Below are 72,089 nucleotides of genomic sequence, written 5' to 3'. Positions count from 1 at the left end.
ACGAAGTTGTCAACGTTTGATATTTTTTACAGTAAATATCTTTAACCGCAACATCAGCGGATTCGGAATAATCGAGCATATATTCCTTTTTTATTCTCCACGAACCCCACGATGCATAAGTGCCTATGTTTAATTTTTCTAACAGCATTGAATGTTTTTTACTTATATAGAACGAATCAGTAGCAACTCTGACGGCATGCGTAGAAACCTTATTTATCATCGATAATAGATTTATTGAAACGTACGCGAGCATCGGTGATCTTAAATGAGTATACTGAGGTGACTCACCGTCCATGTAGTTCACAATGGTACCTAGTTTATTTCCATTTGACAAGAAAGCTGTTTCTCGACTTACAAACGTGTTCTTGTTCGTTGTATCAGCGATTATAAAATCTAACTCAGCGTCGTCCATGATCAATCTTGTACAATGTTGTCTGTGATCATATGCTGCTCCTTGGGTAAATTTGCCAATTATTTTTCTACCAAGATCCTTCGAATCGGTTTCATCCGAATGTGGTAACCAAACTTCGGTTTGTTTTCGATATGATATAATTGCTTCGCTGATTGTCAGCGATATTAACATCGTGCAATCAAGCATATACCGTAATAGTACTATTGGTGTCCACATTTTTTCTGAAAAATGTTTTCCAAACTAAACATAACAAATTGCATGGAGTCCTTTAGACATTTCGAATGACTCGATACGAGCAAATCCAGTCAGGTCAAAATCCGGTAATGGTCCATTTATCGATACTCGCGTCATTTCGTGCGTGGGATGACCGAATCGCTCAAAATACACAGAACAATCTCCGTATCCAAGAAAACTTCCCGGATAACACGCAACCATATCAACTGAAATAACATCTCTATGATCGTATTTAGTATTCCATAGTCCGCCGTGTCCATATTCGACACAACTGGATACTATGTCATTGAGAAAATCAAACCGAGTTGGTTTCCACGAATTTTTCTTTCTAGCAAAATGAGCCGCAACTGACGGAACAGTAAAGCAGTTGCTCAATAATTCGTCAGTGTCATCAGTGTATTGCAGTGCAAGATTTTTCATTTTCTCGTGAAGATGATTTGTTCGATAAATGACACCATTTGGCCTCACAAACTGATCAAATTGATTATTTTCTTCCACGCAAGAATGAAATAACCATACTGACACAGGATCGTTTTTACTTACTTCGTTAATAAAATCAAACATGCCTCCGGGATAACATTTAACAGTTCGATCTCGTGGAAATATTGTTACTGCGTTAGTCCACGCGTGTGAGTTATGATCAATAATTTCGATCGAAGCTCCTTTTGATCTATATTTTGATTCATACAAAATTTCTCCAGTTATCGTCGCTACGGTTATTGGAAATTTTAATTTTTTTCCTAACTCAGCGATATCTTTAATAGACGCACCAGTATCTTTAACCATTTCTTCCCACGTGTTTATTATTTTACGTCTCTTATCCGTTAGACCGTTTCCACGAGTTGAAACGGTAAAATGCTCTGTTACTCGTTCAGCTACACAATTTATTTTTGAAAATTTCATCGGCGCTAGTTTATCAACGCTAGGTTTTTCATTCATCACATAGATTCCATAAATAACCGCGGTCACAGGATATGCTCGTTCATAATACGGTTTGTCAATGCCAGTCAATAGACCTGGTTTGGAATCTTTACTTAGTACGACAGTTTTTTTATTACCGTGGACAGGATCATATTTGTCACGGATAATCCAATCATTTGTTTCTGTCAACACGATGAATTTTATTCTGAAAAGATACTTGCGATTACCTTGATGAATATCAAAGAGGTAGTTAATGATAATTGCTGCTCGTTTGTCGTTCATCATAGCGTTAATGGTGCCGTTGCGTATAACCTTGAACGTTGACCAGACATGAGATGCACCATCTGTGCGAAATTCTTTCTTGGCGACGTGAATTTTATTAATCAAACTTTTATTTTTCGGATCAACCAGATATCGTACTGGTAAGTCTGGAGATATTCTGTCGAGGTTGAATTTATCAACGCTCCAGGGCTCTGTCGAGGTTGAATTTATCAACGCTCCAGGGCTTTATTCGGGATAATCTATCGAATTCGTTCATAGTATATTTCAGACAAGTATTTAAATTAAAATATTATGTATACAATGTCTCAATGCAGATGGCTCATGGTGGGTTCATTGACTCATTGTAATAAATCCTGTAAAAAGGAGTTCTGCGGACAACACATGCAGTGCGTTAACCGTGGAAGCTTAGGACCAATACCATGTCTGCGATGTGGTACTGGAGTGCGAGGAAAAACAAAATTATGTGGAAAGTGCGGGGGAAAACGGTTCAGAGAACTCAAAAGATAATATGACAAAAAAAATAATAATAGTGAAAATGCTATAAAATCCGTGGAGGATTATCTAACTAAGTTTTCAGACAAACAATGATTTAAACAAATAATATTATCATATATGGAGCAAAATATATTTATCCCACACCCTGTCGTGACAAACTACGAATCAAATATTTATGGTATGATCAGAAATTGTATGCTTAAAAGACCGGTTGGTTTTGTCATTAATACTGGTTATCTAATGTTTACTGCTGGAAAGAAACATTATCTGTGTCATAGATTTACGTATGAGTGTCATAACGGATTGATCGAAGATGGTTTTGTTATCGATCATATTGACGGGAATCCTCAGAACAACTCCTTATCCAACCTTCGTGTTGTCACGCAAAGCGTGAACTCTGCGCGTGGTAATACTGGAAGATGTAAGACAGTTTCTAGAAGGGTGATCAAGGCCACAAACACAGAAACTGGCAAAGAAATTATATTTCAGTCTATGAACGCGGCTGCGAAATATTTTGATATTAACTCGCGTGCGGTGAAATACGTCGCAGAAAATATAACCAAATCTACTTCCTCAAAGAAATATAAGCAGAAAATCACCTTTCAGTATCATCACCACATTGCATTATATTAGTCGCTGTATGTCCCCCTTATACTACTGAATTTTTAATTATGTAAAAGGGAGATTACTTTGTAATATATAGTTTTCTTCGTAAATTTCCGATTTTTATGGTCAGATTAACCATTTACGTCGTAATTAATTACTCGTAGAAGTATATTTATGGTTTCTAACTTACAAAATAGAAATTTCCCACCATACAACATAGCGAGAAACTGAGGTAACTTGACCGTTGTTATTGATCCGCAAGTAGCTGTATATGCTGCATTTACAAACCGTTGTTATGCACAAATCGATATGCAGGTGATTCATACCGCACGCAGGTTTATATTTGCAGTCTGTTACGAAAAATGCTGTTATATTCAGAAACCGTTGTTATAATACAGATATATTCAGAAACCGTCATTTTAATGTAGAAACAGTTATTTAAATGTAGAAACTATTCCACTGTTTTAATTCAGAAATGCTCTAGCTATATATTAACTTCCGAAACATATAGTGTTAGATGAATTCGATAGCTCAATCCGTATCGAATTGGACTGTGACGCTCGCGGTCCAGGATCGAATCCCATGACTGACAATTGGTCGGGTGGTTACGCATATTAGCGATTTTTATAACTAATTGGGGCACCGCCAGCCTCTCTCCGCTCTCAAAACCATCCAAACCACATATCACCGGTGGTTAATACATGTTTTGTATTACCTACGGGTTGATTATTGGGGTAGGTGGTTCTGTTGAGCGGAGGAAATGGCCTCATTCATTCATTTCATTCATTCATTACATTCATTCATTCATTACATCTCATTATATATATTTCATTCATTACATCTCATTATCTATATTTCATTTCATTACATACTTAAACCTGCGAAAAGACTCGAATAGAGGTTCCATTTCATAATATATGTTTGTGTCGTCCATGCATAATCTGAGCTCGCTAAAGACTCGATAGGGGCTCTTCATTCTGTGTGCCTGGTGAACTTGGTAGAATGCGATGGCAATCTACGAGTTCTTGGCTGTACTGTCCTTGAAACATCCCGACGAACTCGCTAAAGACTCGATAGGGGTTCTAGGGATAATTTTTATTTTTTTATTTTAAAGATTTATATATTATATAATGAACCATGAAAATATCGAAGACATTATTTCTGCTATAAAAAAACTAGAAGAAAACAGAATTAATATATGTGATAAACTAAATCCTGAAAAAATAATATCTGATTTTGAAACGTTAGAAGAGCTTAAGAATGAAAATAAGTACGTTCTATCATCTCAATATAAGTTCATAAAGCGGATTCATGCAGCTATGTTTCAGTCGCTAGCTACCGTAGAAGATAATCAGGTGAAGGAATTCGTTCCTCTCTCTGCCGCAGTGGAAAAAATTAGATCGCTGTTATCCCACGAGTACGAGGAAAAGAAAACAATTAGTACTCGCATAAGACTATTAAGAAAAATTATGTTAGCTAGTAACCCCGTCCAAAGTAGTAATTCCGATGAAGATGACTGAGATCTTTGATGGGTTAGTTGGTATTTAGATTTATGCAATTTTGATGGGTGAGTTGGTACTCAGATTTATTATTTATTTCTGAATTATTATTTTATTTATTCTGAATTGTTATGTTTATTCTGAAATTGATGGGTTGGTTGGTACTCAGAATCATGCAAACCAATCAACTTTGTAATTTTGATGGGTTAGTTGGTACTCTGAATCATGCAAACCAATCAATTTTGTAATTTTGATGGGTTAGTTGGTACTCTGAATCATGCAAACCAATCAATTTTGTAATTTTGATGGGTTAGTTGGTAGTCAGATTTATTATTTATTTCTGAATCATTATTTATTTATTTCTGAATTATTATTTATTTTTTCTGAATTATTATTTATTTTTTCAGAATTATTATTTATTTCTGAAATTGATGGGTTAGTTGGTACTCAGATTTATGTAAAATGATCAAATTTTCAGAAAAAAAATAAAATATTTCAACATTTGTCAGTGAAAATTGATGAATTTTCCATTATCATTCGGGTCAAACCTCAAGCGGTTCTCTAATTGATTTATCGATAAATCGTCAAAAATCAGTAAAATTAGCTCAAAAAATGAGATTTTTCATGCGATTTTTGTTAATTGTTCTGGTAGTTTTCGAAAAAAATGAGGGTTTTTGACGATTTATCGATAAATCAATTAGAGAACCGCTTGAGGTTTGACCTGACGAAAAACTGTAATTTGACAAATTTTCCCTGACGTGGATCAACCGCGTATGATACCCAATGAGTACCAGGTCCAGAACGTTCGTCGAGATTAATAATACCTGTTTCGAGTTTGTTTGGTTGTTTTGGTAATTGATCTCGCATGAAAACACCTCTAAAGGCTTTTATTTTTAATCGTTTAGCGGCATCAAGTAAATCAAAATTTGATGCTGGAACGTCTAACGTGGAAGTCTTAGACCTCTTCCCCAACGAGATCCTGGCAATCTTAAGCCGCGTCCCTTTTTTTTGTATCCTTGCCCTGTTGCTTTCTTTAGAGCCATTCCAGCAGCTGTTCCAACAGCACCTAACGCGGCTGCCTTTGCTACGGCTGGCGCGGCAGCAGCTATTAACGCTGGAATAGCCGCGAGAAGTGGAAAAATACCGCCTGTTTTAATTGAGTCTTTAACCGCACCCGCAGAGAGATTGAGTTTGACGCCTGTTTTTGATTGTTTTGATTGTTTTTGAATGTTTAAGCTGGCGTTCTGATAATGATAGCTTATTTTGACCACCCGTGATCTGATCTCGCTTTAGTGATATTTTCATTCCGCAGTTTTTTGCTGAATTTGATTGAAGGTTTTTAATCTGACCGTGAGTCAGACTGACACTAACGTGTTGATATGGCATTTTATGATAATACTCGTGTTTTTAAATAACACGATTAAAGATTTTCCACTGGTGCATCAACGACTCCCATTCGACCACTACCACCTTCAAGTAACATGGCTTTATCGCTGAGAATAACCGCGATTGCTCTATAATCAACATTACCTGTATCTAATGTTGCTTTAAGATGTATATCAACGACAGATTGTTTTGATAGATCAAGATGCTCCAGTGAGAAATAATAAATCGGATACAAGGTTCTGAAATCATATTGTGATATTTGCAATCCAGTATCTACATTTTGATCATGTCCCATAAATGACGTCAACCGATGATATGCACGTCCTACATGATTTTGTGCATAATTTAGTTGTATATTTTCTGTTGGTTCTTGTTGTCCGTTTATCCGTAAGGAAATATTTGTGAGACCTAGTTGGTTAAATATCATATGAGAGTGAGTTTAGTTTCCTGAAACGCAATAAAAATATGCCGTGGTGCAGAAACACCTTGTTGTGATGCTATATGCCATGTAAACTGACCGTTAACGTTAGTTTGCATACTATCTGTGCTTGTTATCAACCATGACAACAAGGATTTACCACCTGTGTCCATGAAAGAAATCAATTTTTGTTCTTCTGCGATCGCTGGAGTCATTACCGGCATCCACAGTGAAAGTTTCGATAATATTACTTTACCAGCATCACCAACAGGTCTCCACAGAGCGTCGTCATCATTAATCTTTCTTACAAGAACAACCGTGTGTCTAGCTCCAAAAATAACCCTTTTAACATTCCTACAAAATCCAAAAATGTGCGATAGTGGAATTGTACATGAAAAACTTCTGTTGTCTCCTGACAACATATTTCTACGCGCTGCAAATCCTAAGTTGAAATTTTCATTAGAACCATGAACCACTGGTGCCACATCACCGGTATTGGCATTATTTCTTGGTCGTCTTATATTATACGGATCGCTTTCAGGGTTATTGGAGTCATCTTTCACAAACATCATTGTGGGACCTGCTGATCTTGTATAATCATCAGAATATTTTGCTAGACCAATTATTGTTGTAGCAACGTCTACATCTTTCTGAATCGATTCGATATTTTTTCCATCGACAATATAAGAGGCGCTATCAAACAATGCCATGATTCCGTTGTTGACAAAACCAACTTTTACTGCACCTGCGTAATTAGTATCATCCGTTTTTATAATTGTACCTTCTACCTCAATAAAGGCCTCAGCGGGTAAAAAGTATCTACTTGTGTCATGAACTTGTAGTTCAATTCTTCCACGTTGATCTGGTACTCGTGCTTCATAAGAATAAAACTGATAATCACGTACTGATTCATCTTTAAGGACAGGTGCTTCCATGTCAAATGCTGTGTCGGATACGCGCTTGAACATTTTATTATAATTATTTCGTCTAACACGTTGATTACCGCGTTCGGAAAATTCCACTTCGGGAAGTTCCACTTCCGGATATCAAACTTGAGATATTATTTCCCGATTCACCGAGTCCCTGATCTGCTAACGCTGCTAGTTTTTGATTTGCAGCTTGATTTTGTAACAAGATAACCGGGTGGGATATTTCGGATTAACAACAGAACACGTTTTGACGACACAGATATATGGTTTAATGTGGCGATTTATATGAGTAGTGGATGATGAAGATGTGTGCGTATTTATAATCCAAATATTGGATCTATTTAACATAAAAAACGCACAGTTTCAAAGATGGAAAAAATATACAAATAAATTAGTTCAGTAGCACTAAAACACAGGATAAATGATTCACAAATGATTCAATAATGGAAAGATGAATATAGTTCACTCATATAGTAAACGATGTAAGTCTTTACACATAGTAAAAAATGTATTCGCTCAGGTAGCGAAATTATGTCACTAAACACAAGGACGGATATACAATCTATCCCTCCAGTCCTGAATAATACACTGGGTCTTACTAACCCAAAATTAGCATACAGCTAATAAAATACATGTGTGGAGATGCACTCCGTCACCCGTGCACCATGTCCGCTCCACAGCTCCTCCGAATCAATTTCACAACTGCTATAGACTCCGGACCCTCGGAATACTATGATGACTTGAACATTAGACCCTCCGGACCCCCTGGTCCTTTGACGGCTCTACAGCTGGGTCACCTTAGTCACTCTTGACATTCCGGACGCTAGACATTAGACGCTCCGGCACCTTAAACGCTCCGGACACACGGACGTTTCTACCCTCTGACAACACCGGACACCCCGGATATTCCTACCATCAAAACACTCAGCTGAAAATATACCCGATACAGTGTACTAAACTTGATACAGACATAACGTAAGGACGTTATACATGGTAAGTTAAAAAGATTATATTATAATGGCAATTACAAAACAGAGGTTCAATAGTAAACCTAACCCTGTTTGATAAGACAATAGTAAACAATTCTTTTAAAAAATGTAGCTTTACATTACCAATATAAGTCCTGCACTACGTCGCAACAAGAATAAAAAATGCACGCATTATGGTATGTAAAGAGAACTATAACAAACATGCAAAGGCAAATATGGTAATACACTAGTTATCACTTAAAACCCAAAAATTACCTACCCCTACAGCTGGAGTTGTGCGAATCCTTTTAGCAGGCCGCTTGCTGACAAAACCATTAGTATTGTAAAGGTCCTTTACATGTAGTAACGTATTTATACCTTTAGAATTTTCGTTATTCTTTATCAAAGGCACCTAGCACGTGTGGCACAGGACGAATCGTACTCACGATTTCGAAATACATAGACCATATTATAATCACCCTCGGGTATCGTTGTACAGAGAAAAAGAAACGAAACCCGAGTACATGTATTTAATTAACAACATTTACACCATTCCGTGACAATACCTCCCCCCTAAAAAAAAGTGGTATCACTTTTAGAACAATCACGGAATGTGAACAATGAAACATTATTAAAACTTCTAATTTTCAGACCGAACGAAATGATTTGCTAATTACACCCTACTTAAAAAATCAGCTCCCACATTTTCTGACCCTCGAATTGCCTCGATTCGAAAACTGTATGGTTGCAAAGACAACGCCCAACGCATCAATCTTGCATTGGTGACCTTTGCTTTATTCAAATATAAAAGCGGCTGATGGTCCGTTTGCAAGGTAAACTCCCTCCCAAAAAGATATGTATGGAATTTTCCTATTCCCCATACTAAACCTAGGCACTCCTTTTCAATCACGGAGTACTTTTCCTCTCTAGGGAGCAATTTCCTACTTGCATAAGCAATGGGCAATTTCATCCCCCCTTGCTCCTGTAGCAAAACAGCCCCAAGACCGGTATCGGACGCATCAGTCCTCAGTACAAAAGGTTTATCTATTTCCGGCAACTTTAAAATTGGTGCACTTACCAGTTTGTGTTTTAGAGTGTTAAACGCTTTTTCCTGGCATACACCCCATGAAACTTTATTCGGTTGCCCCTTCCTAGTCAAATCCGTTAATGGGCTGGCAATAGCCGAAAAGTTTGGGACGAATTTCCTGTAGAACCCGATTAGACCTAGGAAAGACCTTACTTGTTTTTTTTGTCTCTGGTCTAGGGGCATCCCTGATTGCTCCTATTTTATCTGGATGAGGTTGCAACTGGCCTAGTCCACTTACCAGATGTCCCAAACATTCCAGACTGGAATACCCTATGCTACACTTAGTAAGCCTAACTGAAAGATTTGCAATGTGAAGTCTATCGAACAGATCCCGTAATACCTTAACATGTTCATCCCATGTATGCGTGTAAACAAAGATGTCGTCTACGAAGCTGTCGACGTTTTCCGTTCCGTTTAATAATTTGCGCATGAGACGAACGCACGACGCACCGGCGTTGACTAAACCGAAAGGCATAACTTTAAATTGAAACAGTCCTTTGGGAGTCGCGAATGCCGTCAACTCGCGGACATTATCGGCGATGGGTATCTGCCAATATCCCTTGCTTAGATCTAATTTGGAAATGTATTTATGACCTGCCAATTTTGAAAATACACTTTCCATATCTGGCATTGGTTCTGCATCAAATACGGTGATCTTGTTTAATTGCCGAAAGTCGATGCAAAACCTGTTGGTCCCGTCTTTCTTTCTGACTAACACCACGGGGGACGAGTATGGGGAGTTTGAAGGTTCGATCACTCCCTGGTCTAACATTTTCATCACTTCTTCGCTGATTGTCTCCCGTGCATTAAAGGGTATCGGATATCCTTTAATCCTGATAGGCTCAGTGGTATTCAATTTGATCTCGTGTCGAATTAGACCCGTACAGCCTGGTCTGTCCGTGAACACATCTGGATATTTGGACAAAACCTCCATAATCTGTGTACGTTGACCCTCCGATAACTCAGGGCATACATTTATCTGGTCAATACTTTCTTTACCAACGTCCATGGGGTATTCAAGGGGTATTTCTGTGCTGGAGACGAATTCCGCTTTGTCACCAGACCTATCCTCTATCACCGCAACGCATACTACATTCAAAATCCCTTTATCAATCGTTTGTCCAGGTCTCGCTACGTAGAGTTTAAGCATATTGGCATGAAATGTCTTGGACTTCCCCTCCATATCAATGATATAATCCATTTCGCCTTTCACCTGTCTGACTTCATATGGCCCTTTCCATTGGACTAGCAGCTTGTTGTTATTCGTTGGGAGAAGCACCAACACTTGATCGCCTACGTCAAATTTTTTCCTCCGAGTTCCTCGGTTGTAGTACTTGGCGTACCTACGACTAGATTTCGCGAGTTCGTCTTGCGCCATTTGACAAGTACTTTCTAATCTTTCGCGCAAATCAACTACGTAATGGTATGTGGTCTTAACTTCTTCGTCCGCGACCTCGTCTGTCCACAGTTCACGAAGTATGCGCATAGGACCACGAACTGTCCTACCGTACAATAGTTCAAACGGGGAGAAACCCAAGCTTTCCTGAGGAACCTCACGATATGCGAACAGAAGGGCGTTCATATATCTATCCACATCCTTCGGTCTTTCCGCACACATTCTCCGCAACATTTGCTTCAATGTGCCGTTGAATTTCTCGACCAATCCATTGCACATAGGATGGTAAGGTGTTGTGCGTAACTGTTTAAGGGACAAAAACCTACTAATTTCTGCCATAAGATCTGAGGTGAATTGCGCTCCACAATCCGTAAGAACCTCTTCGGGCACTCCGACCCTGCTGAACATGTCTACGAGCGCTTCGGCTACACGTTCGGTTTCAATTGATGGCAAAGCTATGGCTTCTGGATATCTGGTAGCGTAATCTACCAGTGTCAAGATGTATCGGTTTTTCCGATCTGTATGCGGAAATATTGGTCCTACAATGTCGATGGCTACTCGTTTGAACGGAGTATCTATCAAGGGCATCTGACCTAACGGTACTCTAGTTACCCTGCCCTTAGAGATCGTCTTCTGGCAAACGTCGCACGAGCGACAGAACCGCGCTATGTCGCTATTGACGCCGGGCCAATAAAATTCTCTTAATACCCTATCCGCTGTTTTCTTTACGCCTAAATGACCTGCCATACTCGACTCGTGCGCGACCTTTAATACATGTGCCCTAAATTTCTGGGGAACCACTAATTGCAAGAACTTCCTATCCGATGTAGAGTATTCCCTGTACATTAAACCCTTTCGAACAAGGAATTTAGAGGAACCCCCGTTCTTACACTTTCTCACGGTACCCGTTAATGCCTTCTCAGAGGTTGCACGTAAAGACGCGTCACGTTTTTGCTCATTTTGGAATTCTTCGCGGGATATATCAGTAATGGCTTCCGGTACTTTTAACTTACGCAAAGGTTTATTTTCCTCCTTTACCTGAGCCCTAGTTTGCACTGCCTGGATGATAGGGAATCGGAAATCTGCTATGGTTGGGAGTCTAGAACCCGGTACGTTGCCAATCGTCAGTTCATAGATCGGGTTGGCTACGCATAAAGCTTCCACAGTCCCGGTCAAAAAAGGTGTATCTATCATTATCCTTGCAACTGGAACGTGGTCGATTGTCTGGTCAAGCAACATGCAAGGTGATTTAAACCCAAGCAATTGATCATCGCGGACTAAGCTCCGTTTCACGACTACAGTAGTGCATCCCGTGTCTCGTAGAACGGTGACTTCTTGTCCGTTAACAGTGCCGTTTGCGGTCGGCACCCGTGCCTCTGGAAAAATGCACGTGCCGATTGATTTGATCACATCGCGACTGATCTCTGAACGCACCACCGGTTCACGCACCGCTTTCCGCTTAACTTGCTGGGAAACATTAAGTTTTCCATTTACCGATCTTCTGCCTCTAATGGCTACCGCTACTTTCGGGACTGATCCCTTCCGCTTAGGACAATAGTGGGAGATATGACCCACTTCCTTGCAAATGAAACATTGCATGTCACTCCGCTTCCCCTGGTTACTCCTACCAGATTTTTCAGGTTCCCTGGGTTTTCTGTCGTTGACCTGATTCCCACCTTTGACATCTCGCGTGATGACATTCTGCGAACCTCCCCGAGCTTCGGCGAACAAATCCGCCTGTGTGGCCATTTCATGTACATTTGTGAAGGATCTTTCCTTCAAGAATAAATATAACTCCTTGCCACAAGTTGTTAACAATTGGTCACGAAGCAAGAAATCGACAAGGCCCTCAAATGTCTTGACGACTTTACCATATTCCACCCATCGCTGCAAATAATTGCAAGTCCTACTGACGAACTGAGTGAATGTTTCGCCTCTCTCTGGTTTACTATACTTAAACTTCTTGCGAAACCCTTGCTCGGTTAGTTCATATTTCTTGAGAAGTGCTTCTTTCAACACGGGGTAATTGAGCGAATCGGCCGTGGATAAACGCGAATACACGTCTAACGCTTTACCTTTCAATAACGCGCTAAGATGGAGCGGCCAATCGTCTTTCTTCCATTTTTGTACCGTATCATACCTCTCAAACCTATTTAGATAACTATCCATATTATCTTTATCGTCTTCAAACGGGGGCAATTTTGGACCTCTCAGTTTAACATCATGTTCCCCCTCTTTTTTAGCTTGCAATAGCGCAGAATTTCTTAGATATTCCTTCTCCCGATTTCTATCTTCCCCTTCTAACTTCTCCTTCTCTGCTTCCCTTTCCCATTCTATCCTTTCCCTCTCAGCCTGTTTCTCTAGTTCAATCTTACCCTTCTCTAATTTTATCATTTCCTTCTGGGTTTCCCTTTTTTCCCTTTCTAATTCCCTCTCTAATTGTTGTTCCCTTTCAAATTTTTCTCTCTCTAATTCCCTCTCCTTTAATTTTTGATCCCTCTCCCGGGCTTGTTCTTCACGAACGAAATTTCTAAGGGACTCCCCCTCATAACCAAACTGTTTCCCCAGTTCTACCTGTTCTTTTTTTGAAGACATTTCAAAAGTTTGGTGGTGACCAACCTTAAAGTGCAGTTGTATACAAAACACGTAATTACCACAAACCGTATTTTCTTTCACGAAATGCAACAAAAATATTAAATACAAAAAATAACGTAAAATTAGGTATCTACCTAACCTTGGTGCTTTGTCAAACGCATCTGAAACACACAAAAAGCATACAAATATAATAAAACAATTTCAGTGCTCTGTTATATCCGAAATGATCCCACTTCTGACACCATTTGTAACAAGATAACCGGGTGGGATATTTCGGATTAACAACAGAACACGTTTTGACGACACAGATATATGGTTTAATGTGGCGATTTATATGAGTAGTGGATGATGAAGATGTGTGCGTATTTATAATCCAAATATTGGATCTATTTAACATAAAAAACGCACAGTTTCAAAGATGGAAAAAAATATACAAATAAATTAGTTCAGTAGCACTAAAACACAGGATAAATGATTCACAAATGATTCAATAATGGAAAGATGAATATAGTTCACTCATATAGTAAACGATGTAAGTCTTTACACATAGTAAAAAATGTATTCGCTCAGGTAGCGAAATTATGTCACTAAACACAAGGACGGATATACAATCTATCCCTCCAGTCCTGAATAATACACTGGGTCTTACTAACCCAAAATTAGCATACAGCTAATAAAATACATGTGTGGAGATGCACTCCGTCACCCGTGCACCATGTCCGCTCCACAGCTCCTCCGAATCAATTTCACAACTGCTATAGACTCCGGACCCTCGGAATACTATGATGACTTGAACATTAGACCCTCCGGACACTTGAAACATTAGACCCTCCGGACCCCCTGGTCCTTTGACGGCTCTACAGCTGGGTCACCTTAGTCACTCTTGACATTCCGGACGCTAGACATTAGACGCTCCGGCACCTTAAACGCTCCGGACACACGGACGTTTCTACCCTCTGACAACACCGGACACCCCGGATATTCCTACCATCAAAACACTCAGCTGAAAATATACCCGATACAGTGTACTTAACTTGATACAGACATAACGTAAGGACGTTATACATGGTAAGTTAAAAAGATTATATTATAATGGCAATTACAAAACAGAGGTTCAATAGTAAACCTAACCCTGCTTGATAAGACAATAGTAAACAATTCTTTTAAAAAATGTAGCTTTACATTACCAATATAAGTCCTGCACTACGTCGCAACAAGAATAAAAAATGCACGCATTATGGTATGTAAAGAGAACTATAACAAACATGCAAAGGCAAATATGGTAATACACTAGTTATCACTTAAAACCCAAAAATTACCTACCCCTACAGCTGGAGTTGTGCGAATCCTTTTAGCAGGCCGCTTGCTGACAAAACCATTAGTATTGTAAAGGTCCTTTACATGTAGTAACGTATTTATACCTTTAGAATTTTCGTTATTCTTTATCAAAGGCACCTAGCACGTGTGGCACAGGACGAATCGTACTCACGATTTCGAAATACATAGACCATATCATAATCACCCTCGGGTATCGTTGTACAGAGAAAAAGAAACGAAACCCGAGTACATGTATTTAATTAACAACATTTACACCATTCCGTGAGAGATTTATTATTTTACTTACGTCTGCGGGCATAATATCAGTACTTGCCAGTTTCACTGGTGGTTGTCGTTTTCGTCGCAATAATCGTGCTAGTCTGTCTTTGATCGCCGAGAATGCCTTACCAGCAACATTGACAATTGCTCCAGGAGCTTTTTCACGAACAATATCGATAGCTTTCATCGATAATTGTTTTGCAATAGGTGCTGCTTTTGGAGCTATCCTTGTGAATAATCCCCGAATGACATCACCAAGTCCATCTCCGTAAATAACCCTATAGATTGGTAATCGTGAGTTTACCGCTCTGACCGATACGGGTTTACGATGATTATAGTGTACGATCATCTTATTTTATTTACCATTTATCTAATCGCGGTGACTAATCCTCAACGAGCTCATCAATAAGTTCTCGGTAAACGCCGATATCCATGATACCACCTTGAAATAGTCGCCGGCAAATATCAGCTGCTTCATTGGTTATTTCTGTTGAGTTATTTCCTGCACGTTTCCCCCCTATAAGAACTTCTAACCGTGAGACGTCATTGAGTATATTATCAGGACAAACAAAATTATTTTCTCCTGAAAAAGAAACCACTTCCTACAGTGCCCGGAGGATCATCGTCATCCTTTTCTGCCAACATCTGTTTTCTTTCTTTTTTAAACTCCTCAATTGGTTCACTCAATATAGTACTTCGTCGGGCGTATAACCGCTGCATGGGTGAAGGTTTTTGCTGCGGTGAAGAAGATTGTTGTTGTTCTGTTTGTTGCAGAGGTGGAGGAAGTTGATACTGAGAGAGTTGTTCTTGTTTTAGTTGTTTCATTCTCTCTTTATAAAGTCTTTTTACTTCTTCATGAAGACTTTCGTATTCTGGACCTCTAGCTTGTTTTTTGTTGTAATATACGCGATATATCCATTTAATAAAATTATCATCATTTACTTTTTCATGACTAGTTTTTAAAATATCAGATTTATTAAATATACCAAATAATATCATTTCAGGTAATTTTTCTTTTTCAGTATTTTTAATATCTTCAACAATTCCCTCGTTAAATCTTGCAATCAATTCTAAGTTTTCTCCTACTGGTTTGGATTCAGATGCATGTTTTTTTCTCACGTCGGCGACTTCAGTACGAAGTTTTCCAATACCTTCAAGTATTTCTTCGCCGACAGGTGGAGGTTGAGCTGCAGCTATATCAGTTGAAAGATCTCGTAAAATCCTTTTTGTCTGTTTAGTTCTTCTTGCTATTTTTTCAGTCTGCGCCGCAGTTTGTTTTGATACCGGAAGAAGATCTTCTTTGATGACTGTTGCAACTTGTTCAGTAGCTGCAGTGACGGGCTTAAACAGTTTTTTAGTGTCCTCTTCGTATTCAACTCGTGCTTCTTGCTGCGCTTGTAGATTTTTTCTAAATGAATCTCTAACAGGAAGACATTTTTTAATTGCTTCTAATCGTTCTCGAGCTATCTTTGCAGTATGAGATTCCGGATGTACCATTTTATTATAACATAATGATTTAATTATTATAACAGCAGAAGGGGTGATGATAAAATTAAACTGATATCATTAATATAATGAACAATTGTGCGTGGCTGCGTCAAGGAACCACTAACAAATGTGATAAAAAATGTCGTGGAGAATATTGCAAAAAACATAATTATCTTATAAAGAAAAACCCTCATGCTGGTTCACGAAGATGTGTTGGATTTAACAACGGCGTTAGAGGATTATATCAGATTTGCAAAAATTGCGGTGGAGATCGATACAGAAGTTTGATAATATATTACAGAAAAAGAAAAAACATAAATCCAAAAATAGAAAAACCACCATCAGAACTTGAATATTACTTGAAACATAAAACAAATTCCCAGGATTCAGATGAAGATTCCCCAGATTATTCAGAATAACATAGCAGCAGAGGGGCCTTGTCTACAATTTTGTTTGGGACAAACAATAATCGTAGACGTGATATTGACCTCTATGAAGGGTCACTATTTTTTTTTGTATAACAAGGGTGACCCTTCTCTAAAGTGGTCTGTTCCCCCCCCCCCCCCGCTGCTAAACATATATATCCCATATATCGATAAAAAATACGAGCTCGAATAATTTACCGGCTGAAAAATGTTCCTTTTAAAGTATGTAAATAAAGGGCCTTTTAGTAAAATAAGAGCACAAATTAATGTATGTCTGATCGTGACTTTCAAATAATTACAACTTTTGTTGTGGAGGAATTGCATTCGATCATCTCCTTTGCCGACGTAATAAGCAAATGAGTATCGAATCGATCGTTTAACTAACCTAATTTGACAGACGCATGCCTTTAAGAATGTTAAAATAAATTATAGCTATCCTGAGGTGTGAATACAAGTATATAAGTAACTGGATAACTATCTTTTTCATGTATTTGTGTAACTGCGATGTTTGAAACTGGAAATTTCTCGGTATTTAAACATATAAAAACACAACTGAATTGAGGATGCAACGGAATCAAAAGAGGAAACATCCTAATGACAAATTAAAACTTAAAAATAATCGACATTTGTTAACTGTTCATATTTCATTACAATGCTGAGTGCAAATATATATTTGAAGAAAAAAAAATGATCAATCTATTGACAAGGCAAACATTTATAATTCTTAATTATTTATTTTATAAAGTTTGTATCAACTGTAAATATGTTCCACTATGGTCAGTTTAATATGTCTGTGTGCAGTCTTAGCCCCGTTTATATTTGCGTCTGTACGGTGTTTAGTATAACCGGTTGATGCTGCTGGGGGTTCAAGAGGGAACAAGCAAGTTTTTTTTTTTTTTTTCGATAGACAATGTCATGTGCGTTTTTTTTCTTTCTTCCAAGGATGTGTTTCATTCAGGTCTGTATATGCATTGTATTTTGACAATTGTTCCTTCACTCAGGAAAGACAATGATGGGTGTTTTGAAACATTATAACATTTATAATTATACGTCCCATGATTTTGTCACCCATGATGTACCCCATCAAACCGCGAAGATTCGATATCAAGCATCCTGTGTATTTGAACTCATTGGCGCCATTATTGGTTCAACACAGCGTACTGTAATTTGGTTTTGCATAAATAATTACCATGTTTGCGTGCATTTTCTTTGAACAAGATACAAGTTTAAGTGTGGTTGGAGAGGCAGACAAAAAGGTAGAGATGAACTGGGGTAAACCAGGCAAGGTGAGAAAGGAATTGTGCCACTGAAGCATAATCATAGTCAGCGGTAGGTTTATGATACTAATTAGCTTTCTTCATTCAGCAATAAGTCTGCATTTCACTCTTCGTTTGAATTGTTATATATATTTTTATGCTTCTTCAGACCGAATTCAATAGTATTGTTTGCGTCATTAAGTACATTCTTTTTCTATGCGATCAATGATATAAACGACGTGACAAGATTACGCTATAGCTTAAAATCGTTCTCGTACGTTCTTGTAATAATCTTAAATGCAGAAGTGTCTTGCAAAAATGAACATAGTGTGGATAAATGAGATTTAGGTACTTAAAACTGGACCCTAATGATACAAATATCTCTACTGAAAAGTAAAGTAGACATTATGAATAGAGATGACTGTTTTATTACTTTTTTATTATGTATAACATTATTTATAATTTCCTTTGGATTTATACAATACTGAAGATTGTTCACTATATTTTATGTTCCATCTTTTTTAATTTTAAATTTATCTCTCAATATCAAATTAGTAGGTTTCAAATATGTTACATTCTTTAAACTACGTGAATGTAAAGAGTGAAATTTGAATTATGTCACTTTGTATAAAAGCATCTAACAATAATTCAATATTGTTTAAATATATAGAATAACTTGAACAAACGAAAAAGTGATAAAAGCAACATCATATGAATATTTTTAGCAGCATAGTTAATAAATAAATGATATGCAGTTTACTTAAATTTTAACATAATTACATGTTTTAAAGAAAACTTCTTTATTTATATTACTGTCAGTATTATGGAACTAAAAATTAATATTATATAGTTTGGGTTACAGTGTAATCAACATGTTAAATTCTCATTATAAACAAACAAGCAAACAGAAGACTTTGCTAAACACATTTTGAATGTAGTTATTAATGAATGTCAAACATTTTTTTTTTCAATTTTGACCTGGATATATTCCATTAAGACTGAAATTCCAATGTTTCTTTTAACAGACGTTACATCCCTGAATTAACTATACAGAATCAATAGGCTGAAATACTAAATCATGTAAAGCATTGAAACCATTATTAAAGTGTGCGGTGACATGAAATGAAAAGGATATATATATATATATATATATATATATATATATATATATATATATATATATATATATATATATATATATATATATATATATATATATATCAAATATGTTGGTTTGTGTTTAGCTACTTGTTGACTGTCCCATATATTGCATGCCACATTATTATAGGTACAACATTGTACAATGTCATGTTATTTTTAGATCATTTGTAATAATTATCAATTCAATATAAATTATGAATAATACATGACACATAATTAAAAATGATGCAACTGTTTATCTTTGCTCACAATGTTAAATATTTACCATATCAAGCGATTTCGTGTTGTCATAGATTTCATACTTTATTGATAAAATGTCTGAGACGCATATGATACGATACTGCAAATAAGACCAACAAGTTAATTTCTACCTTTTACGTTTGACTGACATGACCCACCAGTCATATCAGAAGAAGAAGGTGAATGCTTTTTTGGTATCAACAGTACAGTACATTGTTAACAATGGAAGGGACCTACTGGTTACAATCAGGGTTGAAATTATAAATTGATGAATAAATCGATAATTTTCGTTGGGAAGTTTTCTTATGACAGCTAATATGCAGAGCATCTATTAATGAGGATTTATTAAACTTTGGTTAGACAAAAATGCTATTAAATTTTAAAATAATTTATAATAAGTTTATGTCGAGTAAATGCACATATATGATCTATATGACATGTACAATAATCTTGCTTACTGTATGTTATAAGAAGCATAAATAAAAACTGAGTGCATTTACTGTTACACTCACCACAGTTTTAAATAATTTATATTTTAAATGATGAGTTTTTCACCAAATGGGTCACTGAGTCCAACCAAAATATTCTTGCAAAAGCTGAAAGCAAACCAGACCATGTGCCAAAAGAACTCTTCTCCTTCACACTGGATAAAAATCTTTACCCATAAAACACCACAGAATTCTGACAGCAAAAAATTAAGAAAAGCAGAGACAAGATGAGGAGTTAAGTCAAAAAAAGAAGAAACAAAAAGTTCCATTTGGAAAGAGCTCTGAAACAATGCTACCCAACCAAAAGGAGTTCAAAATTAAGCAAAGTGCAATTGAAAAAGGCACAGTCTCTGTGCAAAAGCTGAAATTCGACACCCCTTCCTCAATGAGTAAGCAAAGAATAAAACGTGAAGAAGCCACATCTTGTGAAATTGGTAAATAAATATTCAGTTCATGTTTGGCAGATCAGTTTAGTGATCCAGCAGTGCAACACATGGATGTTTCAAGCCAGTTCACCCCCTTGACAAAAACATGGACACTACACTAATTTGGCAGATGAGGAAGTGTATCAAGAGATACAGCAAGTTGTGCCAAATTTTGAGGAAAACAGGGAAAGGAATACGAGCAAGCACTCATCATTTTATGCTTAACAATAGAAACAACTTTTATCTTTTTCAGCTTCCAGTGTGGCAAAATTAATTTTGGAATTAAGTTTTAGCATATCATTTATGTTGCATGCACATGTATATTAAAGCCTAGGGTGGGGTGTGTTGTGTGGGGCTGGGTTTGGTTTGGTTTGAGAGATGTTATGTTTTTGGCCAGCTGTTAAAGCAATGCAATTTAAAGTTTTACTAACTCCATTCTCAGGATTAATCAGTATACTCTGTTTTTGTATTTAAATATAGAAGAATAAAAAACAAAAAAATAAGAAAGAGAATGTGCTTTCCAGGCCCAGAGGGTGGAGTGGGGTTAAGGATTTAAGCCCTTTACACAAAAATTTATTTGAAAGGGGTTCCTAGCTGGTTTTGAACAATGTCTAGTTCTTGGAGGGAATTATGTGAAGAAATATTGTTTCGGATAATACTTGTCATCTTGTTTCTAGTTTCATGCACATATTGTTTTTCTTGTACACATTATTTATTGTACAGCATCAGTATTTTAATTGGTCTTGTCTGTACATGTGTATGCATATGTAGATCAACTCAGTAGATTTTTCAGACCATTCTAACAGCCTGTATACATTTTTTACGAATAGGTGGATGTGTTGCTACTTGTACTGATCACATGTCTAAAAATAGCCACATGCGGGTTGTATCTTAAGCCTACGGACAAACTTTGTAACATGGCCACTATGTTTCATTGTGTAGATTAAACTGAAGACGATGTTCCCAGTGCAAACTTTTCTTACAGCCTAATAGATGGTCACTGTTATAAAACTGAAAGTGTGGAAATCATCACAAATTCAGTCTTTATTTTATTAATTTAGGCTACCATCCTATAAAAAAATGTATTATAAAGGAGTACATTGCAATTCTTATAGTATAACTTGTCTAGTACAGGATTTTGTCTAACTAATAAATGGTACATAAACTGTGGACTCTAAAGTCAAGCTTTAGAATTTTATTGAAATGGACTGGCATACCAACATTGATATTAACAGTGACCTTCTCGCATAGCATAGTACATTGTTTTAAATTGTTTTAAATAATACATAATATTCGCCACGAACTAATAGTTATTTCTAGAACAGAAATTACAATAAAACACCGAGTCAATTTTACCTTCAAATCTACCTGCCTCAATATTAAGTTTATGGCTAGAACATCTAAATATAGAAAAGTCCAGAGCAATGTAGAGTTAATTATCTGTATAGATATGTCTCAACATTCCGTAGTGACTTATATTCTTTGCAATAAATATATTTTGTTGACTGATGTGACTTTCATGCCAACTTTGATACATACAATTCTTTAATGTCTGAAAAGAAAAAGTGAATGCATGAAAATTAATCAATCACGCTTGATTTTTATTTTAGATACAAATTCAAATAATGTTCCAGAATTCCTAAACCATGGTATTATTTATTTAATTATGTGTCTTATCATTTTTCTGACAATTTATTTATTATCTCCAAATTAGAGGACTTGAAGTCAATAAAACAAGGTCTTATTTGCTTTAACTACTAAATCTGGTTTATATTTTATCTTTGAGTGTTATATTTGAACACATTGACATGAGCAAATCGACATAGTTCACAGAGTATAAGGTACGGTTTAGCGTAAGTATCACATTGTGTACACTCCAGTTTTGTTTTGTTTGTCCGGTTGGGCAATATTGGAGCATGCCATGTCTTGTGAGTAAATTCTAATTGTAGGAACAAGGTGAATTTCTAACCTGCCCTATTAATTTCCAGATTGTTGCATTGTGGTTTCTTTATTGAAATTGTATTAACAAGATTAATCCCAAACTACTGAACATTATTGACAAATGAAAATTGGTTGACCTATTTGTAAACAAACACACACACACACATACGTGTTTTAATGTCAAAGTGAGGTCTTTGACAGATATCTCTGAAACTGGGGTCCCATGTTTCTTATTGTCGTATCTGCTAAATACCGTCAAAAATAACAAAAACCTGGCCTTCTGAAATTAGACACACACTTAAATTTAAAGATATTATTTGTATATTTAAAATAATAGCTCTTGACAATTTTGACAGTAGTCCTGGAAATTGGGGACCCGGAAGTCACTAATCACGTGATATACTCTCGCACCCGAAATGGGGTCCGAAAACACTCACTTGAAACAGGGTTCATGAAGCAAATCATCTTAGAAAACAACAATATAATGCAATAAATAATCAATTTATAGTGTAGAATGAAATGAAAGATGATTGAATTGGTTCGTTCTTATATATGTATTAGCTTAATAAGGGCCACGCTAAAATGTACGCCGATAAATCAGCCCCTCACCTTTGATGATAATGATTGGTGGTTTAGAGGCTGATATAGGCTATTCATTAAAACCTGCAACCTACACTTATCAACATTTCTCACGGCTGTGGAGCTACCGTCGGCTGAAGAGTTCTTTTGGTGACATGTACATGATATTTCCCGAGCAAATCTTGTGTTTGGTGACTTGTAAATTCATGTGCAATAGCACAACCCTCTGTCCATTTTGAATTTCGCACTAGATATGGAATATGGTTGTTACCAATTATTGGTATGTGTCTATAGTGTATGCATGTTTGCACATTTTAATGACCAGGTGAAATCAGACCAAAATATTGTCCATCAGTATCAGCAGATGGGGGGTGGGTGGGTTGATTTATCGGACTAGCTAAAATGTTAACCACTTTGCTGATGGTTGTAAATGTGAGTTTTATTTTCTCTCATCCGTTTGTATATTTTCATGTGAAAAAGAGGGTCTGGACCTTTTTCTTGCCGTTTTTGAATGAAGGTCGTAACATATTGATAAAATAACTAAGTTTCAAGCCTTGTTTCGGAAAAATTCATACCGGAACACACCGATCTGTCCACGATAGCGAGTGCCATTTCAACCGACTGTTTAACGGTATTTTAAAGCGTCATAAGTTCCAAGAATGTAATTTTTTTATTTTAACTATTATACCTACATTACGTAATAGAATAATACAAATAATGTATTTTTCACATATCCAATATAACACTAAATACGAAAAAAAATGTACATGAAGTTCCAATTGTATGACACATTAGAGTATAGAACTATCATGGAACCTTGCTCTCTGTCTCTCTCTCTCTCAGGTGGAAATTTTGTCTCCAAATTTAAGCCGAAAACGTTGACAGACATCTAGAAACTGTATAAAAATCTCATGTTTTATTCGTTACCTAATATGATTGTTTGGCATACAGCTACAGTCACAATCTCTTATCCAAGCGAAACTTGCGGTTTTATGTATTTTGTATCCAAGTTTTGAAATGATAAAGATTTTTAAAGTTCACACCAGAAATGTATTACCTCTAGGCTACATGTCACAAACCAAACCCATACTTCTAGATTAATAGTCATAGCTACGAATGAAGGTCAAGTGCCATAGTAAGAAGTTTTCGTGTCTATCACAATTACATACGTTACTGTAGAGCCCCTAAAGATGCCCATGCTCACTCACACATAATACAAATATTTATCGGCAGATCAGCTGGCAGAACGTCATACTCGTAATCCAAAGGTCGGCTGTTTCCGATATCAAAAGTCGGCTGCACTTGGCTGCCATAATGTGTTAATAGTGCTACTAAACCAACCAACCAATAAAAATAAAGTTTAAAAACGCGAGCAGAGACTCACTCGACAACTGGCAGTACAAAAGTCAGCTTCCTAGTTACGAGTTCTGCTCAGGACCCTGATCTATTAACAAGGCCTAAAATACTACATCTTATAGTAAATAATGCGGAACATGCAACAAGAACCAGATGCGGGGCAGAGCCTATGTGCCTTTCATCCCGAAGAACAGGTTTTCATTACAATTAGATGGTTCAGATTATATCCAAAAAACGCTCAGAATGTGAGGGTTCTGTCCCAGTGAGTTTGCCTACTTGTTTTTATAACCCCACCCACCCCCAATTTATTTCTGGGTAAGCCTGTGAACTAAATTTAGAGCATCATCTCGTATACGCCATGTTGAAACAGGAAGATGCGCGTGCAATACAATTAGAAAATTGAACATCGCGTTTTTGTAATACGATAATGAATTTCACTTTCTACTCAAATATCAGTGCTACATGGGATTACAAGAGACAGCCAAATATGGCAACATTTATAGGTTTTTCAAGTATTAATCAGAAGATCGTATAAAATGTATGCTTTTATTTTAAGATCTTTTCAATATCTCAACAAATTATGTTGAAGTCTGCACCAACATTATTCAATGAATTTACTTAAGTTTTATTTTTAAATACCCTTTCTTACCCAGTTTCAATACATTTCCATAAAAATTATAATTCAATATTTTTAATTTTTTGCTTGAGCTGTTTGTTGCTAATAATGTACTCACTTTTTGTTTTCTTTTGATGTGATTGTATTTTAGCTTCTTTTCTCCAGTTTGTTAGTACTTTTGTGTCAATTAACACATATTTAAATAATATAATGATACATAATCGAATTCATGTGACTAAAGTTATTTTGTTATTTGAAGATATTTACTATTTTAACCAACTGCAAAATACATAAATTATTCCTTTATTTATATTTAACTTCACAACTGTAAAATCAATAATTTCAAACCATTTGTCTGGAAAACAAGCATATTAAAGCCAATGTTCGTATCACAGGTGTTAGACTGTCTTGAGTGTCCGTCATAACTGCACTTTAATCGGGGCCCTAGGTGGACGATTTGTCTAAAGAGCTCACTTTTACAGTTTCCTCATCTCATCTCCATTCTTGTGGGTTTGTTTCTGTCGTGCTCTGTGAGAAAGCTTGCCAGTAGCTTCCCGTAGGTTGTTGGTTTTTACCAGGCTTTCCTCCACTACTTATACTAAGTTATAATGACCGCCATGTGCTGCCTATCGTGTGCTGAAAAATGGCGTTAAACCGTCAACAACAAAGCACTTTAATCCTAGTTTAGTCCTTCCGTCATGAAACCTGGTTAAAGATTACACTGCCACGCCCAAGTGATCCCATCTACACTCATGCAAACTATTTCAGGCATCAGAGTCTCTATTTTAAACTGCTGGCATATCCTACCTAGCCAAACATCATCGATTGTCTTTTACCAACTAAATCGATTGACGACGCATATCTAGCTTTATATTATATAGTTATAACAATAAATGCCATAGCGGCTTCGATTAAAATAGAAAGTATTTATGGATAGAACAATAAGAATGTAAAATTCAGTCAAGTAACCAAAACACGCGAGTTTTTTCATTTATTATTCAGTAGTAAAACAAACGAACAAAAAAAGTCCAATAAAATAAATTTGATAGTTGTAAATTGTGACTGATTAACTAGTTAGCAATTAATAACATCCAAAACAGCATTAACCATCATGGATATGGGAAAGAAATGTGATCGGGATGAAAATTTGAACCTGAAGATGTCAAAATATTTCAACTGTATATGATCAAATCTGTTCTCATCGCTCACATATAGTCAGAAAACATTGAATGTGATCTTTTGCACGCTATTTCACAAGCATGAGTCAAAGAACACTTCTGTAATCAAAGGTGTACACTTTGTGTTAAAGTCAGGACTTGTGGACCATACAAGATGTAATGAATATATACCTTCCCCAAAAGCTGCAACAGTTGCAAAATGCAACACTTTTGTTCCTGTGTTCGACAAAGAGTCAGACAAGGCAAGATATGAAGATACTTCACAATGCCTATCAATAATGTACCTTTTCTCTTGTCAAGCACTAGTTCTAAACCGCCCCTAAGATCGCGTGACTTGCATCATTATGCGGCTTTTGAACCTTTGTTACTGATATAGGACAAAGTCTTCTGTATCCCATGACTTTGCCCTCGAATCACACTCGTTTGCTTGATTTACACGAGTGTGTGCGAGCCTGCGAAGCAACGTTACCAAGAGGTCCCCATGCTAAGTCGTGTGGGATGGAAGACATTAACCTAATTCAGGAACCAAATAAACAATTAAAAAACCATACAATTGATGATTATTTTTCCAAATCCCGCAACTATACGAGTGTAGCCTTGTAAGTGAAATTCTTATAAGGAGCTTCAGTACAGCCATGTAAAAGCATTGTACTTGTTTTTGGTCGCTAATGCCCCGGTTCCGTGTCTATGCTCGAAGCTGATGGTTTTCCATTTTGACTAGCACAATTTCAAACTCAGCCATTCTAATAGTTTTATCGTCGATTGTCACCTAGTACAGTTTACTTATTCTATTGAGACTGCTTTGTGCCGCCGTGACAAATTCCAAATAATATACGAGTGGAATTTTTTAAAAATGATAATAAAAATGATAAAAACAACTTTTTATTGCTTTACTTTTATTTTATTTTCTAATGTGCATGAAAAGCATAACCCATATGATGTAATGGTTGGCATGTATGGATATCGTAAGAAGTCTTTTGATGAAAACCCTATGTGGATATCAATTCTTCTGTAGCAGTGATAACAGTATTTCCAAAGTTGACACATTGGTTTTCATATTGATATCATACCGACATAATTGACATTCAGGCCTAACTAAATTTTATAAGATTTCTTCTGATGAGAAACCCCATAAGAGATTCCGTTTAGAAGGAGTAAGGATAAGATTTTCAAGATGGCTATCATGATGACCATATTTGAAGCCAGATCAGTACATTTTCAATAAGGACAAATAGATATCATAATTAATCTTGTCAACCCCCGCAAGTCAAAATGACTTTCTATTTATGGAGGAGTCGCGATAACAAGATAGTGGATAACAGATCTGCACCATTTTCATTTAGCACCATACACAAAATGACCTGGTAATAACCAAATGTTTGCATGGCTTTGCATCAAGGAGTAATAGGGACACAAATATTTTCAAACTGCTACTGTGGTGGGCATAGTGTATGTCAGATCTTCAAAATTTTCTTAACAATGCAACTAGATACCGAAACAATTCCTTTTGTGAAAATACCATGTTGATACGACTAAAGATGGCTCATGTTGTGGCAAAATTGGATGTCAGTTCGACGCAATTTAGATTTAGGACCAAGTCAACATCATACAATGTCCCATAGTAGAAACCCCATGGTGATGTTCAGAAGTAGCAATAAAAAGAAACAGAACTGTCTTCGTTTAGTTAGGACCACCTAGACATCATACAAGTTCTTAATGTAAAACGTTTATGTCAATTTTCGTATGTTGAGTAGCAACAAGATTTTCAAGAAGACTGCCACATGGGACAGCAGACATGCATGATTTTCATTCAGGACGTGAATTATTTAGTGAAAACCCCGTATTGATATTACCATCCATTCAGGATAAGTTGCAACAAGATTTTCAAGATGGTCATGCCTCAGCAGTACCATTTTCATTTAGGATCAACCAGACTTTGGGATGACTGCATGTAATGTTTCATGGCTATTACACGTTTAGGAATCTTGTTGACAAACTTATGCTTAACAGACAGACAGAACATCACAAACCATCTAGTTAGCTCTCTTGGTCTATGACAAGTAGAGCTAAAATCTAAATACCTGTATATGTATTATAAATATATACAAACTACTTTTATAAATACAAATATTTCATCTTGTTGTTTATGGATTAATTTTCTAAATTTTTAATTTCCAACACAGATTTTAATAATTTCAAATATACACAGCTGCACAGTTGCAGAAACATTAATATGGTTGTGCTGGACATCCCATCTCCCACAGACAAAATTAAAATGAACAGCATACACAAAATATCCCCAAAATCTGATTATATGTGTGTATATGTGTTTTCATCCACAGTGTTGTCATGTTTGCCATACATATGTAGTCTTCATCATCATGGGAACCACCTTAGATTATGTCAAAACTGAAACTTTTGCTTCAGCTGCTGGGCACATCATTGCACTGATGGTGGTGCAATTACTTTTCAAAAGATGGATACACTTGGACAAAACAAGTTTTAGATCCACTTCAAGCGATTTTATTTTGTTTGCGAACTGGTATTAAAATGTCAGTAACAAAACTCATTCAAAACTGCTACCAAATTCTCAAAAAGTTCACATATCATTAGAACCTAAAATGATGTCTCTAATTATATACAAAATTTCCACATTTTTTAAAGAGTTTTCAAAACTAACAGCCAAGTTAACAGGCAGCAACAAATAGGTTTTTAAATAAATGTGAATGTTACTTACTCTCCCCTGCATTAGTTTTTAATAATGTGAGGAACACTTTTCCCAATTCAGTAACATGAAGGTATCATGTATGCAACTCAAATTATGCCATTCAACTATAATGCACAGGTTAACCAAGAAAAATAGGTATTTGTGATCATATTCTGGTGAGGTTTTGTCTGATGCAAGTTACACCTTGACCTAGTTCCCTGGAGGTATCATATCCACAACTGCAGCTACTAATCCAGGCCAAAAAATCTCAGCAAAAACCTTGAAGCAACAAAGTAATAACTGCAAAAATGTTGATCACTGTAATCTATTCTAACCTTGGAAGGTTCAGAATCTTTCAATTATAAGACTGACCAGAGTTCATGAAGACTCAAAAGCATAGATCTTGATTGGATGCGAGGAAAACAAAATTCTTACAATTTGGTTAACCTGCCTGTAAATGTTGCTTCCGATACCAGGGTTACTATACCACTAAGCTATTCTGTATGTTACATAGGTGATATAAAATCACGGACTGTGCAAAGAGACCACAAGGACCCAGACTTGGAGCAAGACAAGTAGCAAATAAAGATTTATGGACAAGGCACTTTCATATAAGCTATCTAGATGTTGCTGTTTTCTATTATGCATGGATAGATGATTATGAGAAAAAAATGTATACTCCTTTATTCCCATATTATATTACTTTGCTTTTAAGTAGCTTTAAAGGAATAATGTTAAACAAAATCATCATTTCAATTCATACACTTGAAAAAGATATATTGAAACTGCACCAGACAACTTATAAAAGGGAAGAAAGCAGAAAAAAAACAGCAAAAAATTAATGCATTACATAGTCTAAATAATCAGTCGCTTATGCTGCAAAAGCTGGTGAAAATAATCCTAACATGAAAAGTCAGTTACTACCTTTATTTCTGATATTAAGATGGCATATACCAATAAAGATATAACAAAAGGCTCAAGTGGGCCTGTTGTCAATCATCTGGATTATGTAACCATTTTGCCAATCAAGTTTATGTAGTAATATGAGAATAAATTCAACGTAAACTGTCTCCCAAACTTTCTATCATGTTGATTTTACCTAATGTATGATATCCTCAGAGGTTATTTCAAAACATAAAGGCACAGTTTATATGCACTGGGAGTCTCTTTCTCATAATCAAAGTCATTTAGACCTTGATGATAATAAACCAAACAGGTCATAACTATGGTTTCACAAGTGCAATCTGATAAAAGAATCCATCAATGCTTGGATCTTATTTTAAAAACTTTGCAGATCTTTACAATATAAACCCATTATTCTAGTTACGACGAAAGTTATGGTCTCCAGAATGGTAACAATCTCAGTCACACACAAGACTGCCTCATAAATACGCATAGATCTCGCTTATTACTGTACAGTCCAAGCTTTTGATCTTCATCCAAGATCTGCATGATATAAGCTGAAATTTCGAGTTTGTTCAAAATAGGACCAGAAATATGGTTGCTAGAGTAGCAACAAGCCTGACTAATCAGATGCAAGATGCTTCCTCAATAATATGCATCGATCTTACTGAACTTGTTCGAGGTCTTATTGACATCATTTTATCTTCAAAATTGGATCAAAAATAGAGCAGAAATATGGCGTCCATCGTGGCAACAAAGTTAGCCAAGCAAATGCAGATCACTTCATTAAGTTGCATACATCGCGCTGATTATCAACATCAAACATCTTTATGATATAAATAATGTTTCAAGTTTGATCAAGGTCAGATAAGAAATAGTTTAGTAAATCAGATGCAAGATCAATTAATTAGTATGTGTGGATTTTGCTCATTATCAAGGTCATCTGAGTAGACATGATTGTTATAATTTTTGTTGCAAATACAAATTCCTAAATACAAGTGTAAGTGTCTGATAAATTCTGAAAATTTCTATATTTTAAAAAATCTTAATTTTAAAATTGTGATAAACGTATCAGCCATTGTTTTACACTACTATTTCCATTTTTATTTTGTATTCATCATTGATCTTAATATTGTTTTTACTGCAATCTTCAAATTTTAATTACTACTTTGATTTTTTTCCCGCATGCATATGCATATTGTTCTTCATCTTTTATATAGTAATAATAATGATGATGATGATACTAATATCTAAATTGCTTGCTCTTTTAAATATAGTCAAGGTATGGATATTTTAAATGGCAATTATGAATTTTAAACAACTATTACAAAGCATTATTTTGTTCAAACTGCATTAATTTGGAATGTTTGGCATGTAAAAAAAAGTGCTAAATTCTATATTCTACCTGCACTACAGTTTCATGATTTAGATAATTCCTTTACTGTATTCTCATACCCTTTATCTTAATTTTAGCAGCTGGTATCGTGTATGTGCCAACTTTGTTACTATGCTAGCATCCATATCAAAATCATGCATATGAGACAACTCCATCTACTAAAAAAGGCATTTCTTTAACATTGCACTTGCTGTTGATGACTTTTTTGTTTCTAAATTAAAACTGTTTGTGTCGACAGAACAAGGTTTAGTTTGAAATTTGTATGGCATAAATGAATTAAATAATACTGAGCTAAATTGTAACTGTGCTTTGGCAAATGCTTTTGAAGACAGGATGTATGGTACAATTCATAATGGACCTGAGGCAAACTCAAGTAAAGCTAAAAAGAAACAAGTTCTTATGTGTGTGCATGTGTGAAAACTAAGCACAATGCCATTTTTAACTTATAAGACAAATAATTACTTGTTGTGCAAATGACATTACAACTTCATATTTATTTTGGCCCTTTGTATCTGATAGTAAACAAAGTCCTTAATATTTCGCTATCATCTTGATCCAAGGCATGTTTTTTTTTTTTGCAAGAACATTTAGTACATCTTCTTGCCTAGCCATTTTGAGCAGCCTGATGAAACAACGCAAGTGTTGGAGCACAGCATTCCTTTCTTGACTTGTCCAAGGTCTTTGCAGAGTTTTAGATTTGGTGCTTTTATGTCTCTTTGTTGATACTGCAACTGGTATATTGCTGGTACATACCTTTCTAGATTCAAGAACTGAAAAATATAAGATGATTTTTGAGATAACAAAATAAGTATGTTGATAAGACTAAGGAAACACTTTAAACAAAATTCCACTAAGGGACTGATGCTCTGCTAACCAGAGGAAACAGCAACTAAGACTCATATCCTTTACAATTGGTGCCACACATGCCACAACAAATATGTGCAGAAGATAATTGGGGCGGCGGGGCACAAGTTTAACTACATGGACAAACTAATTTATTTTAACTTTAACCATCACAAGTGTTGGGAATCGGCTCAAAAAGGTAATATTAAAGTAATACTGGATAGGAGTTTTAAAATGCCAGTAAGTAATACAACAACTAACATGGATCCATTTTGATACATCTACACCATTCTCATGGAAGCACATTTGGTTGCCTGCTGTAAACGGCAGCCATTTTGGGCTGGTTTTCATAGTGCCACCTTCATGGGAAACCCCCCATTAGATACAACATTCATTGATGTAAATGACCATTATGTCAGATCACATAGTCGATGTTTAAGCTCTAGTCCTAATCTGATATTTAAAGTAACTCTCCAAAACCGAAGCTGCGGATTTTGTGCAGTACTTTCTGGAGTTTGCACAATCAGAATCACGACTATTGAAGCTTAAATAACACAGGTAAGGGCACTGATGTTTATGTACGCATCAATGAGTATTTATAATTTATCAGCTTCGGGTCATTTAGTGATGGAGACATAGACAAAGAACTGATAAATTTAGAGTATGAGAAATGGCAGCTACTGTTTGTTACATAGCTTCAAATGCTTGACAGTAAATAAGTTCTGTAAAAGCACATAAAAAGTTATTCTGTCAAAAATAATTATACAACTATAACGATCAGATTTTACTCTTAAATCTTTCTATACATAATAGATGTATACCAAAACTGGAAAATGGTTAAAACTGATGTTGAACGTATGGAGTCAAATAGGTAACATATGTTCTATTTATAGCACACTGCACTGTATAACTCAGGTACATGTATATCAACTGCCTACAAAGCCATACATTCTATGAGGTAAAAGGTTAAAGTGTTATATATTTATGTAGCACAAGATCACTCATTGCTAAATTGCTTGAGAAAAGAAATAAACATTGTGCATTACTTTTAAATTGCCTTATTTTATCTAGGCTTGGTATTATTCATTTCTACACTTAATTTCAATTACTGCAGTATAGGTGGGAATGGTCATTATTCAACTTGTTTTTGCCCATCCAGCATGTACAATGGACTTGGGAGATCCAGATGGCTCAGTGACCTAAATGCTCCTCTTTACAGCTCACCCATATCTGTCCGCATGGGTTCAACTTTTGGCTTGACCAATATGAGTGTGTAACAAAGCTTGGCAGTAGCTTTCCATGGGTTGGTGTTTATTCTTCCACCAAATATACTGACTGCCATGTATAGCCTATGATATGCTAGAAATGGTGTTAAAACCAACAACACCATTGGTTGTTGTTGGTTGTTGTACATTTGTCTTGTATTCGACATCATTTCCAGTAACACATTCTCTGTAATGAAATACTTCAAACTTTCAAAATCATTGTCATCATCACCAACTTCAGCCACTATTTGCAGAAAGTAAATCATCACCTAATGATGAACCATGTTCATAGTCTGCCATGTGGGGTTGTCTAGGCGGCCCATATTTTAAACAAGAATCTGTATAACTGCCTTGATGAATACAAAGTTAAAACTATAGCAAAATGCTTGTTCCAAAGCCCAATGTACCTATTAAATTAAGCTTAACACCCTTAATGTCAAGCTGAAGTACCCAGATGTGTAATAGTTACCTACCTGAAAAACAACACTGTAGTACGCATACAAGATCTTGACCAGCAGCACAACTTATGTTTTGTGGAATGCTTCAAGGGTTAAAAGATGAATAAAATTCTATACCATGCTGGGTATACACATGACCCTTGAGCTAATTTGCGGGAGTTCTTGCGTTTCACTGATTTCTAAGGGCTCAAATTCACACAAATTTTTGCACACTCATGCACCCTGGCAGCTTCTCTATTTTAAGTAACAAAATGCAGAATGAAAGTGGGGCTTGGGGTCTAAAGCACTCAACTTTACCAATCACTGCCATCTCACCTGAGTGGGTTTGAGTCTAAAGTCCTGCCAATGTCAATTGCTTCCAGTGAGTTGGTGGTTCTTACCAGGGGTTTTGGGGGCTCTTCCTCAAGCAGTTATAATGACTGCCATGTATAGTGTATCATGCAGTGAAAATTGGCATTAGATCCAAAACAACATCTGTACAATAGAATGGAAGCAGAATAATCCTCATTACCAAAACAATACATGCATTAGAGGCATGTGACATTTCACAAACGTCTTCTCAGTACAGAGACTTTGGTAATGGCTGTACATTACAAAAATCTTAATAATTTTATAAGTTCATATTTATTTAAAAATATATTGTGAAATTAGGGCTGATAAAGTGAAACTAGCTGTTTTGTTGGATATGTCATCCGTCCCGCTTTTTGTAACTTTGAATTATACATAAACATAAATTGATAAATGGAAAAAGTATTTAACTACATATATACCCTGGAGAAATTTCATTAAATAATAGTGTACAAAAATAGAAACACATTACACACATTATTAAAGTCATCAGCTTTTAATGTTATTTGAAGTTTATCCAGTCAATAATATCTAACAAATCTATTGTTTGATTCTAGTGACAGAAGCTACATATTTTTATTAACATTTTTAATGCAAAAAATTAACATCAATTTCACTTCTGTGCTGTGTACACATTGAAAACTAATGGCAAATCTGAACAGTATATCCCAAGGAACAATATTACCACAATCATTTATAACAGATTATGAAAACTGCAATCCATGATTTGCTCATCTGATTTTACCGATCAATCTTCAAGTATGTCTATCGCCAAACCCTTAACCATGACATCACAAAGTTCTATCCTATTCAATGAGTTAAAAAATTATCAATTCAATATTTTTATATTATCATCACATTTTACCTGGAATTTCTGCATTCTCTTTAAGTTCGTCTGAGATCTCCCCTTGCTCTGTTGGCTCATTTCATGTTTTAATTTCTTCTTTTGCAATATCTCCATTTTCTTCTTCTGGCACAATAATATCTGACAAAACAATTTTCATGAGATAAGATACAAATGACAGACTTGCATTATTTAATTCTTCTTGTTACTATTAAATTATGATTGGTATGAATTAAAATAGCCCACGGTGACCTTAAAAATAAGGATCATTCTTGAGGGGGGGGGTGAGTGCCATTTTCAGCACATGATAGACTATACATGGCGGCCAGTATAAATGGTAGAGGAGGAACCTGGGAAAACCGCTGTAAGAGCAACATACCCCATGAGAAGCTAATGAAAAGCTTTCTCACTGACTCGCATTGGTCAAGGTCGTTCCTTGATCCCATGTGGACAGAGGTGTGGTGGCAGGGATCAGTAAAGGAGAGAACTTTAGACCACTCAGCCCCCTGGGGGATCATTGTAAATTTAAATTCTACCTGCAACACTCACCGAGAAGCTATGTTAATTTATAAACATCTAGTTTCATTTTTGTAATGATCATAAGACTAAAAAATGTTTCCTGTTTCATGCAAACACAAAAGTAAAACTTAGGTCAGTCAATCAGGAAAGGTGTGTTGTTGCTTTGGGGTTTAATGCTATTTCTCAGCATAAGATAGGCTATACTTGGCAGCCAGTATAACTTTAGAATTTCTGCCACCAAGGGCCATTCAATTTCTTTCCCTCATTTCATCCACAGGGACATGGGTCATAACTGAAGGGATCAGCATTGGAATGCCATAATTGTATCAAGAAATTATAGAGAGACATAATGAAATTTTGAAGAAGTTTCCTAATATATATCACTCAAAGATTTGCGGGATGGGGATAAAATAAATATGAATGTGCTACCTTATTCCGCAAGTACAAGTTCTTTCCATCTCCATAGTCCTATCTAATCTCCTCACCACTGTCAATATTTCTGGTTGCAAAGAGACAAAGCCTTGGGTAAGAATTGTACACCGCCAATTTCATTCGTGCATTACACGATTTTGTGTGGTCTGCAGCATCATTCACAAATTGGCACACGTGTCCTCTTGTAGATGTTGCATCTATACTAAAGTAAAAGAAAATGCAACTTACAAAAGGCTACATCTTCCAATCCTTTAAATAGATCAACAATCGTAGCAAAGATTTGTCCATGCTATCTACTAAAACAAAACTGTCAAGTCACATTAACCTAGATCCTAGAGCTGAATAGGAGATGATGGGAATACCAGCCACCCCATGACATATAACAAGTTCTTAAATTATAATTACAATGCCCACATCTCTACATCAAATTTTAAGGGACAGATTTGCAAGACACTAGTGGCCTTTTGTCTGATCTTTAATGCATTGAAATAGTTCAATTTAGTACGTTCATAATTATGTCTCGGTGCAGATGTCTTTACAATGCAAGTCTTTGAGTGTTGGTTTTCACACCTCAATGATGCTATGGACCACTGCAAGGTGATGAGTTTGTTTACTGAATTCAGAACATCTGAATGGTCCTTATAATTTAGTCTTATCTCACTTTCATCTGCATTTGCCTAAATAATCCTAATATATGCAGAATGGGCTGTAAAAATACTTCATTATCATCCTTTCCCGTGTTAATAGGCAATTTTCTACACCGCAGAATGAATACAAAATTTTCTTAGTCTATGGCATGTATCTAGAGAAAATCTGAATATTCATCAGCGATAATAAGCCCATGATCCTTCTTCCAAGCTGAATATTTGGTCAAGAAGGGGGTCTATTATTGCAAACACCCACATCCCTGATAAACTGAAATCAGTCTGTGAACTCAATCATTTTAATTAAAACGGTCCTGAAAAAAGTTTTCCTTTGAATTCCGACTAAAAATCAAATGTACCACTAGATGCTATTCTCCATTTATTTTCAAACTCAGTATGAGCAAAATGTTAAGTGCTGAAGTTCTACTAGGAGTGAAAAAGGACAGTAACTCTTGTTCAGCTAAATTTGGGGATTATGTATAAATAAATTGTAAAAAAAAATTGGCTGTAACAAAATTGCAAAAAAAGACTTTCACTGTAACTTGAAAGGTGTTCAACATATGCACACAGCCAGTTAATTTAAACATGCCCCCAAAAATATAATTTAGACTGAATTAAAGGATTGCAACTATTATATACAACAAATAGTACACAATTCCCAAACAATTTACTTGGCTGAAAGGATTTGTTTTTTGTGTCTTATATGACCTCTACTCTATACCATGTTTTGAACGGCATGCAGGGAAGAAGCCACTTTCACCTGATTGGTTGCACAGGTTAATGGAGCAACTCTGCTGGTGAAAACGTGTATTCATTGTAAGCAAACACTAATGTGTGTGTGTGTGTGATTTGGATTTTAAACGTAGCTTTAACAATTTTTCAGTCATATCGCTACAGTGTCTGCAGTGTGGCAGTTTATAGCAAACACTAATGAATCAAAGCTTAATTGCTGATTATAGGTTCCGTTTCCATTCAAATTTCCAGCTAGCAATACAGCTTTCACTAAACTAATTGCAGAAATTGGAATTTGTACATTGATTCGTTTCTCATTTGCAACATAAAACAGACAAAAAAAGCCTGTTTTATGCTAAACACTAAATAATAAATACAAAATAATATTCCCACATATAGCACACATATTATCTTGCAATTTCAAGGCTGAAGCTATGTTCTGATTCAAGGAACAATTTACATGGAGAATTTTTTGATGTTATGAGAAATTTTCTTCTATTTGAATTTCTCTCTGTACTCGCTGCATGAGGTTTTAATTGTATACTATTTAGCCCACAAAACCTTGCAGTTTCAGCCCTGATAATTGTATTAAATCTTAGATATATAATAATTATATCAGCTGAAACTTACTAATGTGTCTTCTGATGATATTTAAAGCCAAAGAGATAACATCTATTGTATTTATGATTTCGTTGTTTCCTGCTATATCTTTTCTCCCTTCTCTCAGCCTCTAATGTGTCAATCCTTTCCCCATACATACTCAGGTAGAAAATCACCTCTGTTGAATGCCACATTTGCAAAGACACCATAACCTATAATGGGCAAAAGGCAAAAGCAATAAATTAAAAATTAAAATAAGCATGCAAAGGTGTTCCTAATAATCAAAGCTTAAAACTAGAATTTTACGAGGATATATCTTGTGTAATAAAATGAAGTATTATTTTGTAAGGATGTTATACATAGTTCAAAAATCCGATAGCCTGTCACCCGGGACCTCTCTAATTTCACATAAGTGAGGAGCTCGTCAGGCTTATTGAAAAAAATCTAATTGTACCTGACAAAGCTCCGATTATGCTGATGAAATGTAGAAATTTATTTTTAAGATGTTGACCTGCCATAATATAACATGTCATGCTAAAACCAGGATTTCTATTCCCAAAACCCCTGACACTTTATGTTTAAAAAAATATGATTTTAAGTAATCTTCGAAAATAGAACAAAAATAAATACTTCAGCATATGCCCATTACATGTAGCATGTATAAATGGTAAGCAGTCATGACTAAAGTTGATGTAAAGCTCCTTCTGGCAGTTTGAATAAGGCAATTAAAAGGCAAAAAAGGTCAGGTATAAACCACTATTGCATGATTTACTTAACTGGCTCACAATAGCCAATGTGGTGCATTTGAAGACTAGTGGGTGATCCCACTGTACTAATTTGCACAGGCAAAAAAGGTCACAAAATGGAACAACCTAAAAAAGTTAAATCAAACAGATGCTAGATGCGTGTAAAAAGTGTTCCAACTGGAAAATGGGGTCCCATCATCCCAGCCACACAAGGTTGAAACTGAGGTCCCATCAACACTTAAAATTGGGGTCCCAAATGCATATATAGTGTTTGCACATACTTAAAACAGGGGTCCCCAGAATGCAAGGCCTCAAGTGCAACAAAACGTGATCACCATGAAAATGGATAAAGCACATGATTAGTGCTGAAAGAACACAAGGCCTTAAATGACTCCTGGAATTTTATATTATTTTGTTTTGTCTCGACCACTTACAAGATAAATTTAAATTACTCACCAACATAACCAGATATATATTTGTTTCGAAAACATCTTGGTTGAACCCAGTTTCACATCAATGCTGGGTCTGCTTTTTGGGTAACAGGTGCTTAAGCAAACTGTATTAAAGATTACCGACTAATTTGTGTGTGACGTTTGCACGCATTGGGGTGGGGTTCTTCCAATATATATATTAATTAAATTATGATGAAAGTTCCACCCGTGCTCGTGGGGTTAGAAAGTTAAATTAGTGACAAGGTAGATTTACAGCTCTGAGCCCCCAGTCAGCAATGCCGATGGCTAAATTATAGAGAACACGAAGATAAAATTCAATTAGTAACAATTTAATAAATTCGATAATTTAAAACGATAAACTCTCAATCACCTGTCTTTCCTTTGACCAAGTGACAGCCTAATTCATCCCGTGATTTACAGTGTGAGTTCGATTTTCCCCATGTTCTTGCATCTACTCATCTCTTTCTTTCCTGCTAATTCCTTCCTTCCTTCCGTTCCTCCAACACCTCCTTTGACTCCGTTTCCCTCTCGAATATCTCCTCCAATTTCGCTTCCAATTTCCTCTTCCTCCCTTCTCTCCCCTTTTCCTCCTAGACTTCAACTTCTCCTGACTTCTCTCCTTTCTTCTCCTTTCCTCCGTCTCTCTATCTGAGACTGCGGGACCAAACTGTAACTGGTCTGTCCCTCAAAGCTTCCTTATTTGAAGCTGTTTGTTATTAGAATTTCCTGTTCCAAGATATTCCCGCCAATAACGAATGGCTATTCGGAGTTAGGCTAACCTCCTCTGGGCAAACATTCTAGCGAACTAATTCTTGCCGGAAGACACGGAGATATCATTCTGCCCAAATCAGGGTCTCTCCCCTATCTCGATTCTGATTGGGTGGCGTTGTGACCCTGTCCAATCGTCTTAGCGGCCAGTTCAACCTGGCTGTCTGTCTGCAGGGAAAAGAAGATAAGACACTCCCACTTCTTCGGGCAACTTCTTTTGATCTTGACTAACGTTTCCACATCTAGGTGATAATTGGCTATCTGGCGGCCTCGCAGCTCCTAGGTCTGGCTCTCCACTTCTAGCCACGGCAATCTTACGTAATGGATTTGTGGTAGCCTGCGGCAATGTTTAACATCAAACAATGGCTTGTTAGAATTACCTTGATTATACATGTTTCAAACTGGGGCTACTCTGGGTCGGGGTAAACATGACATTGTGAATGGCAACAACTTTTCTTTTGAAGTCAGATTTTACCCCATATACATAAAATGAAAAGCATGATTATTACAGTTGCCTGAATAGTGCCCAAATGTCAAAGGTGATTTAGGAAGCAAAGCAAGCAAAACTAAATTTCAGAACTCTTTCTTTGACAGTTTTCTTTGTGAAGCATGCCAGCAAAAGGGGGGGGGGGAGAGAGGATTTGATTTTGGACACATATGGCAAACAATTTATTGGCTCATGATGTCATTTCTGTGTGTACCATCAAATAGGAGACCATCTTTATGTTAAGATATTCGACACATTGAATTGATCCTTCCCATTAGTTAATTGACCTATGCTTTTCAGTATAATTTTATCAATGGAATAGATTGGCTGACAGACAATAATATGCACGTGCTTGTTTTTTGAACAGTTGCTTTGTGTTGTTTAAAAGATTAACTATCCGTACTTGACAGGCATTTAATTGTAATCCGGGCTTGTGGAATTTTAGTCAGGGCCTGTGATTATTTTATAGTCACCAGCCCTGGGCATTTGTTGACATTTTTAATAGGTATCTGCTTTAACACAAGCAATAATTTAAGAAAGAAAAAACAAAAAGTATTCAAACTGGAAATTGGGGTCCCATCATCCCAGACGCACAAAGCTGAAACTGGGGTCCCATAAACGCCAGTTAAAATTGGGGTCCCAAATGCATATCGTGTATGCACAAATAGTTTATTTCCCTAGAATACAAAAAGAAAATTGAAGAAAAGTACAATATTGTGATTTAAATCCCGAACAGTGCTGAAAATTCGATCACAAATCCAAATGTATAAAAAGGTTTTAAAACTGGAAATTGGGGTTCCATCATCCCGGACACACAAAGCTGAAAATGGGGTCCCGTAACACTCTTATAATTGGGGTCCCAAATGCCTATAGTGTATGCACATGCTTAAAACTGGGGTCCCCAGAATACTGACTCAGATGCACAAAACCCCAATCGCCATGAACATGGATAAGACACATTATTAGTGTTGAAAGCACACACGGCCTTAAACGACCCATGGAGTTTTATATTATTTTGCCTTTAGTCACATACAAGGTAAATTTAAATTTACTCACCAACATAACTGGATACGTATCTTTCTTCGAACCCATCTTGATTCAGCCTCGTTTCACACCAGTACCGGACCCATTCTTTGGGTGAAAGGTTCCTCATGCCAGCCTAAAACAAAGGTCCAATAAAGAGTCAAACTGGACTTAAAATCTTCTAATGGTCAGAATCCAGAATTATCTTCATCATAGACTAGTCTACATTTCTAAAGATTTCATAACTGGTGGCTACAGCACTTATTGGGCTATAACTTATTTTAAATCACATGCCCCCAGCCCCTTTAAATGTGTATTCTGGGCAAATGTTTGTCATAATTAATTGGTAGGCCTATGAGTATGAAGTCAAGTAGGTTTCAAAATAATAGGTGTTCTATTTATAGCATACTTCGCTGTATAACTTTGGTAAATGTATATTATCTGCCTACAAAGCCATACTTATGAGGTAAAAGGTTAATTATGCATGGTATTCTGCTTTTTCTACTGTTAGGGGCCATCCATTTAGTATGTACGCATGGTGGGGGTGGGGTGCTAACCCAAATGCGTACGCCTGCGTATGGGGGGTCTACTGATAATGTACGTATGCACAGGAAACAGGGGTGGGGTGGGGGTGGTTTTGAAACCTCAATAATGATTTGTCTAATATGTAACCTGTTCGACTGGGTCCAGTTGGTGTTTGAATTTTAGCCGACACTAGACAAACGTTTTAAAGTTACACAGCTTATTTCTTTGATGCAGCCAGATATTCTGTGGACTGTTTTATTAAACACGTTAATATTATTAATCCTTGATCGCTTTTGCATGGACTAAATATAGGCCATTCTATAGAATTGGTGGGGGAGGGTTGTTTTGCGGTTGCATCAAGTGTACATAGGCAGGGGTGGGTATGTAAAAAAGTATGCATGTGTACAGGGAGGGGTCAAGCTTTGCCAGATTTTTGCGTACGTACTAAATGGATGGCCCCTTATGCCTCTATTGTCTTAAACTATGTAATAAAAAAGAGCGAAAAGTAAAAAGTGTGTGTGTGTGATTTGGTTTTTTAATGTAGCTTTAACCCTTTCATCACTGCAGACCGGTTTTCTGGTCAAGGGGAAGTAAGTCCATAAACCCTATGGACTGCTTTACTGGTCTGGGGCAGTGTGCTTCTTTACAGTCATAGTACCCGACTATATATATTTCGGGATGCCTCTAATAACTTCCTTCCTGTAATGGAGATATTATATTTGGATTATCTCGTGAGTTAAGCTTGAATACAACTAGAAATCTTGAAGCAAGAGGACACTTTTTGAGCATGTTTTCCAAATGGTGAATTTATATTCAAAATGGCGGAGTTCGAAGCAAGATGAGAATGAAGCGTCAAATTATGAATTATCAAAATATTTTGCTGTTGTGACCTAATACAGTTGATTGAAAATGAGAGAAAATATCTGGAGAGGCATTTGAATGTGCTTGTGGGTGACAGTGATGACAATGAAGAGGACTTTGAAGGTTTTGAACCAGAGGCAGTGTGAACTCCACGTTTTTGTTCTGGACAAACCAACAGGATTTATTTCGGTTTTCTGGGAGAGTTGGATCCACCAGAGTGTCAGATGGCTCCAGAAAAGCTCTGGAATACTTTCAAATCCTTGATTTAGATGAAGTTTTTAAAAATAATGTTCATGTAATGAGGCAAATAAAAAATTGCTTGTGCATTTTACCTGTTGTGTTACCTGTTTGCAACTGTATTTTAACAGTTATAATAGATATACAAATTTTGTTGAACTAGTCATACAATTTGACTTTTAACCTTTATTTTGATACTGAATCCATCCAGATATCTTTAAAATTGGCAAAGTTATTTTATTTCAAAATCCACAGGTCATTTTGCTTTAAAAGTCCAGAGTTATTTAATATGTATATAGGGCTCTATGCCTGCAAAGTTAATTAGTGATGAAAGGGTTAACAGTTTTTCAGTCCTACCCAGTCACATAATTATATCGAGCTGACCAGTCCTAACACTGATTTCTTAACGCTGAGCGCCTAGCGAGGTGAATAGCAACAAGTTGTTTCAAATTCAACAAATAGTTCATTTTCCTAGAATACAAAGTAAAATTTAAACAAAAAAATGTAAAACTTACAATAATGTGAATTAAATCTCGAACAGTATCTAAAACAAATCCAAATGTATGAAGTTCCAATTGAATTCCGGTGGTATTCCAAATAAATTCCAATGCTGAATGTGTTGATGTGCAAGTCAGAGGAAACTTGGATTATGGCTTGGAGTGTGGTGATGTGCTAATAGTCTTTTGATGTTTCACAGTAATATAATCCAGAATGTTCTCTGAATTCACTACAATTCCAAATTGAGCATTAATTTCAGTGAATAATAATTTGAAATAAATCCAACCAAACTAAAACCTGAACACAGCAATAAGACCGATTTTGCTTCAGATGTTAATGCAAATATGCACAATTTTTCAAGTAAACAAAATATATAAAAGCTAAGACAATAATACAGCCAGGATGAAGGCTAGTTTTCTTTAAGAAAAACATTTAAAGTTGTCCACAAGTTTAGGAATTTCCCAGTGGAAAACTATTGTCCTTTACTCTGATTCAAGAAAACGTCTACTTCCATCGATAATGATCTGAACATTTAGTCTATGATCTTAGAGAAATATTATCTATGTATCATGTTGTTTAAAAAATAAATGTCACTGGTCAGGTACAGCATTAACTTGATTTTGGACAAGTTCAAAATACAGATACGCAATGATATATAATCATTAAGAAAAGCAAGTAAACAAATATACATAACCTGCTAACATTACATGTACATGTAATTTCAAGACACCCTGAATCGGGAACTGACCAGCATTCTGTTTGTTTTTGTCCATCTAAAGTACATTAAACTCAAATTCAACATCATTTTCAGGCTCAAATAGTATATCCATGAACATTTCTCCAGCTCCAATAATCTGAAGTACTTCAAAACTTTAAAAATCAGTCAATAGCCAGTTTTTCCCCAACGAAGATGAACCATTTGCAGTTTACTAGGTAGCCTTTACTTAAACACGCATTTGTAAAACTTCCTTGATGAATGCAAGGTCAAAACTATGAGAGATTGATTGTTCCAAGGCCAATCAAAATTTGTTTAAGAACCATTTATGTCAAGAACAATGAATCGTCATGACAAGAACCACAAGACTTCTACTGGCAGCACGACTCACGACAAGCACTCTGAATAATGCGCAAAGTACATTTAAACTACTGTATATACTTGTACATAGGCAGAATAATTTTGGAAAAAAAATAAAAGCCTGGAGGGCGTTGTGGGTTATGCAGCTCATACATGGGCCAAAGTATATATATCTGAAAATGTTACTTTTTTTGGTTGGTTACCATAATGGCTGTAAATCTTGAGACATGAAAAGATCAGTATTTTTTCTGCATCCCATGACTTACATGCATGTACAAAATAAAAACAACACTTTTAGTGTCCCAACACTTGTAGACACAACAAATGTCATGACAAAATAATTGTCATGATTGACACAGGTCAATCAGCAGTGACCAGACCTTTCAATAACCACATCAATAAACTGTTATAAACTGCTATGATTTTTTTTGTTATTATTTGGAATGTATGTATTTTCTGATTTCTCCAACATGAAATTAAATAAAGGCAAACAAAGATTTCATAATTCTCAGGCTGGTTCGAGCTAAACCAGGAGACCTAGCTGGTTACAATATAGTAGTACTAAATATGTAGAATTATAAGTAATATTTAATTTAATAAGAGTAAATGAGCTTACATGACCACATTAACATGCATTTAAATTAACTTAAGAGTAATCCATGTCCAGTTCATTGGAATTGTTCATTAGATATGTCTCGTGCATGTAGTTATTAATAGTGTATGCAAATTATGTGAGCAGTCAACAACTGAGAAAATGGAGACTTAAAGTGTTAACATTCAACAATTACTGATTCAAATTTAGTCTACACGTATCACTATACCTCTAAAGAGTGTCTTTGAGTGTCATCATGACATCAGTTTCGGAGCAGCCATTGTATTTCATTGATATCACTTAGCTGATAATGCAGTTTTCGTAAGTTTCCTTGACAGTTATGTCACGCTTTGCTGCAAGTATAGAAAATCCCATAAATATGTACATTATGCATAACAATGACCAAAATACATCAAATTGCCTATTACACGTTTATACCCATTCAAAATATCTTTCCTTTTTTATAATGTCAGTGAATTGAAACCGTTGATACAACTTGTTTGTTGCTGTCTAATGAATAAAATATGGGGATTTCTTATCTCCGCTGACTTCACATTTTGTTTATCCTATAGAAGCCCATTAATGAAGTATCAATTTCACTGTTGAATTTAATGACATTGTTTCGTTCTTTCCTAATTTCCAGTATTGAATAAATATAATATATTGAAATCAATATTTAAATTTTGGTACATTAATATTTACGTAAAATTAGAAACAAAACAGTATCAAATGCCATTCGCATCATTTCAGAATAGTAGAAAACTGCATAGTTGCTATGACCAAGAATCTTTAACAAAAACATACAACGATGTTAAGGAGAAGAAAATACTGATTCATATTAAGATTATTTATTGTAATAATCACCATTGTTGCCATTTCCTGTGGTAGTACATTTCTTATCTCATATCAATGATGGCCACAAGTGGTGTTGTGATCAACCACTCCGAAAGAAATGATGTTATAAACAAGGAAAGCAAAACGCGGTACCCATAAATAAACTCACAGAACAATGTCTGCAGCAATGAAAAGTTTAAAATTTAGAAATGCCAACAGGACTGAGCAAATCCCATAGCCCGATGTCCCGGACTAGTCATTTTTGAAGTCAGACAAGTAAAATTTTCCAAGTCACTAGTCCGGGACAAGTACTTTTTAAAAAAGTCGGGCTAGTCCTTATGTTCGTGCTTTAATCACTATATCTGCCTTTATTTGGCCAATCATGCCCTCAGGGTGTACTGAATATTTGATTCTACCCCTCTTCGTGTATACATTTACATCCTGTTACCGCTTGACTGCATATTGGGCTAAGCGGCCAAATTATCAGCAAATCAAAACACGTCAAAAACCAAAGAAAGCCAGTATGATCAATTAGCAATGTTGTAAGCGGTTTTGTTGCAATGAGTTTACTTAATCTAGATCATAACGAGCGGCTCACTATGATTTTAATCCAGCGAGTCAGTGTAATTAAATTAATGAAAAGTACTTTACTGACATCAGTGTTTGTATCCTTTATGAACTGATTAAATGACAGTAATGATTCTTTAATTAAAACTGATTATACAGATGATCAACTTCCACGTGCGATATTGTGTTTGAAGCGAAACAATTATGCTAACTAATGAGCTGTTTCAGTTCGTATTCAAAAGAGAAAATTGATGTTGTGATCACTTTAGAAGTAGTTGTCAGGCATGCTGAGAGTTACTCTGTGGACAAAATGAGTTTGCTAAATTATTTTCCCATGTAAGGTAATAACGGCAAATCGGCGAAGGTAAATTTGTTTGAAAATGGAGGGATAAAACGTAAGACGGATACTGACTGTGCGGTAGCTATTTCTGAGTGTGAACGAGGATTTTGTTCAATGAACTCTTTAAGGAATTCTTTAAACAAAAAGAGTTTACAAATGCTAATGAACATTTCTGCAAATAGACCAGAGCTTGGGGACTTTAACCCAGACACAGCTATCAACTGCTGGCTTAGTACTGGTGCAGGTGGCAGACATATACATGGACATATTTTCAAATCCATCAGCTAAAACATATATACATGAACCTGAAGAAGCCAAATGTATAACAACCAATGTTTTTGAAAAATTAAATTCTTTTAAGAAATAATTATGCTGTATATCATTTTTTTTCTTCTTCTTTCTCTATGGATTAAGCACGTACGTCTCATCAAATCTTGGCAAGTGATTACCATTTTGGGACCAGTGAAAAATAAGGTGGGACTAGTGACGAGTAAGGTGGGACTAGTGAAGAGAAAGGTGGGACTAGTGAATTTTCTGAAACCACTTGTCCTGGACTAGTGGTTTAAAAAAAAAAAAAAAAACATTTGCTCAGCCCTGTTGGTACAGGTATAATGATTCTTCAAAGTGTAAATGAACTTTTAATCACACTTACATCGCTTATGAAGTATTCCGTGATTTTTTTACGGCTCAGAAACATACCGATGATATACTGGAGCGATTTGAGTAACACGACGTGCCGGACAATGATGTGAAGATTCAATCAGAAACAGATGCAGATATCATTCGCTATGCTATGCGAAACTAACATAACCTTTAGCCTCACCAAGGGTATCGTAGCTAGGAAGGGTCAGAAGAAACTCAGATTTGGGAGAATAGGGGGGTTTCACGGTTGTAACAGAGTTACTGATCGTAGCGCCCAAAATTACCTCCCTTAGCTTCATTGCGCATGCCCACAACAAATTTCCAGTTCCGGATAGTTCAACCGTTCTACACTTGGTTAGCGAAACATAGTCAACAAAGGAAGGTATCTTAGCTGTACCACATATCATTATGGTTAAACCAATGAATCAATTATATATGTCAAACATCTTTTGTTCATATTAGGAGAATAATTATAGACATTAAATCAGATAATTAGATTCAGTATCCATACTTACATCATATCAGATAATTAAATAATATTTACTTTCCATACTTACATGATATCAAATAACTAAATTAAATACTCTGTCCATACCTGATAATATAGATTCATTATCCATAATTTCAGATATATCTGTAGGAACATTTCACTCTGCTCTCCGATTTTAAACATTTATTGCACATTTTTGGTTATATAACAGAACTTTAACGAAAACAATCTAAAAATTTTACATTTTTCATATGTTGATATATCATTCTTTCTCAGTTATTTTCACAAGGCTAACAGTTCGTTTATAACGAGTTAAGAAAGTTATAACACAAGTTCGATAAGAAAATAATAACACAAATTCGATATGTCAGCTGATTTGCAATGCTGAATATTTTAAAGCAGAATTTTTTAATTTTTTTTTTTTTAAAATGGAACAGTATTTTAATGTATTCACAGGAAATTAACAAAGCAATAATTACATTAGCTATCATAACGATAAATGAGTGTAATTAATGCAGACGGAATATTTATTCATATTTGGGTGTAAAAATCGTACAATATTCAGATTAATTAACATGCCCAATAACGTTTTTTATTTTTATTTTTTTTTTTCATTTTTTTAAAAAAATACTTTTGAAACATCAAGTATCGGATGGTACAAGCAATAACTTTCAGCATGAATTTTCTTTGTTTATGCCGACACGTAATAACTCTCAAATTTGCTGGGGTCTGCGACAACATGTATGATTGCCACCAGCAAAGTCATCTAGAACAGCCTTCTTAAAATTAGTTTAATTCTGTTTAACTTTCCTTGCATCAAATATGTAAGTTTTAAAGATCCAATTATTTCACAGATTCCGTCATATTACTTTGGTCCGCCTTTTAAATCAATATTGATACATATGACCGGATGTAAAATTGCAAACAGTATGATTTAAAAAAGAGACTGCTTATAAGAACATACTCTACAAGTCATTAATAAATGGATACTCAGAAATATTCATATTTGTTGTCTTTATCTATCAGTCACTCTTTGTAACTTAGCATCATTTTATACTCGTTTTTAACTAGAAGTATGTTTATGTAATATATGTATGCAAACACACATTCATTCAAGCATATGCATACCCATGCACCAGATGAAAGGAGACAGATATACAGACAAACAGGCAGATAGGTGAGAGCCACAGATGTCCTATACTTGCATAGTGTGTCTAACATCGATATTTCTCCAAATTGTATGCTCTAAAATTTCCAACCGTTCAAGGAAATAAAATTAAAATAATCATCAAGGAGACTCGTACGTGTACGTGTCTGTTCAAGCGTGGTTGACAGTTGTGCATTTTGAAAAAACTCAAGTTATCCCATGAAAAATATAACGAACATTAATAGAAAAGCAACAGTCTAAATCAATAATAAAAGAACCTTAAGAAGTCAGAGTTTTTTTCTCGCTGTCGTTCAACCTCCATTAACTGATATGATTGAAGCTGTACAAAATAACCATATTTTCATTATTCTTCAAGCGAGATAAATTGCAAGAACTTTTTACGCAGCGATACACTTTCGCACAATCAAATAATACAAACTAGAGCATAAGGTAGTGTAACGGGGCAATTCTTTACAAAATCTAAATAGGGCTTTCTCTGCTTGATGGGAAAGAAAGGGGGTGGGGGGCCTGATGCACACTAGCGAAGTTAGTGGACGAACGGACAGAGTGAAGCCTTGAAATAGTCCCCACTTATTTAATTTATTCTAACCCAGGTTCGTTTCTAATAAAAGGGTATTCGGTGATATAATTTAGTTATCGGAGAGAGAGGGAAAGTAAGACAGAACGTTCTAAAAGTTGGACGACATAGAGAAGAAAAAGAAAGATAGCTCATTTTATTAAAGTGAAGTTATTACTTACTGAAATCAAGAAGCAAAGATGAAATTCGAATGAAAATAATAAGGTTTATTTAAAGTAAATAATTAGTTAAATAAGCAACTACAAATTAAGGGTGTGTTTTAGGTGAATGGAGACTAAATTTAGGAAGGAAGTTAGGAAAGTATGAAATAATCTGATAAATCATGCAATTAATGGGGCCAAGCTTAATTTCTTACCATCTTGTACGCCCAAAACAAACCAGACGATCGTATCATCTCGATATAGTAACTCTATAACCACACAGGACTGGTCTAATGCCAAGCAATGGCGACTGTAGTACCTTCAACAACCGCAAACTGCGATTTCGCCCAACCCGACACTGGACCGGTCAAAAAGCATATATAAAATGAAATGTATACAAGGCCGCCACCGGACTTTCTGACATGCGCATAGAGTGGACACGTGCGCTGACCGGTAAAAATGATCCGACAATAAACAGAGCTCAAGTAAACACTTCATGTAGAAAAGGGGGGGGGGGTAACTTTAAATTTCAGTGTAAATAAGTCCGAAATTAGCGAACTCGTATATTAAAAAAACTACTTCAAGTAAATTACAAACTAAATTTCCATCCACCATCACAGTAGTAATGGAAAGATAATGAAGTTCTGAAATGGGCAGATATATTTATTTGAAAGCTGAGAGCAGCGAAAGTTAGTGAGAAAAAAAATATAAGATGTAAAAATAATTGATAAAATATTGATAGAATTTCTTTTTAAGATAGTGAGATATCGATCCTGATTGCATAATGTAGTGGTTTGTCATATATTCTTGATCTACATCTGCCATCTTAATTGACTGAACTATCCAGAAGCGAGTTGCACTGATATGCCCTCTGGTGTTTTCATGGGGAGATACTAACCGTGAAACCCCCTATTGATGCAAGCCCGATTCAATTCCAATTTTCACTGATTGCCATGGAGCAGGCCGGCGTGAATATTTGCAAGAAAAGAAGAAAAGTAGGCTATACACACAGTGGTTCAAAACCATCTTTGGCTGTGAATCTAAAATATATTTATGAGTCTCACGACCCCGTCTCCACATGTTCATAAGTTTTGCTACCCTCAAAAATATAATTATTGCAACCCTCCGTGACTCTCCAGAAAAGGTCACGACCTCAGGTTAGGAACCGCTGTATAACACTTAACAGTAGCTATGCGCAAGGTATTTAGAGAAACGCATTTTCTAGGTGCTATATTAACTTATTTGGATTGATCATGATTTCATTATTGCATATTCATATTTTTTTCCCCCATAAACCCTAAGATATTACGCCTGGAGCTCTCCAAAAATTTTAATCTATAAATAACCTGCTGTCAAAATTTCCTCCTCAACAACGAGTTATTTACAAAAATGTAAAAAATGGAAACACTTCTTATAATACCTTAAACTAAATGAATGTTAAAGTTTTATTACAGTTTTACATGTAAATAAAAAAAGACATTTAAAACGTGTATTCAAATTTTTCATGTGTACGGTAATTTGGGGTAATTCATCTCTGATTGTTCATTAGAATTCACATCGCTTTGAATTTATCCAAAATACAGGCACATTCCAAGCGAATAAAAAAGCCAAATTCATGTTACTATCCATTGTTTCAATTGCTCGTAAATTTTTTTCCTAAATACTGAAAAGTAAATTAGAAATTGAGACTATACATAACGACACTTCGTTCAGGTAACGAAAGGGTTAGGACGTATTTATAAGTATGTAGGTTGGCGCTGAAAATCGTTAAATTAGCAGTATAGGCGCTCATACCTCTTGAGCTGGCTATCGTTTCTTTTAAAATTACACATCTCGTGATTGAAAAATTATGAAATTGTTACATTGTGTGGCGAGTTTGGTCTAAAGGATGATATACGTTTGAAATGTAATTTATTTTAGAGTCAGTACGAATGACGTCAGCAACTGGAAATTTTTATTTTTTCTAAGAACTTAAGAAATGCATAACTTAGTAATAAATGTAATACTCTTTTACTATCGAAATATAAGTTTCTGAGGCAACCTGGTATTTTTTCAAAAATAATCAGTGGCGTGTGATGACTAGTTTTGAATAGGGGCCAGATCTGAGACGGAAATGTCCATTGTGCAGTGTTACTTTAGTACACTGCATCATCAGACATGGCATAATTTTTTTAAAAAATTTTTCATGTCAAAATTGGGCAGCTAAGTGACATTAACTCATTTGGCCCCAGCGCTGTTTTCAGTATCTCTGCTGATATGCCTCAGAAGCACAAAGCCGTGTCTAGCTGCTTGTGCCCTATAGCTTTTACCTGTTTGAAAACATCGTGCACATGCATTCACTTTTACCTTAATTTCTCTTCTTATATCCAAACAAAATCCACGAATTTTTCACCATTTACTTCAAATGAATTTGTCGACACATTGATGTAATTTTTTCCCTATTTGTCGAAGTTTTTCACAACTTATTTATCCAGTATGTACAAACTTATGCGCAACGTTTATCCGCAAGAACTCCGTCATCATCGCTGTCAGCATCATCATTTTCGGACGATTCAATCTCAGAAACTTCTACGTCCAAATCTAAATCTCACAAAATATTCAACTGCTCAACATATCTTTCCTCAGCTTACTCAATATTTTCGAGATCAAACCCGAGAAACTCCACATTTTTGCTCTCATCAAAAATCACTCTTCCGTCCGCCATCATTTACGATTTTTCAAGAACAGAACTCGTTTAGTTAAACCGCTCTCAAGCTTTAGCCTTTTGCTTCAGAACAATTCAAATTTCCACAAATGAAAGTAAAATCATTTCTGATTGGTTTAATAGTTGTTTAGTTCTTGGAATAAACCATTTCTAACCAATCAGAGACGTTGTATCTAACATACATTCATCACGCCTGGAGACGGGATCGGCCATTTATGGTGGCGCTCACCAGATAAAATATGTACTTTTGAGAGAGTGACGTATGTAAGGTGAAGTAGTTCGTATTTAAAACATGCACAGTAGAGAGAATGTTGGCATATCTCTATGCTACATTAATGTAATGTGGATGATATTTCTTTTGAATATTGTACTTTTGGAAATTTTACATGATTTAAGTACACTGCTAGATAAAATGACTGCTCCCTTGTGTTAAAAAAATCAGTCTGAATTAGTCTAAAGTACACTATACATAGCAGCTATTAAAATAGGGAAAATGAATTTTGCTAGACTAGACAATACCAGCTTCTGAAAGTGCAATGAATGAATTGCCAAATATATAAAATGTAAAAAAAGTTATCGGCTCTTTTTTATACAATTGACCTCTGAAGTTCAGGAAGTGAAAATGACCAAGTAGAGCTAGCACTTTTTTGAAAGGTGCACATTTGAAGTAAGGCCAAGCTGTATACTCTATAACCCATAGTACACCCATCAATCATACACCAAAATAAAGGGAATTAAAGGTTCTTTGCATTATACCTAAGATATACAAGGTCTTTTTTAAATAGCCAGTATAACCAGTGAGGAAAGCCGGGGACATTCTTTTTCTTTAAATTCCTAACCCTATGCAAAATGCGAAACTGTATAGCGCCACCTGAATGCAGTAAACAATTCACGACTACAGGCGGGATCGGCCAATGAATGCAGAAACCGGATCACGCCTACAGACTGGATCGGGGCCGAATGAGTTAATAGCACTAACATAGAAAGCTACGATGTTAGCTATTATTATTAAACCTAAGATGAACATAATGAAAAATAAATGCATGAAGATTACAAGATCTGCACCAATTGCTATATGATTATTATTTTTCTGGTTTATTAATTGCTATATTCTTCTTGGTTGAAGGGGAAAATAGTATGCACCTTAAATGTAGCATGAGCAAGTAACAATTATGTTGTAACCAATTGTGGTATGTGTAAACCATTTTTATGAAGTATTTCCCTAATTACATGAACTGCACTCTTGTAATAATTTGATTGTTTGGAGTAAGTGTAGATGCTGTATAAAGGGACTTATTGATGTACCTCACCCACCTTACCATGGTTGTAGCTCTAATAAAAATATATGAAATAATGTAAGGTCCTCACCATATTGTTTTCAATGTTGTACAGTATTTTCCACATCAAGCAGCAGAGAGGTTGAATCCCACAAGCTATTTCGCTTAACAGAACCTTCTATCGAGGACATTTTAGATAGAGATATTATTTTCACAAAATCAACCATCTATTCAGAAAACATGACAAAATGGGCTTTCTCTGCTGACTTGAAGGGTTATATCGTGAAAATATCTACCTTACAACTATTTCTGCTAATACAAGGGTCTATCTTGCGAAAACACTCGGGGATGTTTAGCCCTATCTGCTGCTCTGTGAAAGTCCCTGGCAGGGGTTATCTTTCTAGTTAAAAATTGTATCTAACCCAACTCGATATCGTGTTCGAGGATCATGTAAATTTATCGTTACAAATCCATGTGGTTTTGCCTGAGCACGACTAAAGAAATGTCTAAACTTATTTATATCCATGTCGCCGCTGCACCAAGTCTGATGAATATTTCTCAGTGTATGAATATCCACTCCGTTAAACACCGCAAGAATATTACAGTTATCTCTGATCACTTTTGGTATTTGTGTATATCGCTGAGTTACATAAATCACATCAGTGCTTTTATGTCTGCCACGTGAAAATATCCTGGCAGGGTTTGTCTGTTTGTCTAACATTACATCGTCATACACGACTAAATTATTTACACTTCCATCAATGTCATCAATACACGGCGCTCCATTGATATCAGTGATAAATTCAACGACGTCTTTATCGTCCTCACTTATAACTTTTACACTTTCGTCAAAATCCTGTATTACGTCATAGCACCGGTGATCGTCCACAGACGGAGCTATCAAATACAACTTCTCCCACTTCATCCACTTCATTATTAAATTAAGTAACAACTGCGTCTTACCACTCCCAGATGGACCTATAATTATCATTCGAATTGAATTTGGTAGCAATGAGTTATGTTTGATTGGCTCTTGTCGTTTTGTAGCAGAAAAGTCAGTGATCTCCATTAGATATATTATAAAATAATATGGATTTATATTGTGTGAAATGTAGAACACGTACCCCAACTGCAGACATAACAACGATTACAACAAAAAATAATCGACAAGCGCTTACATGCAAGTGTGAACGATGCGGTACAAAAAAGTTTAAATTTATTTCGTCGGGTAAAAAAAAAGCGAGGCGCTGATATCGCAGCTAAGTTAACAAAGTTACCAGGAGCTCCGTGGGCGAAATACCCAGGAGAGAAACATTTTCCGGGATATAATTACTGTGGTCCTGGAACCCGACTTGATATCAGACTTGATGCCTTAGATCAACCAACACCAGGTGAGTATCCGATAAACGCTATCGATAAAGCGTGTCATGCGCATGATGTAGCTTACCGAAGTAAGGATTTGCAACAGCGCCATCTCGCGGATGTGAAATTAATTCACGCGTTAAATGCCATCACTGATAAATCTTGCAAAGAAAGGTTAGCTAGCTGGTTAATAAAATCTGCAATGAAAGGTAAATTAGCGCTAGGTGCTGGTATATAATGGAGTCGATTTATTATTCCCCAAAGGGATATTGGAGAGGTAATGCAGCAATTAGTAAACTCGCTGAAGCAGCAAAAGTTACGCGAGTTACTGCTAAAAATTGGTTATCCAAGCAGGCAATATGGCAAATTTATCTACCGCGTCCTAAACAAATTCACTTTGCACATTTTAATGTTAGTGTACCAAATGAAGTTCATCAGGCTGATATATTATTTCTGCCACACGATACCATTCGTCGTCGAACATACAAGTACGCGTTAACTGTAGTTGATTTTGCAAGTAGATACAAAGATGCGGAACCGTTAGCGACTAAAACAGCATCTGAGATTGCTTCTGCGTTTGAACGAATTTATCAACGAGGTGGTCTGCGATGGCCACAGCTGCTACAAGTTGATCCTGGCAAAGAATTTCAAGGTACAGTATCGTCGCTGATGAAGCAACATAACGTTACCATCAGACGAGGGCATACTGAAATTCATCGTGATCAGGCAATTGTTGAGCGATTTAATCGAACACTTGCTGAGCGGTTATTTGGATATCAATACGCGAAGGAATTTATTCAGGATAAAAGATCTCGTGAATGGGTTGCAAGATTACCAAGCGTGATAGCTGCGCTAAATAATGAAATTACGCAAATAACCAACATGAAACCTGCCATCGCGATCACAAAAAAATATATACCCGTGCAACGACGTGATTCTTCAGCACAACCAATACTGGGTAATGTCACTGTGAGATATTTATATGAACCACGTGAACTTGAAGGTGGTAAACGAAGAGCGACTTATCCTATTTGGAGTATAACTGCACAAAAGATATCCACCGTAACAAGATCCACTGGTTGACCAGCAATCTATAGGCTGGATTCAACTGCTCCTCAACGTGGATTTACACATGAACAATTACAAGTAATTCCCGAGGACACACAATTACCACCCCGATCACTCAACTAGCACCAAGGGTGCCAGCACCCCGACGTCGATTACACTCAAGACAGGTCAGCATCACATTATCACGTGTATGACCGCGACTGTTATTTTTTCTATCTACAGTAAATTGTCTTGAATTTTTATTCGAATACTGCCATAGCATTATACAATTACAGCTCGCACAGTGATTATTCTGCTGTCGTTTTAGCGCAATGACGAAGTCAGTGTCGAGGTCAAAATCGCGATTATTTTTTTTGTCACTCTGTTTGTAACCGGCTAATTTTCTTTTTATTATGTCGCTGTTGTTTTCATCTCTATCAGTTATTAACTCTTCCAAGACAATTCTTCGCAGTTGAGATATTCTTCTAACTCTGGATACAGCTAAGTAAACTAAGTTTGACCATTCGATTCGATCATCAACGATCCAGACAGTTGTATCAGAGATAGTCAGTCCTTGTGATGAATGAATTGTCATTGCGTATCCTAGCGTCCACGGGGATTTATTCATTTTTAGTGCGTCTTTGACAGCATTAATATCAACTAGCACAATATCATTCAATACTAAATTCTGTTTCCCTGTCAAGTTTCCAGGAATATCAACATCTATATTCTGTAACCGCGTATCAGCTGGTCTATAACATAACGGCGTTGGCAACATTGTAAACTTTTCTTGTTGTAATTGAAATAGCTGCTGTTGAAGTGTGTCTCTGACTATCTTTCTACTTGCCACTATCAAATCGTCTGGTTTCCATGTTTTCCCAAAATTCGCTCATTGAAGTTTCAGGAATCACCCCGCGCATAATTTCACACTGAATTTTATTCGGTTGTAATCTGATTAATGTTTTAAATTCCTTCAACGTTGCATCAAGTGCTCTATGATCATCAAACACTTCTTCGTAATAATCAACAAAATCTTTTAATCAATCATGTGGAGATACGCCGACAAACGGAGGTGGCTGACCGTGATCACCGCACATTATCACTGCAGTATTCGCTGTTAGCAGCCAATCAAGAAACATTTTTAATGTATCTAATGGTGCCGTACATATCTCATCCCAAATTATTTTCCCGGGAATATATTTTGTTCCCATTCGATCTGGAGTCCATACACCACCGCTGTATTTGAAAAAGCTGTGCCAAGTACAAGAATTAACTCCTCGTTGTTTCATCTCCATGGCAAGTCTGTGTGTAGGTGTTAGCACAATCATATCTGACGATTTTCCAAATAATTCAATCGCTCAAGTTGTCTTACCAGGCCCGCCCGGTCCGTTCAAATAAACGGTTTTATGTCTAGTGATTGGATCATGCACAGATGGCACGGAAGACATTTCTGATAATTCTGATTTGCAATAATCATCCTTAATCGTAACATCAGCGGATTCACAATATCCATGTAACATTCCCTTTTTTATTCTCCACGAACTCCGTGATTCATCGCGAAAGTCTTAGACTTTCTCTGTAAAACAAGCCAGTGATTCTGAATATCTTTTATTGATATAAAATGAATCCGTTGCAACTCTAACTGCAGTGTCAGGAAATCGATTTATCATTGATAGCAAATTTATAGAAACATAAGCCAGCATCGAAGATCTTAAATGTGTGTATTCAGGCGATTCTCCGTCAATATAACTTACAATTGTACCCAACTTTTCCCCGTTGGACAAGTAAGCATCCTCCCGATTACAAAATATATTTCTCGCAACGGCGTCAGCAATTATAAAATCCAATTCAGCATCATCGATAATCAGCCGCGAGTGATGTAGTTTATGATCATATGCACCACCTTGAGTAAATTTACCGATTATTCTTCGTCCAAGATCTTTTGCTGTTTTTTCACTATTGCTCAGTTTGACCTTGAGAGCTTTAGGAGCTTCGCCGACAATGACATCCATGGGAGTATTTGGACTCTCTCGTGCGTACTTGGGGGCCCCGAGTGGCCGAGTGGTCTAAAGCGTTCGCCGTTACGGATCACTGCCATCTCACCTCTGTCTGCGCCGGTTCGAGTCTCAGATTCAGCCAATGTAGATATGTGAGAAAGCATGCCAGTAGCTTCTCGTGGGTCGGTGGTTCTTTCCGGGGTTTTCCCGGTTTCTTCCTCCACCATTAATACTGGCCGCCATATATGGCCTACCGTGTGCTGAAAAATGGCGTTAAACCCCACAACAACAACAACAACAACTCGTGCGTACTTGCTAATAACTTCATCGAGACTGACACACTCCGGTGTTGGTAACCAAACTGAAGTCTGCGGTCGATATGATATGATTGCTTCACTGACCGTCAACGATACCAGTATTCGGCTGTCAAGCATATATCGCAATAACACTATTGGTGCCCAGCGTTTCTCTGAGAAGTGTCTGCCAAACCAAACATAACAGCACGGATGAAGTTTTTCTGCGAACTCAAACGAAGTCACACGAGCAAATCCTGTCAGGTCAAAGTCGGGTAAAGGACCGTTTATAGCAACTCGTGTCATCGAGTTCGTGGGATGTCGAAATTGCTTAAAATATTCGTTACACTCGCCCATCCCGAGAAAGCTTCCCAGATAGCATGCAATCATATCCACGGAAATCATATCCCCGTAGTCATACTGGGTATTACACAGTCCGCCGTGTCCATACTCGACACAATTGCATATCCGAAAGAAACTCACTTCGGGTTGGTGTCCACGAATTTCTTTCTCTGGCAGCATGGGCGACAACACTCGGAACTGTAAAACAATTAACCAATAACTGCTCGGTGTTTTCTTTTGCATATTTCTCTGCGAGTTTTTTCATTTGTTGTTGCAACGACTCCGTCCGGTATAATTCACAGTTGGGTTTTACAAATTGATCATACTTGGAATCTTCGGAACTTTTAAACAACTACATGGACACAGGGTCGGTTTTGCTTATCTGTTTGATAGCATCAAATATGTTTCCGCGATAATATTTCACAACACGATCCCGCGGAAATATCGTAACTGCGTTAGTCCAAGCATGAGCGTTATGATCAATGATATTTATTGGAGCCCCGTATCGATTATATTTTGATTTGTATAACACTTCCTTTGTTATCGTTACAGTTATGGGAAATCTTAATGCGCTTTCTAGCTTGGCGACATCGTTTATTGAAGCTCCTGTGTGTTTGACCCGCTCAGCCCACTCTGTTATTTTGGACTGTCTTAACGCAGTCAGACCGTTTCCCCGCATCGCATTTTTAAAATGTTCCATTACTCGCTCGTATACACAATTCAGCCCCAATGACGTAGTCATTGACGAAGTCGTCCTCATCGGGGTGAGTTTATTAATTTTTGGTTTTTTTATCGGATAGATTCCATAAATGACCGCGGTCACAGGATATGCTCGAGCGTAATATGGTTTATCAATCCCGGTAAGCATTTCTTGTTTGGAGTCTTTATTTAACAAAATGGTCTTTCCGCTAGCAAGGACAGGGTCGAGTTTGTCACGGATAATCCAAGTATCGGAATCTGCTTGCACAATAAATTTTGTTCTGAAAAAAATATTTCCGACCACCTTGATCAAAGAGATAATTGATAATTGTTTTCGCCCGTGCATCATTCATTGTAGCATCGATGACAGAGTCAACATTGACAGAGTCAATGTTGCGGATAATTTTAAATGAGGACCATACGCGAGATGCGTCGTCACCCCGGAATTATTTTTTGGCATTCCTGATAATATCAAACAGATCAGTCAGGGAACGTCGTCGCGAGTCAAGGGTTAATCTGTCAAGATCGAATCTTCCAGTGCCAATGGTAGATAATCTCGAAAACTCCTCCATATTATATTTAAGACAAATATTTAAATAAGAACATATTATATATATGAATCATTGTACATGGTTTTGTACAAAATCAACAACTTGCTGTAATAAATCCTGCAGAGGTGAATTCTGCGGGACACATTCCCAAAGCGTACGACATGGAAGTTTAGGACGAATACCGTGTCTGCGATGTGGCATCGGAGTCAGGGGTAAAAGACAGTTATGTGCAAGCTGCGGAGGAAAACGATACCGTGAACTCAAGCGATATTACAATAAAAAAATAACGATATATCCGAGCGTGATTATATAACTAAGTTTTCAGACAAATTATGATTTAGACAAATATATTATTATATAAATGAGCCAAGAATTTGTCCCACTTTCAACCATTAAAAATTATGAAGCATCTCGCGAGGGAATAGTCAGACACTGTAGATTGAAAAAAACCAGTTGGTGTTGTTAATAATACTGGTTATTTAATGTTTACTGTAGACAAAAAGAGGTATCCTAATCACAGGGTCGTGTTCGAGTGTTTCCATGGAGAGATCAAATATGGTCTTGTAATTGATCACATTGATGGACAAAGACTTAATAATAATTTATCCAAGCTAAGGGCTGTCACACAAAGCCAAAATTGTAGGGCTGGTAATACTGGCCGTAGTGATAAGAGCGCCAAGAGAGTTGTATCCATAAATTTAGATACAAATCAAGAAATAATATTTCAATCTATGAACTCAGCTGGTAAGCATTTTGATATTTGTGTGGCATCAATACGAAAAGTCGAAGAAAAAATATATAAATCCGCGTTGTCAAAAAAATATAATAAGCAGAAAATTGTTTTTCATTATCACTAAAATCCTCGGATTTCCAAACAGAGGTAACTCTGTTAGGCAAATCTCATACAATTAGTTCCCTCCCTTTGTGCAATACTCCTTGAGTGTCATTACAGGTAAATTTATCCAGCGCGACTTAGCGGTATACAATTATTATTTACAGCTGGTCTATAACACTTCCGCGTTTACAGGTATTTTTCAAATCAGAATTTAAATTTAAATTAACGACTACAGGTGGGTAAAATGTTCTCCTTGTACAGGTAACACAATCTCCAATTACTTCCCGTTGATTTTATCAAAGTGACTTCGTCAAAGTGACTTTGTCAACACCCGCGGGTGTATAATATTTTTTCCATGGATAAAATATTTATTGTATTACCCTTGTTTGGGGTTATGGTTCATCTGTATTTTCCACGCGATCATATTTAAGAAAAAACATTTTAAACAAGTCACGCGTGAGCTATTTTTGAACTTCCAAGTATTAGTCGGTTTATATACGATACGATCCTATTAGAAGACGAAGTCTTAGAAGTTCAACAGCAATCAATACCATCTCGTCATATCCGCTCATGGCGGATGCTTTTCGCGTCATCCAGGGGTTGATTTTGAGGGGATGGTATATATCCCGCTGTTGAGTGTAGAAAATGACTCCGTTAGGATAAGTACTGTAAATACTATCTGTATGTGCCGTCCTTAGTTACTACTGTAAATACTATATGTTGTGCTGTCCTTAGTTACTACTGTAAAAGACTATATATTGTGCTGTCCTAGGATAAGTTAGAATTAAGTTATATAGTGTAAATACAATACTGTAAATACTATATGTTGTACTGTCCTACTGTAAGCTTGCTAAAATGCGGTGGCAGTTTAGAAACTTTACAATGTAAATACTATATGTTGTGTTGTCCCTATATGAGCCTTGCTAGCATATCATTCAGGTAAGGTAGGGGTTCACATGGGGATTGTCTCGTCGCTCGCAAACTCACCCTCTGGGCTCTCTAGATTGTTATTTGAGAGGTTAGGGGCTCACATGGGGGTCGTGTTTCCACTCCTGAGTTTGGTAGGATGTCATAAGACACGCTAGAAACTCAAGGAGATGTGAGTTTTTTTCTTTAAAATATACAAAAATATATATAAATATGAATTACGAAAATATCAATAATGTGATTGCTGCTACGTGGATTTAATTTATCACTAAATTCTGAAGCAATTATTTCCGATTTTGAATCATTACATGAAGCTAAATGTGCAGGGCATTATATTCTTCCTACTCAATATCGATTTATAAAACAAATTCAAAATAATTTGTATAAATCGCTGGCTACAGTAGAAGAAGCACAAATAAATGAATGTGTTTCATTGTCTCGTGCAATTGAAAAGATTAGGTTGGCATTGGCAGCCGAGTATGAAACAAAAAAGATAATAAATACTCGGGTTAGAAAATTTAAACATTGTATGTCCGCTGACGAAGTCAATGATGAAATCAAGGACAAAGTCAATAATGACGAAATCAACGACGATTTCATCCTTGATGAAATCAAGGAAGCAAATACCTCACCTTGATTTACTTGGAAATGAAATCGAAAGTAAAAAAAATATATCACTTTTTTTTACTTCCTTGATAAAATCAAGATGACAACAAAGTCCCGGGACAACAAGGTCCTGGACAACAAAGTCAAGATGACAGCGTCAAGGTGATAGTATTTTTCTTAGTTGGTCGGGTTCAATGCAGGAATGTGTATAATTGAGAATTTGATCTCTGTCACATACTATTGCGGTAATATGCTTGCATCTGAGAATATCAACTGTTGCTGTGTTAGTAAGAAATCTTCGTCTCCGTATTCATCAATAAGCAATTTAACGTTAATTTCTTCTTGTGCAAATGCAGCCCTAACTGCTTGCTCGAGTGCTTGTTTGTCATATACAAAAGCATCGGTGTGGTGGTACATATTTATGAATCTATAGATTTATCGATCTAAATACGCGTATATACTCGCGAATTTGATGTACACTGCAATGCGCAATCACAACATGATCTTTTATCAATACTTGCTGTTGCGCATCAGTCAGTATAAAATTGTCATGACCGTATATATCAACCATTATTTTTTCCGGGGTAACTTTTCCGGTTTTATCAAGAAGTTCTTTATCATGTATGAAACATTTTACACAGTGATACATTATATAATACTTGCTTGATTAATTGTGGAAATCTGCGATTTTCGGTATTTTATTTACTAAATTCGCATAATTTTTACTAGTAAATTCCGCCATGAAATTAGCCAATCGGACAATTTCTGTGATTTTTACTAGTAAACACCCTATAAATTTAAGTGCAGTGTTGTAGAAAATAATTTTACTGCAATATCTTACCAAGATGATCTCGTGAAATGCACGAGTGAGCATAATTCATGATTTGGTCTGGAAGACACATAATTATCGTGATATGATTCTCTCGTAGTTGTTCCAACTGCGATTCTGTCAGTAAAAAATTATCGTTGCCATATTCATCAATAACTATTTTAACACCGCCTATCAACGATCCGCTGAATACTTTTTTGATATATATTCTTCAAGTACTTGTTTGTCGTGTATAAAACATTTCACGTGCGTGTACATGCTATATTTTTTAAAAATAATTTATTGAGATATTTTTATGTTGACGGTGACATCACTGCTATCATCATCACTGTCGTCGTCAGTGACATCACTGTCATCGTCACTGCTATCATCAATGAAATCATCATCACTGTCGTCGTCAGTGACATCATCAATGAAATCATCATCACATTTCTTTTTCAAGGACATTATTATAATATAATATTATTAATTAAAAATCGTTTTACGATTGAAAGTCCCGAAAATCGTTTTACGATGAAAGTCCTCAGGACTTTACCAGGAGACTAATATGTAGTGTTTCATTTCGCAAATCAAGAGGATTCCCACGCTGGTCTGTCAGAGCGAAATTTATTCTGGTCAGCCACGGATTATGACATCGTAGATAGACCGGATTGATCGGCTCTTGCACAATCAGAAATCCAGGTGGTTCTTTCGGAGTAAATGAATAAAGAATAAATCCTTGCTGGGCTTGATTTGATAATGTCGTGTCTCTGCTTTAACTGCCATCAATGACATCACACACAAGATTGACCGCGACCACATCGGTTATGTTTACGATGCCCGGGGATACATGCCGGCCTTGCCAGGTTGGGCTATTGTTGTGTCTGTGGACAGTTGGTTCCGGTAGTGATCTTTTCCATTGTGCAAGTATGTCATCGATGGACTCATTGATGAAGTCAGTGACTGTTTTTTTTCAACTCGAATACGTTATACCAGGGAAGTTTAAAATTTGGTAGATTCGCCTCTGGTATGCTAAAGAAGCTTAAAAATTGTTGCTTATATTTGGTTACGCTGTCAACATGATCGATTATCACCTGAATTAATCGCTGGTTAAAATATTCCATGTCGGCGGAAGCTGATTTAATATTTCAATCCGCATAATAATTTCTCTGCGTGAACTTGTTATATCGAAAAGATGTTCTTGGAAGAGCTGCCGTAGCCGATTTAGTTGTGATTGATGTAATTGATTAATGGTTTTAAAATTATCATTAACCTTACTACCGGTAGTAAACACACTTGTTCTTCCTCCTGGTTCAAGAGTAAAATTCCACTCCATACTGTCCTTGTTGCGAAATTCAAACCAACTACTCCCCGATGCATTTTTTATTTCATCCAGATGTTCTTTATATGGCGGGGTAATTTCATGATATGACTGCACGTCAATGACATAGTCTGACTTTTTAGGTTCTGGTGGTATTGGTTGTGCCGGTGGAGTGACTTCAGGCCATCCTAACACTGTTCTGACTGAACTATTATATATATCCACGGCGTAGTCTGGGGTGCTTATTTCGATCGAGGACGACAGCGTTGGCTCATGAACAGTTATTGTTATCTTAGATTCCTTTGTTGTGATGTTTTTTATTCGACGTTGTAATTCCTCATTGATTTCTTCGATTTGGTAAGACCCGGTTGGTAACCCAATGACGTTATAGTCTGGCGTGCCATCGGGTTTATTTTTATATGCAAACACAAACGAATCATTCGCTCGTAATATACCAAAGGATGCTGATCTGATATTGGGCCAACTGTGATATACTCGTAACTGCGCTAACGCGATCTCGCTTACTGGAATTGCAGTTGGAAAATCAATACTGAATTCTGGCTTAGTTGAGGTTACTGTTAGCAGAGAGGTTCGCAAAGGACTTGTATTTGCGACTATCTGCTGAAGTAGCGACTCTGTCATTATTTATCTCCTGTTGTTTTAAATCAAATTTTTTGGTGTAATCCCCGTACATCTTGGCCATTTGCGCGAATTCGGAATCTGATATGATTGTGTCGTCGAGACTAGACGATATCAACGATGACAATTTCATATACGTGCTTGTGGCATCGGTGTTTAATTCTTCATACTCGTGTAATTTCATTGACGAGCACGAGGATATTGGCAACTCCTGCAATCGTCGTAGATGTTGAAACTGCAACTGTGATCGCGATTGCAGTTGTTACTGGTGTTAACGCTGACAATAATATTCCCGTGGACGCAACTATCGCGGATACCGAATACACTATTGTGTCTAACACGGTTACACGCCGCTTGTATTTTTTTATCTTTATCGTGCATGTGTCAATGATGGTTTTTAACTCTGAATGCCATTTTTGCACCTGATTGTATCTGTATTGTTGAGTCGTTGAGGCCATTTTATTATTTTACACAGTAACCAGCTACAAATTCTAAACACCACCAGTAAGATGTTGCGGTTAATTTCTAGTCAGCGGCTACCAACATAAAATCCTCTTCGGTTTCCTTGTTTAATATGACAGTCACAACCCCGGAATACTTGTCGGTGGAATGTCTCCAGGGATATGTTGTTGTAAAGATTTCAAATTTTTCAGCACTGAACACAGTCAGTCTATACACTCCAGTGGCTGTTGCTGTACATTTGATAGTATTATTTTGTTTAGACCATGCTGCAAATCCAGATGATACCGTGTATGTTTGTTGGTGATATGCACGGGAGTAACTCCAGTGGGGACTATAATCAAACTGGTTTTTTTAACGATATCAGGAATCCCTGCCACGATATCCTGCTGTGTTTTTTTGATCGTGTCAATGTTGGTCTTGATATCAGAAAGTTTCATGTCGATGACAGGAGGAGTTCCAAAGAACTTATCCGTGGCATCATCGATTTTTTGAAAGTTTCTTCGAAGTCTTGTGAACGAGTTTACATGAACATCATACTCGGCTCGCAACGTGGTTAGTTTACCGTCAATGGCATCAACATATTGTTTATTTGCAGCATCTTCCGACGATGTTGGACCCGCTAACATAGTTATTTTGTTCCCGTTGAGATTGAGTTCACCTGTCATTGTATCACCGGTCTTCGCTTCACGTTCCCCTGCAGCTTTCTGCGTATCATCTCGCAACGCCGCGATTGATATCAGCGAATCTCTGATTTTTCCGCTGTCGGTGAACACAGGAAGGTTACCCGGAGTGGCTCCAATAACCCTACGTATTATTTCATGCCATTTGATATCGCAGGTTTTTAGTTTTCCGTGTCGGTCCTGAAAAATAACAACCTCATCTGGGTCTATCCCGGTTAACGTTAAAAGATTATCGATTTCATCTTTGGTTGCATATTTTGATAAATCCACGTTGGTGCGTTTTTTTGTCTTTGTTTCAATAAGAGATCTTCCGTAAATATCAACCATTATTTGATAGGAAACTGTTTAAATCGACCCATGGTATACTCGTGCACGATTTTGTGAGGTGAACTCGCTGATTTCGAGATCGCATCAAGAACATTTAATACCTCATGGCCACATATCAGAGGATCGGTTAATGTTTGTGTTGGTAACGTTGAATACCAAACCTTTGTCGTTGTCTTTGTCAGGGGGATGTTTTTTGTATATCGGAGAAATTCAACTGGCGGTGCTAACCCATACAAATCAAAATAGATAATTCCATGTGGATCGATCGCGTAAGCAACCCAGTGAGTTCCTGGACCATCGCTGTTATCAAGATTAATAATTCCGGTTTCTGGATTATTCGGTCGTTGTGGTAATTGATCTCTCATAAAGACGCCTCTGAAATTTTTTATATTTAATTGTTTAACAGCATCGAGCAAATCAAAATTGGACGTCGGTGTAAATACACTTAGAACCTTTTTGGGTACCATGATGGTGGAGTTCCTGGAAGTCTTAGACCTCTCCCCCGTTTTATTTTATCGCTCCACCAGTGACTTTTTGTGCTAGTTTACTTCCAGCGTAACCAACTGCTCCTAATGCAGCGGCTTTAGCGACTGTATGGGCAGCAGCAGCTATCAACGCTGGTATTGCTGCGAGAAGTGGAAATATACCACCAGTTTTAACCATGTCCTTGACCGCGGCTGGAGAGAAATCAAATCGAACTCCAGTTGCTGCTTGTTTTGCTTTATTAAGATGTTTTAGTTGGGTTTTAGTCAGCGATAACTTGTTTGAACCGCCAGTAATCTGATCATTTTTTAGTGTTATCGTTGCCCCACATGTGCCTGCGTTTTTCGATTGTAATTTCTTAGCCTGACCAGGAGTCAGTGACATTAACGTGACTGTATGACATTTCTTATAACTTTGCAATTGATCTAATTGTCTACACATTGTTAAAACAATGTTACGTTTTCCACTGGTGCATCAACGACTCTCATTCGACCACCAGCACCTTCAAGTAACATTGCTTTATCAGAAAGTATGACCGCGATTGCTCTAGCACCTCCAGGAACTGCTGGTGGACCAGCTACTGCTGCTGGTACTCGAGCCAGGCGAGCCCGAATAACTATATCAACGACAGATTTTCTGAATAAATCCAAATGCTCCAACGAAAAGTAATAGATCGGATACAACGTTGTAAAATCATGCTGGGATATCTGCAACCCAGTATCAACGTTTTGATCACGCCCATCATAAGACATCAATCGATAATATGCCCGTACAACATCATTTTGTTCAAAATTTAGATTAATGTCCTCAGCGGGCTCTTGATGTCCGTTTATTCTTAACGAAACTTCAGAAACTCCCAATCTGTCAAATATCATTGGACTTGCTTCTTGGTTATTTATTCTAGAATTTGCCTGAAACGCGATAAATATATGTCGTGCTGCTGATATTCCCTGTTGTGATTCCAATTGCCACGTGAACAATCCAGCAGCGTTAATAGAAGTGCTATCTGTTGTCATTGCTAACCATGATAACAACGATTTTCCACCTTGATCCATAAAAGAAAGTAACCGTTGTTCTTCAGTGACTGATGGAGTCATTGTTGGCATCCACAGAGATAGTTTTGTTAACACTACTTTACCAGGATCAACTCCATTAGCTCGCCATATCGCATCATTATCAGAGCTTTTTTTCTGACAAGCACTGCTGTGTGTTTGGCACCAAATATAACCCTTTGGACATTTCTACAAAATCCAAAAATATGAGATAGTGGAATAGCACAGGAAAACTCTTCGTTGCCGTTCAGCATTGCTCGATGCGTGGCAAAACCAAAGTTGAAATTTTCGTTCATGGATGCAACTGCACCCCCAGCCGCGTTCATCGTCACATTTCTATTTTCGGGATGATCAGATGTGTCCTTTACAAACATCCTTGTTGGACCAGCTGATCTTGTGTAATCATCAGAATATCTTGCAAGACCAAGTATTGTCGTGGTAACATCGACATTGTCCAAACACGACTCAATATCTTTTGCATCAATCGAATATGTAGCTTTGCTAAATAACGCCATCACACCATTATTAACAAAACCAACACGATCGCCTATCCCATATCCAGTATCATCCGTTTTTACGATTCTACCTACAATTTCAATATAAGCTTCACTGGGCAGAAAATATCTACTTGTATCATGAATTTGAAATTTAATTCTTCCCTGTGCGTTAGGTGTCTTTGCGTCATAGGAATAATATTGATAATCGCGCAGCGATTCATCCTTTCTGACTGGTTTATCCATATCAAATGCTACGTTGGATACGCGTTGAAACATCTTATTGTAATGTATTATTATCTAAAACGAAGACCACTTCCCGCTATTAAATTTGAAGCTATATTTTTTCTATTTCTTTGGAAGGTATCAGTGACGCTAGTTTTTGATTTGCAGTTTTATTTATTATTTTGCTAACATCTGCAGGCATGTCCGCGGTGCTTGATAATTTTACCGGCAGAGGCTTTCTGCGTATTAGTCGTGCTAGTCTATCTTTGATTGCCAAGAACACTTTGCCGGCAGCATCACCGATTACACCAGCAGCTTTATCTCTAATAACATAAATAGCTTTTGACGATAATTGTTTTGCAATTGGACCCGCCTTTGGAGCTATTCTTGTAAACAATCCTTGAATAACATTCCCAAGTCCATCTCCATAACATGCACTGTAAACAGGATATCGCGAATTTACCACTCTGACTCGTCGAGTCATATGATGTGAGTCATGTATGATCATTTTATTTAATGGTTATTTCTCTAATCGCTGTCTGCGTGTTCATCAATAAGTTCTCGATAAATGTGAGCATCGATGATGCCGCCGCGAAATAATCGCTGACAGATATCGGCCGCTTCATTAATTATTTCTGGTGAGTTGTTTCAAGCACGTCTTCCTCCTAAGAGAACTTCTAACCGTGATACGTCATTGATGATATTATCAGGGCAGGGAATAAAATCACCCCCCAAACCTTTGCCGGATGTTTTTTTATGCTAGTTGGGTGCGTTACTATCGGAGATGTTTTTAATGGCGTTAGACTTTTAGGAGGATTGTCAATAAGCCCAAGATCTGCAAGAATATCTTTCTCTGGAGATTGTGTTTTGGGTTCTATAGGTGTGGGCCGTTGCCGCATCGATGAAGTTTGCTCAGGCGGTGAATAGGGAGGTGGAAGCCCTTGTTGTTTACTTTTGTCAATCTCCTGCATTGCCTTTATAAGTTTTGCAAATTTTAGATCGTTAGATTTAACCACTTTTTTGTTGTAGTATACACGATACACCCATCTAACAAAATTGTCATCAGTCGTGGACTTATATTTCTCGTTTAAAACTTTATCTTTGTTATATAAACCCGTTAATATCAATTCAGGTAATTTTTCTTCTGGTGTGTTCTTAAGGATTTTGATAAAACCCAGATCAAATTTTGCAGTCAGTTCAACACTTTCTTTTACTGATTTGGGTGCAGCAGCTTCGGTGACTCTTTCTTCAGCGGTGGGTGGAGGTTGAGCTGCAGCTATATCAGTTGAAGATCTCGCAAAAGTTTTTTTGTTTCTTTGGTTCTTTTTGCAATTTTTTCAGTCTGCTCAGCGGTTTGTTTTAACACTGGAAGAATACCCTTTTCATCTCCCAATAAAGCTCTTTCTGTGATCTCTGCAGCTTTTCAGTAGCTGTTGTAACGGGTTTAAATAATTCTTCTGTACCTGTTACAAATTCTTCCTGAGCTTGTTGTCACGCTTGAAGTTTTTGTCTTACACTATCTTGTAAAGGAAGAAATTTTTTTATTGCTTCTAGTCGCTCTCAAGCTAGTCTAGCGGAATGTGCTTCTCCAATGTTGGCCATTATTGTTAACTTAAATTTTTAATTTACAGCAGCAAAAAAGGATGACTACAGGCAAACCCTGCCAGGGACTTTCACAGAGCGGCAGAGAGGACTAAACATCCCCGAGTGAGTGTTTTCGCAAGATAGACCCTTGTATTAGCAGAAATAGTTGTAAGGTAGATATTTTCACAATATAACCCTTCAAGTCAGCAGAGAAAGCCCATTTTGTCATGTTTTCTGAATAGAGGGTTGATTTTGTGAAAATAATATCTCTATCTAAAATGTCCTCGATAGAAGGTTCTGTTAAGCAAAATAGCTTGTGGGATTCACCCTCTCTGCTGCTCATCATTACCCTTAAAGCAAACATGAATGTCACTAAAGGCTGGTGCTAAAATTATGTTCCAACTTCATATGCTGACGGTGTCTTCATCTTCTGTTTATATGAATTACACTTCCTTTGATTCAGTCTTTTAAAGGAAAGTTGAAGAGTACAAGCATTGCTTTAATAATCCTCAGTCCAATTATTCCAAAGTTGGTTTTACAATCTCAGAATGTATGTCAACACATACCAGAAAGTGGTAATAAACTTTCCCATTACAGTGTTCATGGATCCAGTGATTATCTGTGGAAAGGTCATCTCTGTTCTCATATAATACTTCATTCCTTACCACAATTAAGATGGTTCCATCATCTGTCTTCCATAGTCTTACTACCATCTCACAAATTTTACCAACCAAACTTTTTTGAATGTACTCCATACTTTGTATATTCCATAATCTTATTGTTGTCTTACAAACTGTCTGAGCCAGAGTTTCTTGAAAATGTACTCAAAAAAAACCACATGTACAATAATCCAATTTAGAATACCCATGTCTTGAAAATATACACCAAAATGTCACATGTACAATATTCCATTTTAGAAGACCCATGTTTTGAAAATCTACTCCATAGTCACATGTACAATATTACAATTTAGAATACCCATCTTCAAAATCCACTCAATAGTCACATGTACAATATTCCATTTTAGAATACCCGTGTCTTGAAAATCTACTCTATGCGGTCACATGCACAATATTCCATTTTAAAATAGCCAAGTGCCTTGAAAGTCTACTCCATACATTCACATGTATAATATTCCAGTTTAGAATATCCATGTCTTGAACTTCTATATAGCCACATGTACAATATTCCAGTTTCTAACACACATCACATTATGAATTATTTAAACATGAAAAATAAGATTTTGCATTTATATTCTTCGTCAAGTCGTCCGTATGTAAGTACTTAAGCTTGACATGTACACACATCATCACTTTAACTCTATATTCATGGGATAACATATCTAGTGGCCAGTCTGGGCTGATCCTATGTTGGGATTGTAATAGCTTCTTTATGGTAAGAAGTTCAATGCAAAAAAAAATGCACACATTTGACTAATATCCTTGAGTTGCACACATGAATAAAACCTAACACAGCAAAGTACAGTATTACAGATAGTCATGACAACATGTATATGATATAAAACATGTCTTCTTTTGCCGTCTGGAGACATATTTCTGGCGAAATGAATGGAACATAATTGTCAATCATAGCAAACTTTGGACTGTTCCTAAATAGTATTTTAAACATTTCATCTTGTTCCATTGCACAATTAAGTACGGTACTGTCCATTGCCAAAAGATCA

At 36.5% G+C, this 72,089-nt stretch overlaps 1 protein-coding gene and 1 long non-coding RNA gene across 4 annotated transcripts; both read right to left on the bottom strand.

Annotated features, from left to right (window-relative positions):
• Positions 1–28,477: 28,477 nt before the first annotated feature.
• LOC149792205 (uncharacterized) lies at positions 28,478–41,720 on the bottom strand. Of its 2 annotated transcripts, XR_016423525.1 has the most exons (5): positions 41,178–41,720; positions 37,699–37,880; positions 35,690–35,894; positions 34,763–34,882; positions 28,478–31,753 (listed from the first exon to the last, which is right to left on the bottom strand). XR_016423525.1 is itself a non-coding variant. In XM_089970708.1 (3 exons), exons 1-3 carry the CDS (start codon positions 41,211–41,213, stop codon positions 31,571–31,573), a joined length of 339 nt encoding a protein of 112 aa, XP_089826834.1. In that variant the 5' UTR covers positions 41,214–41,720; the 3' UTR covers positions 28,478–31,570. The 2 variants fall into 2 exon arrangements, 1 of the variants encoding a protein (XP_089826834.1); XM_089970708.1 differs by lacking the exons at positions 35,690–35,894; positions 37,699–37,880.
• Positions 41,721–41,802: 82 nt separating this feature from the next.
• On the bottom strand, positions 41,803–52,379 carry LOC149792204 (uncharacterized). Of its 2 annotated transcripts, none has more exons than XR_016423281.1 (3): positions 52,037–52,379; positions 45,162–45,285; positions 41,803–42,368 (listed from the first exon to the last, which is right to left on the bottom strand). It is a non-coding gene; the product is annotated as an uncharacterized LOC149792204 (long non-coding RNA). The 2 variants fall into 2 exon arrangements; XR_016423282.1 differs by lacking the exon at positions 52,037–52,379 and adding an exon at positions 45,797–46,263.
• Between the last annotated feature and the right edge of the window lie 19,710 nt (positions 52,380–72,089).

Source organism: Sinohyriopsis cumingii, chromosome 9, assembly GCF_028554795.1.
Source record: "Sinohyriopsis cumingii isolate HCF-2022 chromosome 9, ASM2855479v2, whole genome shotgun sequence".
NCBI classification, from domain to species: Eukaryota; Metazoa; Mollusca; class Bivalvia; order Unionida; family Unionidae; genus Sinohyriopsis; species Sinohyriopsis cumingii.
The sequence above is the reverse complement of the archived record's forward strand: the minus strand, read 5'-3'. Positions and strand labels throughout refer to the sequence as shown.

Excerpts from the sequence above, each read along its gene's own strand:
- LOC149792205 (XM_089970708.1), bottom strand. The coding sequence starts at position 41,213 with ATGGGTTCGAAGAAAGATACGTATCCAGTTATGTTG. Across the intron at positions 34,883-41,177 it reads ATACGTATCCAGTTATGTTG|ATATTATTGTGCCAGAAGAA; the intron begins GTGAGTAAATTT and ends TTGTTTTGTCAG. Across the intron at positions 31,754-34,762 it reads AGAGAATGCAGAAATTCCAG|TTCTTGAATCTAGAAAGGTA; the intron begins GTAAAATGTGAT and ends TATATTTTTCAG.